This window comes from Haliotis rufescens, unplaced genomic scaffold, assembly GCF_023055435.1.
Source record: "Haliotis rufescens isolate VD_foot unplaced genomic scaffold, xgHalRufe1.0.p SCAF_7, whole genome shotgun sequence".
NCBI classification, from domain to species: Eukaryota; Metazoa; Mollusca; class Gastropoda; order Lepetellida; family Haliotidae; genus Haliotis; species Haliotis rufescens.
Genome location: NW_025964361.1, coordinates 25,009,165 through 25,080,076, shown reverse-complemented (window position 1 = coordinate 25,080,076; position 70,912 = coordinate 25,009,165). Strand labels below are relative to the sequence as shown.

At 41.9% G+C, this 70,912-nt stretch overlaps 3 protein-coding genes and 1 long non-coding RNA gene across 4 annotated transcripts in view; all 4 read right to left on the bottom strand.

Moving 5' to 3' along the window:
• Positions 1-23,615: 23,615 nt before the first annotated feature.
• On the bottom strand, positions 23,616-24,986 carry LOC124137478. Its single transcript, XR_006861531.2, has 3 exons — positions 24,889-24,986; positions 24,480-24,551; positions 23,616-23,890 (listed from the first exon to the last, which is right to left on the bottom strand). It is a non-coding gene; the product is annotated as an uncharacterized LOC124137478 (long non-coding RNA).
• A 207-nt stretch (positions 24,987-25,193) lies between these two features.
• On the bottom strand, positions 25,194-26,171 carry LOC124137507 (platelet endothelial aggregation receptor 1-like). The gene is made up of 3 exons (XM_048388139.1): positions 26,073-26,171; positions 25,444-25,962; positions 25,194-25,207 (listed from the first exon to the last, which is right to left on the bottom strand). Exons 1-3 carry the CDS (start codon positions 26,119-26,121, stop codon positions 25,194-25,196), a joined length of 582 nt encoding a protein of 193 aa, XP_048244096.1. The 5' UTR covers positions 26,122-26,171.
• Positions 26,172-35,250: 9,079 nt separating this feature from the next.
• On the bottom strand, positions 35,251-38,681 carry LOC124129191 (multiple epidermal growth factor-like domains protein 10). Its single transcript, XM_048387997.1, has 5 exons — positions 38,583-38,681; positions 37,942-38,472; positions 37,135-37,270; positions 36,720-36,791; positions 35,251-36,266 (listed from the first exon to the last, which is right to left on the bottom strand). The coding sequence occupies exons 1-5, from the start codon at positions 38,629-38,631 to the stop codon at positions 36,149-36,151; spliced, it is 906 nt and encodes a 301-aa protein (XP_048243954.1). The 5' UTR covers positions 38,632-38,681; the 3' UTR covers positions 35,251-36,148.
• A 31,847-nt stretch (positions 38,682-70,528) lies between these two features.
• LOC125376190 (adhesive plaque matrix protein-like) overlaps positions 70,529-70,912 on the bottom strand; it is a 1,509-nt gene continuing 1,125 nt past the window's right edge. Inside the window, exon 1 of the mRNA XM_048388137.1 lies at positions 70,529-70,912. This exon is cut by the window's right edge and continues 1,125 nt beyond it. Within this exon, the coding sequence (XP_048244094.1) occupies positions 70,529-70,912 (384 nt within the window).

Genomic DNA, 70,912 nt, shown 5'->3' with positions numbered 1-70,912 from the left:
CACGCAATAAACCAGATCATATTGTCAGACCACCCAATGCATTAAGTCTCCTCTAACGACAAGAAAACTTGCTAGGAATATGTTCTAACCCGGAGTCCCAGTGGTATCTCTGCACCTTAAGAGGAATGTGAGAGCCTACTGTAGCTGTGTGTATATACAAACACACCATTCTAATGCGAAACTTTATCATGAATTGTTTTTCGGATTCCACCGACCCAAAAATAATAAAAAAGAAAAAGAAATGCTGAGAATAATCTGAAAGGCAATTCTTTTTCATTCCGCCGAATAATACCACGAGCGAATTGCATATATAGTCTGCAGACTGCAAGACAATATGTTGCAATAGATATAATGACGAGAAAAGTTTCTATAACACACACTCACACATGGCAAAATATTTAGAGAAGGGACTGGTGTGAAATTGTTGCAGAGCATCACAATCTAGTCACAAATAGGCCTTTGAATAATTATGTTTGGAACACAGTAAACAAATCGACATGTTTCCTTCCTGTTGTATTACACTGTTCTCTTCAGTAGGATTAAAACTCGACCTTCATTTAAACTTGACCTTCATATAAACTTGACCTTCACATGCGGGGCCGTCAAGTGGAAAGTGAAGGTGACGTGGATTGGTTAAAATTACGCACACATAAATCGGCATATATCACAGTACTTAATGGGCACGTTTAACAGTTTGAGGTAGACGCAAAATGTATGCAGCTTGGTATTTGTGTAAAGCAATATAGACATATTTGAGAGCTACATGTATGCACTATAAACAAAACCTACTCACGATTAAACTTAAGTCCAGTTTTCAAGATGTTAATTATAAACTAATTGAGATTAAATGCATCAGTTCAATTAATGTTCTTCTTTTTGGAAAGTCTCACAATACTTTTGGAAACCAGTGGAAACTGTCCGACGTGTTGTCTTTTAAATTACAACTTTAACAGCAGAAGACGCAAGTTCATCACATTCGTTATGTATTTACCAAGTTTCACAATTCATTTTAAACAGCTGATTCTCCGGACTCCGTTCTAGACTTCCATGAGTTTGACTTGCTGCCTTGGAAACGTAAACAATACGAATGAAACAAAATCCTGGAAAGGACAGAATACACAATATCACGTTATGTCCAGGAAACAAACACCTCCTGTTTAAGCTATTGGTTGAAATCGCTCGCAGTGAATTCACTGCATTTTCTTTACCGGATACAGTCATGTATAGAACCCCGGGATCAAAACTAAATGATGATGTTTGTCACGAGCAAATTAGATATCTATTGAAAAGCGCACTTTACAAGTTTGTCCTTACTGTAGTAATATCTCCAGTAATTACTCACCCCGATATGTCTTGCTTCTATTTCAAGTTTGACTACAGTGTTGGACTCATATCTTCAAAGGTGGCTTTTGGTGTTAAGCGCTCTTTCTACAAGTACTTGACCACTGCACGTTCCTCAAAGTTGTCCATTTTCCAAAGGCCACAGCCCCCTGCTTATTTTACTGGCTTGTCACAGGGAAACAATATTCTAAATCGTTATTTTTATGTGGATATACATGTACCTCTATAACCAAAGGTTCAGTGTGGCTTTTGGCCTTCCAGCTTTCCGTGCTAACCACTAAACGATGGATAGCTCGACTGCACAGTATCGCTCTCGTAAAACAGCTTTCCAACTCCAGTAAAGAGCCAGGGAATAATTAATTAGTCTCGATTATCTAATAGGCATAAAGTCAAAATAGTGAAGAAGCTTATACGAATGGATCACAGAAAATCAGTGATGACACCAGGTGTTAAAGAGGTAAGCATATCCTGCTCCACAACTGGAAGCAAGTCTATCTCTGGTTGTCCAGCTTAGTGAGTCCAGTTAAGGAAAACATCAATAGTTCATAATCGCTCACCTATTCAGTTTTCCAGCTCCGATTTTGAAAAATGAAACCCGCGAAACGTAACGAAGCGGGAACACGAGAGCGAGGATTGAGAAATATGGAAACGATACACAGACCCTGAGAATTTTAAACTTTTGAAGTGTTGGGACTTTTGACGATTTTAAGAAGACTTCAATGACTTTCAGATTCACGAAATTCTTCATATATGGAAGTCTGTCGACGGCTTGTCTACATTGGTATCAACCAACCACTGTCCAGTTAGATTAGCCTACTATTTCAATACATATTTACGTTTGTAATGACCACATGTTTTGCCTTCATGGTGGGCTTTGGTCGTCCCCACAGTCGAGTAAAAACAATCAGTGACTGGGTTTTCCTTCGCTTTGTCCAGTAAAATCACGACCTGGAGTCGGCGTGCCACAACGCAGTGAAGGAGGGGTAGGGTGGAGGTGTTCACAAACCAAACATCAAAATGTACTAATATTAGATTCGAACCCACGACCAGCGGATCCTGGCGAGACCAATGGGCAACAAAGCGAATAATGTTTATTTAAGGTATATACTAATATATATCTATCTTTATGCAACTATCACATGTGGAAGGGGTAGTCGGACTACTGGTTTCCATAAGATTTACAAAACATTCCAAAGATGGATTATTCTAAAATAAATATAGTAAATAAATCTTCTAACAACCAACCAATCACAGTGGATCAGGTGTTCAGGCTCGGTGTCAGATTGCGTGTCACAGTGTCCCAATGACACGGATCGCTACGCATGCTTCCAGTCACCAGCGGGGTGGGACCAGACATGTTATTTACGCCCTCCCCCCGTGATACAGCTGGAATATTGCTGACTGCGGCGGTAAATACCATTCAGTTATCCCCTCACTCATACACATGTCGATAAAGAACTTATACAGAACAGTCGTTTTCAATCATGATAAAGATATGTGTAAATCATTAAGGAACTTGTAAGCACAAAAAGAGTGAGTGAGTATTCCCTTCAGCAATATTCCAGCAATATCAAGGCGGGCACACCAGACATGGGCTTCATAAATCGTACCCATGTCAGGAATCGAACCCGGGTCTTCGGCGTGACGAGCGAACGCTTTAACCACCAGGCTACCCGACCGCCCCGTAATCACAAATCAATCACGGTGAAATCGTGTAGAGGCTCCGAGATTTTACGTCCGATTCTATTTATTTATTTATCAATGGACTATTGCTGGATGCGGCTCTAAACAACAAACAAAAAAGAAAATTCATACTCGTACAAGAAATTACGTTTCAAGTTCAAATCTTCTCTGTAACAATAAATCCGAGCATACTGGCAATCAAAATATATTCATTCAAAGATTGAATTTCAATTAAATAATCCAGTAAATATAAGAATTAAAGATATACATTTAACTTCGGCCATACTACAATGATAATAATAGAGAATGTAGTTTGAGAATTCTGTGCCAGAAAGTGATACTGTCCACACGTCGGGGCATGTGTGGCCCATCCGTCTTAGGCGTAACATTTCACCGTGCACAGCTGCGACCCCTAGACGGGCCGGTAACCATGGTCGTGGGTTCGAACCAAGACCCGCCCTGATTATGTTTCCAGGTTGTCAGCACCATACCACAGGCCCTTGTGTCGTTGCTTTAATATTTCTAGATCATTTAATGTCGCCAGTGTCAGAACTACCGCATCCAATTATATCTTTACATAAGGCTTCTCTTTAATGTGGTAGTTCCTTACCTAGACATTCATGTGTTCTTCTATTAACTGCGAAAGCAGGTACCCCGTTTCTACTGTTTTGTTTATCTAGCATTTTGTAATATTTGAAACATTACACTTTATACTAGAACTGAACTGTTGTATAATCTCATCTTACAATTTATATTTTCCTTCACTAGTTTACTCCCGTGAAAATCTGGGTTAGAATAGGTCTTCAGCAACCCATGCTAGCCTTAAGTGGCGACTATGCTTGCCGAAAGAGGCGACTGACTTGGTTGATGTGTTGTTCGTATCTCAATAATGCTCATGATGACAATCACATGGATTTTCTGGTCATATAGCAAACAAACAAACAAACAAACAAACAAACAAACAAACAAACACTTCTTTACGGAAATTATTCCTTGTGACTACAGTTTATATTCTCTTGATTATGGTAGTAGACCGCCTCCGTGGTCTAATGGTAGAGCGTCCGCCCGGAGAGCGGAAGGTCCGGGGTTCGATCCCCGGCCGCATCATACCAAAAGACGTTAAAAGACGGTACTTGTTGTTACCCTGTCTGGCGCTCGGCATTAAGGGACTTAAACAGGACTGATCGGCTCGAAGTCAGTATACTGTGTCTGAGTGGGGTATTCATGTTAAACTGCGGCATGGTATCTCAGTGTGCTAGCACTATAAATCGGCATCAGTCCGGAATAGTACAAGCAGCCACACACATACACGTGCATGCACGTCGCTATATAAGTGCAATAATCTTGGACGCAACGTTAAACCCCATTTCACCTCACCTCACCTGATTCTGGGAGTTAAAATATTGTGTCTGAGTGGGGTATCCATGTTTAACTTCGACATGGGATCTGAGTAGGCTTGTACTATAAAAACGGCATTAGTCCGGATTAGTATAAGCAGTCACACACGTCGCTATATTAGTGAGATGATACTGAATGCGACGATAATCCCCAGATCACCTCACCCCATCACGTGGATATCAAAAAGGATGATCATGAGCAGGCATATTCCGTCACGTACCCACCAAACTACGATCATTTCACATCCACGTGTCTGTCGTGTGTGGAGGAGTGTCGTGGGGTCAGCTGTACAGACACAACTTCAGATAAGGGACACAATCCAGACACAACAATGACCACAAGTGAGCGAGAGACAACAAGCAGCATCTACATGTATGTGTCTTTAGTAAAGATTCTGTTCCGTTCATTTGGTTATCCTCAATTCAAAGAACCGCTTTATACTGGATAAGAATGAGGTTTTAATAAGTTTGATAATCTGGGTTCATTATAATTTCAAGTGTCAGACTGATGTTGAACACGAAATTGACAATACGGAATTAGAATAGAAAACCGCCTGGTTGACTGGATTATTCAGTAAAATCAAGACTCTAGCAGCATCAAGTGTCCTGGCTGATTGTACCAGCTATACCTTGGTGATGAGACTACTGGTTCTCACCTTCGCTGTTCTCTTTGAGATATCATCAGGTAAGAGTATCAGAAATATTATCTACGCGACTGAGAAATTGATGTCATGGACAATTGAGGGTCAAACAGAAACATATTCACGACAGTGATCACAAGGCCTTGTTCATTACTTTCAGGGACAGACCTCTGCTCAATAAGTGAGACTGGTGCAGCCTGTGATCCATGCTCGGTGATGTGTCCTGGATTGGAAGAGATGTGCTTCAGATGCCCAGATGGATGCGGAGGAGATTGCAGATCTACTTGTGGGGATAGGTGTCTACACGGAGCGTGTCATTACACAGACACTGCACAACTTCACTGTACTCAAGGATGTAAAGAAGGGTGGGCAGGGATATTCTGTCAAGAAGGGTGTCCACCCAACTGCGTTCTGTGTGATCAATTCAGTTCCAGGTGTCTGTCGTGTGTGGAGGGGTACCAAGGTGACAGATGTACCCACATCACAACTACAGAGGCTGAACACAGCCCAGACACAGGGACCACCTCAAGTGAGCAAGAGACAACACAAGGTGAGACAGAGAGCACAGACTCAACCATCACAGCCGCCAGTAGTGTGAACTGTGTAAAAGAAGATCCGGCAACTGGAGCGACTTCCAACAGGAGTGAGGACGGAAATCTGAGATTGAACTGCCCTGAGCAAGGCGATCCAAGTAGGTGCAATGATTTAACATTGATTTACATTTCACACGTGCATCTGGGAAAATAAGTACATTAAAATGTTGTAATGTCTGCTGCATAACGAGATTAGGGGCCTGCGGGTCATAAGAAACAGGATAGTCATACTATTTAATTAAAAAGCCCATAAACACGTTTGACATCAATCAATCTCAGTGTGTTAAGAGTTAGTCTGCCTGGAGAGCGGAGGGTCTGTTGTTTGATTCCCAGTTGGGTCATACTAAATACATTAAATTTGTTTGTTGTTTAACGCTGCACTCAGCAATACTCCAGCTATATGACGGCGGTCTGTAAATAATCGAGTCTGGATCAGACAATTCAGTGATTGACATCATGAGCATCGATCTACGCAATTGAGATATGATGACATGCATCAACTAAGTCAGCAAGCCTGACCACGCGATCCCGCAAACACGTTAAAATATGGCACTTGTTGTTACCCTGTCTGGCGCTAAGCAGGGGTTAGAGCAAGGAGTGGTCGGCTTGGAATCAGTATAATGTGTCTGAGTCTGGTATCCATGTTAAACTGCAGCATATTACATGTATCTCAGTGAGCGAGTACTGTAAAATTGTCATGAATCCGGACAACAACTAGCAGCCACGCTGTTTAAGTGCAATTACGATTTATTAAAGTAGCGACAAGCATAGTACTTTTCTTTTCCTGTGATTGTGTAATCCTCAGTTCAAATGACCGGTTTATGCTTGTTATTGATAATTGTAATCATCTGGATTCATCAAATGTCGATGTGTCATGCGGATATTGAAAGCGAAACGAACATTGAGGAAGAAAAAACACGCCTGCAAGACTGTGTTATTCAGCGAATAAAACACCGTAGCTATACCAAACGTCCTCGCTGTTTACCCCAGTAGGTGATGAGGCTACTGGTTCTCACCCTCATTGTTCTGTTTGAGATGTCATCAGGTGAGAGTATTTATCAGGTATATTATCTGAGCGACTAAGAAATATTTGTGGAGAAATAAGGGTAAGAATTCATGAGAGTGACAACGCCTTGTTCGTTACTTTCAGGGACAGACCTCTGCTCAATAAGTGAGACTGATGTTGCCTGTGATCCATGCTCGGTGATGTGTCCTGGACGGGAAGAGATGTGCTTCAGATGCCCAGATGGATGCGGAGGAGATTGCAGATCTACTTGTGGGGATAGGTGTCTACACGGAGCGTGTCATTACACAGACACTGCACAACTTCAGTGTTCTCAAGGATGTAACGAAGGGTGGGCAGGGATATTCTGTCAAGAAGGGTGTCCACCCAACTGCGACCTGTGTGATCAATTCAATTCCACGTGTCTGTCGTGTTTTGAGGGGTACCAAGGTGACAGATGTACCCACATCACAACTGCAGAGGCTGAACACAGCCCAGACACAGGGACCACCTCAAGTGAGCAAGAGACAACACAAGGTGAGACAGAGAGCACAGAATCAACCATCACAGCCACCAGTAGTGTGAACTGTGTAAAAGAAGATCCGGCAACTGGAGCGACTTCCAACATGAGTAAGGACAGAAATCTGGGATTGAACTGCAGTGAGCAAGGCCTTGATTTACATTTTACACGTGCATCTGGGAAAATAAGTACATTAAAATGTTGTAATGTCTGCTGCATAACGAGATTAGGGGCCTGCGGGTCATAAGAAACAGGATAGTCATACTATTTAATTAAAAAGCCCATAAACACGTTTGACATCAATCAATCTCAGTGTGTTAAGAGTTAGTCTGCCTGGAGAGCGGAGGGTCTGTTGTTTGATTCCCAGTTGGGTCATACTAAATACATTAAATTTGTTTGTTGTTTAACGCTGCACTCAGCAATACTCCAGCTATATGACGGCGGTCTGTAAATAATCGAGTCTGGATCAGACAATTCAGTGATTGACATCATGAGCATCGATCTACGCAATTGAGATATGATGACATGCATCAACTAAGTCAGCAAGCCTGACCACGCGATCCCGCAAACACGTTAAAATATGGCACTTGTTGTTACCCTGTCTGGCGCTAAGCAGGGGTTAGAGCAAGGAGTGGTCGGCTTGGAATCAGTATAATGTGTCTGAGTCTGGTATCCATGTTAAACTGCAGCATATTACATGTATCTCAGTGAGCGAGTACTGTAAAATTGTCATGAATCCGGACAACAACTAGCAGCCACGCTGTTTAAGTGCAATTACGATTTATTAAAGTAGCGACAAGCATAGTACTTTTCTTTTCCTGTGATTGTGTAATCCTCAGTTCAAATGACCGGTTTATGCTTGTTATTGATAATTGTAATCATCTGGATTCATCAAATGTCGATGTGTCATGCGGATATTGAAAGCGAAACGAACATTGAGGAAGAAAAAACACGCCTGCAAGACTGTGTTATTCAGCGAATAAAACACCGTAGCTATACCAAACGTCCTCGCTGTTTACCCCAGTAGGTGATGAGGCTACTGGTTCTCACCCTCATTGTTCTGTTTGAGATGTCATCAGGTGAGAGTATTTATCAGGTATATTATCTGAGCGACTAAGAAATATTTGTGGAGAAATAAGGGTAAGAATTCATGAGAGTGACAACGCCTTGTTCGTTACTTTCAGGGACAGACCTCTGCTCAATAAGTGAGACTGATGTTGCCTGTGATCCATGCTCGGTGATGTGTCCTGGACGGGAAGAGATGTGCTTCAGATGCCCAGATGGATGCGGAGGAGATTGCAGATCTACTTGTGGGGATAGGTGTCTACACGGAGCGTGTCATTACACAGACACTGCACAACTTCAGTGTTCTCAAGGATGTAACGAAGGGTGGGCAGGGATATTCTGTCAAGAAGGGTGTCCACCCAACTGCGACCTGTGTGATCAATTCAATTCCACGTGTCTGTCGTGTTTTGAGGGGTACCAAGGTGACAGATGTACCCACATCACAACTACAGAGGCTGAACACAGCCCAGACACAGGGACCACCACAAGTGAGCAAGAGACAACACAAGGTGAGACAGAGAGCACAGAATCAACCATCACAGCCACCAGTAGTGTGAACTGTGTAAATGGAGAATGTGATTCAACAACTGGAGCGATTTCCTACGGGTGTAAGGACGGGTATGAGGGATTGAACTGCAGTGAGGAGGCTGCCGAAGAAAACAATCTGGGTAGGTGCATTGACCATACATAGATTTCCAACATACTACTGCTACTACCACTACTACAACAACTACTACTACTACTACTACTACTACTACTACTACTACTACTACTACTACTACTACTACCGCCTCCGTGGTCTTGTGGTAGAGTGTCCGCCCGGAGAGCGGAAGGTCCAGGGTTCGATCCCGGGCCGCGTCATACAAAAAGACGTTAAAAGATTGTACTTGTTGTTACCCTGTCTGGCGCTCGGCATTAAGGGGCTAAAACAAGGACTGGTCGGCTCAGAGTCAGTATACTGTGTCTGAGTGGGGTATTCATGTTAAACTGCGGCATGGTATCTCAGTGAGCTAGCACTATAAATCGGCATCAGTCCGGACTAGTACAAGCAGCCACACACACACATACACGTGCATGCACGTCGCTATATAAGTGCAATAATCTTGGACGCGACGTTAAACCCAATTTCACCTCACCTCACCTCACTACTACTACTACTGCAGCTGCTTCTGCCACTGCTACTACTACTACTACTACTACTACTACTACTATTACTGATACTACTACTATTGCAGCTACTGTTACCACTACTACCACTACCACCACCACCACAACCACTTATGTTACTCACTCATTGCTTTGTAAGAGTGGTTTCACAATCTAGAGAATCGTGCATTTACGGACTGGTTTACTTTTCTTAAAGGCGAATCCAATCTGACAGTTTGGCAAGGGATCCTCATTGGGTTTGGTGTTGGCATGGCCTTTGCTGTGCTGGCTCTTCTCATCCGCTGTGAAGCTGGGCAGAAACTCATGACGGTGTATGGATTCCTGCGAAGGTAGTGTATGTCTGTGATATAATGTCATTCAATAGGACAATGCATACAACATCACGGGGCCCCAATTCCGGGACAGAATTGGTCCCTTAGAAAATATATATTGGCCGTGAGATGCCAGTTAATAGATCGTGTTGACGGGCTCGTTGACTTGGTTGTTAAATTGTCTTCGTAACAACTGACTAACTCTCCCCAACGTCAACCACTCACACAATTAACTGTCTACTTATTCCCTCACTCCCTCCTCGTTCAACCACTCACTCTCTTCTCCGTCGCTCAACCATTCAATCACTCTCACATCATTTAACTTCTCCCTCACATTCTCCCCCACGCATCCACTCACTCACTAACTCACCCTTCACCCTCTCACTCTCTCTCACTCAACTATTCAATATCCCTCATTCAATTTCCAACACTCATTCACTTTTCTCTCATTTAACCACTAACGCACTCTCCCCTCACACAACCACTCAACCATCAACACAGTCACTAACTCACCCTCTCAGCCTCCAAAACTCATTCTCATTCTCCCTCCAACTCATCCACCCACTCACTCTCCCTCCCACTCTCCATTCAAAACTCAACCACTCACTCAGTCTCTCTCCTCTTCTCTCACACACATTCACTCACTCAATCTCACACAACCACTTACTCATTCACTCACTCAGTCACTCTCCCGTCTCTCCACTCTCAGTCACTCCCTCCTCTCACTCACTTCTCAAACCTCAAACATCCGCTCTCTCACTCCTCCTTCTCACTCACTCCCCCACACTCAAACATCCACTCTCACTCTCCCATCTCACGCACTCCCCAACACTGAAACATCCACTCAGTCACTCGCCCCTCTCACTCACTCCCTCACACTCAAACATCCGCTCTCATACTCTCCCCTCTCACTCAATGCCCCACACTCAAAGATCCATTCTCTCACTCTCCCCTCTCACTCACTCCCCCACACTGAAACATCCACTCAGTCACTCGCCCCTCTCACTCACTCCCGCACACTCAAACATCCGCTCTCATACTCTCCCCTCTCACTCAATGCCCCACACTCAAAGATCCATTCTCTCACTCTCCCCTCTCACTCACTCCCCCACACTGAAACATCCACTCAGTCACTCGCCCCTCTCACTCACTCCCTCACACTCAAACATCCGCTCTCATACTCTCCCCTCTCACTCAATGCCCCAAACTCAAAGATCCATTCTCTCACTCTCCCCTCTCACTCACTCCCCCACACTGAAACATCCACTCAGTCACTCGCCCCTTTCACTCACTCCTCCACACTCAAACATCCAGTCTTTCACTCCCCTCTCTCACTCACTACCCTACACTCAAACATCAACTCTCTCACTCTCCCCTCTCACTCACTCCCCCCCCCCCCCACACACACACACAAAGAACCACTCCCTCACTCTCCCATCTCACTCACTCCCCCACAATCAAACAACCACTCAGTCACTCTCCCCTCTCACTCACTCCCCCATAATCAAAGAAACACTCACTCACTCTCCCCTCTCACTCACTCCCCAACACTTCAAACATCCACTCTCTCACTCTCCCCTCTCACTCACTCCCCCACACTGAAACATCCACTCTCTCACTCCCCTCTCTCACTCAATCACCCACTCATTAAACATCCTTTACTACCTAGAGTGTCTGGACATCAGGATGGTGAAGCTGGGTCGGATTCAGCCATGACGACAGAACATGATCATGATTACACATACATCGACGTACACGACAACGCTGATGGTGCTGACGGTGACGCCACAAGGATTGTACCTGCAGTACACACAGAGTATCGCTCAGGTGCAAGATATAACTCTCTGAGTGTCAGCGAGACCTATATTCAACATTTGTATTCAACCATCAGAGAGGCACCACCGCGTGTACTTCACAGCACTGACCGAGCACAGATGTTCTGCTATCTCACCCCACTTCAAGCTGCCTCAACCAGCAACTCTGAAAAAGCTTATACCATATGAGAGCGATACCTGGGTAACATATACAGTAAACTACGTTTATAACGAACACGCTTATAACGAACTGACGGATATAACGAAATGTGTTTTGATCCCGTCAATCTGCTGTATATATGCTAAAACGAACTACGGTTATAACGAACTAAATTAGTGGTCCCTTTGAGTTCTTTATAACCGCAGTTACTGTAGCTGGTCTTGTCATGAACATGTTTATGTCATAGTTTTCTGTTGCACGGTAACAATGTCAATTTGAACAGACCACGAGTTATCGCAATGTGTTATTTTATATATGCATTGAAAGTATAACACATTCGTGAGCAAATGTTGAATAATGCAGGCCATCGGGTAGGTTTTAGTTTTTCATTTAAGAACAGAAACTGTTGGTTACAAGAGTCCGACTAAAAATATTTCCTTTTTCCGTGCCCTCGGGAACGGGAGCAGACGTCTGATAAAAGGTCGTACACAAAATCTTAGTAAATAGAAATGACAAGGCGGTGGTATAAGACGATATGTGTGGTGTACTTCCTTGTGTTCGTTTGTTAGTTTGTTGTTTAACGCCGCACCCGATCCCGTTCGTAAGAGGCGACTAACGTTGGTGGGTTTATTGTTTAATGCCGCAATCAGCAATATTTCAGATATATGACGGCGGTCTGTAAATAATCGAGTCTGAACCAGACAATCCACTGATTGATTTCATGAGCATCGACACTGAAAGGTGAAGAGCCCCAGCGGATACAAACTGATCATGAAGGACTATCAAAACTTGAATAATAGGTGGGAGACTGTGGGAGCGTTGAATGGGGTGTGCTAGTTCACCACCGATTAAACCAACGATGAAACAAATGGTAGAAAGACGAAATCCATATTATTCAAAGAGCTCTTCGTCTCTGTACATATGAAGAGGGTTGAATCGGTCTCGAGATGTCCGTTGAATTGCTATTTGCGACGCATGAGGCGAACAACCCTCCACCATCTTTCTTGCAACAAATTTTGTCTTAAGTCTACTCAGGAGCAGTCTTAGGACTTAAGATCAAAATTTGCCTTAGACTTAGGATATTCTCATCGATTGAGCTTCGTGATCCCAGATTTAAGACAAATTTGGCCTTAAGTCTAAATGATCTTAAGTTAGTTTCATGATCCCGGGCCTGCATATTGTGTCTCAGTGTTGAAGAGGAATTTCCTTTTAACTTGAGACAAAGGTTTATCCGAGGTCTTTACTTGCCAAATGTCTACAGAAACTCCTTTGTGGAAAACTCCCAGTCTCGCAATATAAAACTCCACATAACTTTGTACACACATCAGGTCATGTCGTGTAGGAAAAGGGATTCTTAAAATATGATTCTGTATATATGACCTTAACCACTGTAAACGGGCCGGATGTGTACAATTACACCCCGCTGAGTTCTTTACTTTATGGGAAGATCGTAGAATATTCCATTTTTCAATACGCTACTAGAGAAGAATTACACTTTTCATAATGTCTTCATTTACGACGCAAACACCCGTATTCAAGATGTTTTTGCCACTGTTTAGTCTTGTGAATGCTGTTAGCATTAATTACAACTTTTCTCAACTTTGGGCCACCCTGAATGTGTAAATGTATGTATGTATTCATATGTATGTATATGAATTACCCGGGCGGTACACCGATAGTATTAAGCACACAGCTGCGTGCCTGTTCAACATTATGTGGCCTGAATCTGAACACACCCGGAAAGTGTTCTGATAATAAGGACACAACGAAGCATGACAAAGCAATAATCGTTTCGAGTCATGTATTTTAAAAAACATATATTGCAAGGAGTTATTTCCTTCTTCCAGTTAAAAAACAAACGCGAGAGAACAACCAGTGTCCACCCCTGGCAAACGAACCGTCTCGACTTTCCCTTCATATTGCGAATATTGCTCCCAGTTGCTTCCGTTTTGATATCAGGTTTGTGAAATTTTAGGAAACAACTGACGAGACCATAGTCCTCGTCACTTAGAATAGAATCCCGAAATATGGTGATGATTAATCAACGAAGAAAGCTGCATTTATGCTTATACTTATAAAGTGAAAGCAATCCAATGTGCCAATGAGGAATATTATTTACAGATATGTCCAAGAGTTTAGATTTTGCCCTCGGATGGTAGCTCAGGGTGGAGACGGAAGACAAAACTCAGGGGTGACGACAGCAGCCATGTTTATTGTTGATGGGTTGAAATAAATCTAAAGGATACAAGTTGACCGAGTGGCCAATGTTCCCGGTGCAGAGACCTGCTCTATCACTTATACGAAGTCAGGAAGTCTGACGGAGATTCTTCATTGTCGACGGCCATGGTCAACGCCACGACTAGCAGTACAATCCGCCCGCTTCTGTCGATGATCTGGTCCCGTCTCTCTGATTTACCATGTCAGTTAGATTTTATAGATAGATGAATAACTTAACGTGGTTCAAGGTCAGTGACCCACGTGTATGTACATACGTGAGATCCGGCGACGTAAGATGGTATTAACTGACATTTTTAGATAGCGCTGGGGATTAAAGGTCCTGCCCGTCGGGGGCTTATAATTAGAGGGGATAGCCGAATGTTTGCTGTATACAAAGGGGATATAATTTCGGTGCACTTTGGAAACATATTGAAACAATTAATTATTTTAGATAAATGAAGTTTCAAATAAAAGTAATGAAATGGTTTGCACTATAACAGTAGTATAACATATTGCAAAGTGCGCTTTTCAAGAAATATCCATTTTGCGAGCGACAAACATCATCATTGAGATTTGTTGACGCGGTTTCAATCCGGGTACGAATCGGCAATCAGGTGACTGCGAGCGGTTATATGAAGCAGTGAACTGGTCACTAGGGCTTTAAATTCTACATCGGCACGTTGTATTCCTTCAGTTCGTGGTGGCAATGGACGTACTCTGCACACGCCCCTAAATATAGCCCAAATACAGTCACCTGACTGCCGAACCTCACCCAGTACAAATATGTGTAGAAGTGGCAATAATTGTTTTCAATGTCCACCCTATAAAAAAAGATCAACTATACTATAATCAAATTGGCGTAATTAAAAATTCTAAAACGCTTTATCTGGTTTCTGAGCCACGTCAAAGTTGGAAACACAAACACAACGTAATTGAATGTCACAGACGTACGACCACTGTTATGTGGCAGTGTAATTTGTTGTTGAACACTGATAGTAACTGTGTTACGTTGTTTCTGCTGAGATTCAGTCGACGCTCATTGCATTGTATTTTGGCAGTGATTAGTCGTCATGAATGTAGTACTATTTAATGTAAGCAGTTGTCAGGAAGTTACTATATTTAGATGCGAGTATGCATTCGTCACCACTCGCCCCTTTCCGTAACCTGCAATTCGGCTTGTCCCGGAATAACACGAGTTGGTCACGAATGGCGTGTGTGATATGTACACTTCCGGTCTGGTATCTGGCATCTCTCACGCATTTCATCACATCGGGACCCATCGGTTTAATACTGATCACTGCCATCATATTAATTATTGCCATTGAATATTGTACTACCACTCCATTGTTTATTGTCATTGAAATTGCTGTGCACGAATTTGTATTGATTTGTAAACATGTGTTGATTGTATACCACTTTTGTATACCACGGAACACCATTGAACAATAACAATGTTTCTGTTTCTATATATGTCAGTATTATAATGCTTAAAACAGTATGAAGGGAATAGTGACAATATCAAATGTCAAGTCGGTTTCCTAATGCACAAGATGTTTCCTTGACAACAACGTAGGAATATATTCAGGATTCCCCGTCATCATCCGCAATGGCAACCTGAACTGGGCGAGCAGTAGCTGGTTGTTCATTGGCCACTTCAATGTCACTGAAACAGACTCGATTATTTACAGACCGCCGTCATAGAGCTGGAATATTGCTGAGTGCAGCGTTAAACAACAAACCAACCTAGAACATCTGGGGTAGAATAGGTCTTCAGCAACCCATGCTTGCCGTAAAAGGCGACTGTGCTTGTCGCAAGAGGCGACTAACGGGATCGGGTGGTCAGGCTCGCTGACTTGGTTGATGCATGTCATAGTTTCCAATTGCGTGGATCGATGTATGTGATGTCAATCCCTGTCAATCAAGACCGAAGACGTTTATTAAATGGCCGCTGGGTGACAGTTTCAATAGTTTAGATCCTGAGGATAAGTAGCTTCTCGAATATGCAACGAATGAGCGTGTGGGATAGATTGTACGTCCGCTTCGACCAGTATCTCATTCCTATCAATGTCTGTCAGCTTGATGATGCAGGACAGCATGCAAGTTGTAAGGGTTAACCAATCAGGAGAAACTCACGGCGAAAGCATTGCATGAATGATCACAATCAGGGCGCCTTTCGGATTCGAACCCACGACAATAGGTACTCTAAGGGTCGCAACTCTGCACAGCGAATTGCGTGCCGAGGCCGACTGGACCACGAATATCGAAAAAAATAATTGATTCTGGAATCGATCCCTCAATCGTCGCATCCTGCTCGCGTATGAAAGACAACTGAGGCGTCTTAGGCGACAGAGCATGACCCGCATTAACACTGGTCTTTGTTTGCTTGTTGTTTAACGCCGCGCTAAGCAATATTCCATCTGAAAATAATCCCCTGGACCAGGCGGAAGGTTTTGTTTTGTTATGTATGAAAACTATCAGACATGTACAAATTGCTGACATCTTGTCTCTTCTCTTCAGGACAAGTTTTGGACTTCTGACATGCTAAAATCTATTTCCTTGTTTTAGTTCGTTTTCGAGAAAAGAAATCAGTTTTAATGCTTCACTCATTCATCTCGAAAATGTATAAGCCTCGATGCTGATTGGTGGATTTAGAGCGCTGATTAGTGGATTAAGACGCTGATTGGTAGATTAGAAAGTCCCAGAAAGACACCTGACCCCTGGGCTAACATCTAGTCTCTGAACCATATTTTACAGATAAAAACAGTTGTTAAATTGTAGTTTTGCAATATAATAAAAAGGATCCCAGAGACTCTCTTGATTCGGGATACTGCAGCAATCTAGACTTGACAAATATTATAGACTTACAAGAGCTGTATTGGATATATTTGTTTCAGGGTCTGTAGGACAGACTAACCTGACCTATGGAAATATCAGATCTTCACGCAGAGATCGGATGTTAATGAGATTAGATCAAATAAATAAATATGGATAAATGTGTGAAAAAGGCAAAATCTAAGTATAAGCAGGCCCGTAACCCAAGTTGAACGTTACCTACTGTTTATCTAATCTCCTATGAAGTAAGCTGTGATGAAAGACTTGCTCACGTTCACGTGTAAGACAATTAGAACGACACATTTTATCCTTATCTATGCATGTTGTGCTGCTCCAAACAGACAATGGTTTGAAATGAAAAAAATCTAGTTCTCATTCATATGAACACATGCGATAACTTGCACAACGATTTCTACACGTTTTGATATATTCTAAAATTTTGCACATCCTGTAAATCAAAAAGGGCCCTTATCCTACCTCGTCCTTTCCGGATTAACCAATCGTTTCAGTTGTGACAGTCGTTTCTAAAATTCGTACAGAAGACGAAGTTTCCTGACAAACGAAGTTTCACTGTTTACAGTGTACAACCGATATACTTTGGCGGACCCTTGCAACAAACCGTGTGTACTAGGTCTCTGTTGTGCCCTCAGATCCCTACTGAGACACAAACATGATACTGAGAATCTGGAGCTTATTTGAACACAATAAACTCACTCCCCAACACTCAAACATCAACTCTCTCACTCTCCCCTCTCACTCACTCCCCAACACTCAAACAAACACTCAGTCACTCTCCCCTCTCACTCACTCCCCCACACTCAAACATCCACTCTCTCACTCCCATCTCACTCATTCCCCCACACTCAAACATCCACTCTCTCACTCCCCTCTCACTCACCCCCCACAATCAAACAACCGCTCAGTCACTCTCCCCTCTCACTCATTCCCCCACACTCAAACATCCACTCTCTCACTCCCCTCTCACTCACCCCCCACAATCAAACAACCGCTCAGTCACTCTCCCCTCTCACTCACTCCCAAACACTCAAACAACCACTCAGTCACTCTCCCCTCTCACTCACTCCCCCACAATCGAAGAAACACTCACTCACTCTCCCCTCTCACTCACTCCACCACAATCAAAGAAACACTCACTCACTCACTCTACCCTCTCACTCAATCCCCCACAATCAAAGACACACTCAGTCACTCTCCCCTCTCACTCACTCCCCCAGAATCAAACAAACCACTCTCTCACTCCCCTCTCACTCACTCCCCCACAATCAAACATCCACTCTCTCACTCCCCTCTCACTCACTCCCCCACAATCAAACATCCACCCAGTCACTCTCCCCTCTCACTCACTCCCCCAAACTCAAACAACCACTACCTCACTCCCCTCTCACTCACTACCCCAAACTCAAACAACCACTCAGTCACTCTCCCCTCTCAGTCACTCTCCCACACCCAAACAAACACTCAGTCACTCTCCTCTCTCTCTCACTCTCCCACACCCAAACAACCACTCAGTCACTCTCCCCTCTCACTCACTCCCCAACACTCAAACAACCACTCAGTCACTCTCCCCTCTCACTCACTCCCCCACAATCGAAGAAACACTCAGTCACTCTCCCCTCTCACTCACTCCCCCACAATCAAAGAAACACTCACTCACTCTCCCAGAATCAAACATCCACTCTCTCACTCCCCTCTCACTCACTCCCCCACAATCAAACATCCACTCTCTCACTCCCCTCTCACTCACTCCCCCACAATCAAACATCCACCCAGTCACTCTCCCCTCTCACTCACTCTCCCACACCCAAACAAACACTCAGTCACTCTCCTCTCTCTCTCACTCTCCCACACCCAAACAACCACTCAGTCACTCTCCCCTCTCACTCACTCCCCAACACTCAAACAACCACTCAGTCACTCTTCCCTCTCACTCACTCCCCCACAATCAAACAACCACTCAGTCACTCTTCCCTCTCACTCACTCCCCCAAACTCAAACAACCACACTCTCACTCTCCTCTCACTCCCCTCTCACTCACTCCCCCGCAACCAAACAACCACTCAGTCGCTCTCCCCTCTCACTCACTCCCCCACACCCAAGGAACCACTCTCTCACTCCCCCTCTCACTCACTCCCCCAAACTCAAACAAACACTTAGTCACTCTCCCCTCTCAGTCACTCCCCCACACCCAAACAAACACTCAGTCACTCTCCCCTCTCACTCACGCTCCAACACCCAAGGAACAAATCTCTCACTCCCCCTCTCACTCACTCCCCCACACTCAAGCAACCACTCTCTCACTCCCCCTCTCACTCACTCCCCCACACCCAAACAAACACTCAGTCACTCTCCCCTCTCAGTCACTCTCCCACACCCAAACAAACACTCAGTCACTCTCCTCTCTCTCTCACTCTCCCACACCCAAACAACCACTCAGTCACTCTCCCCTCTCACTCACGCTCCAACACCCAAGGAACAAATCTCTCACTCCCCCTCTCACTCACTCCCCCACACTCAAGCAACCACTCTCTCACTCCCCCTCTCACTCACTCCCCCACACCCAAACAAACACTCAGTCGCTCTCCCCTCTCACTCACTCCCCCACACCCAAGGAACCACTCTCTCACTCCCCCTCTCACTCACTCCCCCAAACTCAAACAAACACTTAGTCACTCTCCCCTCTCAGTCACTCCCCCACACCCAAACAAACACTCAGTCACTCTCCCCTCTCACTCACGCTCCAACACCCAAGGAACAAATCTCTCACTCCCCCTCTCACTCACTCCCCCACACTCAAGCAACCACTCTCTCACCCCCCCCCCCCCCCCCCCCATACACACACACACACACACACACTAAAACAACCACTCACTCACCTCTCAGTCACACTCCCCTCTCACCCACTCACCAAAACTAAAAAAACTACTCTCTCACTCTCCCCTCAAACTCACTCTTCCCTCTCATGCATCCCCCCTCTCGCTCACTCTCCCACACTCACACTCCAACTCACTCACTCACAGCCACTTTCCCCTCTCAAGCATTGCCCCCACTCACTCCTCTACACTTACTCCTTTCCCCTTCAAACATTCCAGTCAATGAACCATTAATTATCGGTCGCTTTGAGTTCGTTATAACCGTAGTTTACTGTAGCTAGTGTTGTCACGAACATGTTTATCTCATAGTTTTCTGTTGCACAGTAACAATGTCAATTTTAACAGACTACTAGATGATCGCAACATGTTATTTTATATATACATTGTACATTGAAAGTATAACACACAGGGTCTATCACAACGAGGATAAAAAACAGTTGGATCAAAAAGAATTCACTAAAGTATTCATACACACACACACACACGCGCGCGCGCGCACACACACACACACACACACACACACACACACACACACACACACACACACACACACACACACACACACACACACACACACACACACACACACGTGTACAAGAATTAGCTGACCATGATACTTTTAAACAATATTTCTAATGTCAATAATGATGTTAACACATTCGTAAGCAAATGCTGAATAATGCAGGCCATCGGGTAGGTTTTAGTAATTCATTTAAGAACAGAAACTGTTGGTTACAAGAGTCCGACTTAAAATATTTCCTTTTTCCGCGCCCTCGGGAACGGGAGCAGACGTCTGATGAAAGGTCGTACACAAAATCTTAGTAAATAGAAATGACACGGCGGTGGTATAAGACGATATGTGTGGCGTACTTCCTTGTGTTCGTTTGTTAGTTTGTTAGTTTGTTGTTTAACGCCGCACCCGATCCCGTTCGTAAGAGGCGACTAACGTTGGTTGGTTTATTGTTTAATGCCACAATCAGCAATATTTCAGCTTTATGGCGGCGGTCTTTAAATAATCGAGTCTGAACCAGACAAATCAGTGATTAATATCATGAGCATCGATCCACGCATTTGGGATCGATGACATGCATTAACCAAGTCAGCGAGTCTGACCCGTACTACAGATATTATATTGATATTGCCACCCTTACTCAATTTGTATTCATACGACTACCTATACTACATATGTTTGATGACCCATACTACATTTGTATTTAAAACCCGTGCTACATTTATGTTATTACCCATCTCCACCCCGTATTACGATTGTATTATTACCCACCCCATACTTCCGCCTCACGTGCTATATTTGTATTGTAAGCGAATTCCATCCCCGCCTCACGTACTAAAGTTGTATTGTTACCCATCCCCACCCCCGTCTCACGTACTCCATTTGAATTGTTACCCAACCTCGACTCCTGCACTTCATATCATTGCTCCCCAACCTCGTCTCACTTACTAATTTTGTTTTGTTACATAAATCTTACGATCATAGGTTTCGTGCACGCCAAAGGCACTCAACTCTGCACTTCAGACTACTGGACCACCCGTGCCCGTGAGAACATCGTGCAATATTAAAACAATGGCGGAAGATTGTCAAATGAGAATTGCTTAAACATGTGCATATTGTGTCTTAGTGTTGAGTGAGTGAGTTAATATTAAACGTCACATCGGCAATATTCAGCCATACCGTGACGAGAAGTTATTAATTAAATATACACATATTAAGACTTTATAAAAACCTGTCATCGAAGGACAGTATGATAACTAGAATATCACAGATAAGATTTAAAACTAGTTGAGGAATATCTCAAAGCAGAAAAAAGGTGAAGAACACAATATAAAACTGGGCTAGAGATCGTCAATAACTATAAAGGGAGATCACCATACCAGGGACCATACCTTTGCTTCCTGCATGGACCCTGGCAGGATTTATATCAACCCTTCAGTCACTGACGACAGTTTACCAGATAAGCCTTATATTAAAATGACAAAAATACTACGTTTTAAAATTCTGGTATGCATAAAAATACTTTGAATGATGTGGGACTTAAATATCCTCTTAGAGTGAGTCTTAGTGTTGAAGAGGAATTTCCTTTTAACTTGAATAAAGACTGCTGAGACAGGGTTAACAGGTCTTAAGTTGCCAAATGTCTACAGAAACACCTTAGTGGAAAACTCCCATTCTCGCAATATAAAACTCCACATAACCTTGTACACACATCAGGTCATGTCGTGTAGGAAAAGGGATTCTTAAAATATGTTTTGTTTGTTTGTTTGCTGTTGAACACCGCACTCAGCAATACTCCAGCTATATGACGGCGGTCTGTAAAATAATCGAGTCTGGATCAGACAATCCAGTGATTGACATCATGAGCATCGATCCACACAATTGAGATCGATGACATGCATCAACCGAGTCAGTGAGCCTGACCACCCGATCCCGTTAGTCGCATTTTACGACAAGCATAGTCACCTTTTACGGCAAGTATGGGTTGCTGAAGACCTATTCTACCCCGAAATCTTCACGGGTCCTTAAAATATGTGTTGTACTGTAAATGTGACATGACCTTTACCACTGTAAACGGGCCGGAGGTGTACAATAACACTCCGATGAGTTCTATTACTTTATGGGAAGATCGTAGAATATTCCATTTTTCAATATGTCAGCATCTAGCTTACACAAGAGATAAGTGAAGCGTTCTCCTTAAGCTACTAGAGAAGAATTACATTTTTCATAATTTCTTCATTTACGACGCAAACATCCGTATTCAAGACGTTTTTGCCACTGTTTAGTCTTGTGAATGCTGTTAGCATTAATTACAACTTTTCTCAACTTTGGGCCACCCTGAATATGTAAATGTATGCATGTGGAATTACCCGGGCGATACACCGATAGTATTAACCACACAGCTGCGTGCCTGTTCAACATTATGTGGCCTGAATCTGAACACACCCGGAAAGTGTTCTGATAATAAGGACACAACGAAGCATGACAAATCAATAATCGTTTCGAGTCATGTATTTAAAAAAACATATATTGCAAGGAGTTATTTCCTTCTTCTAGTTAAAAAAACAAACGCGAGAGAACAACCAGTGTCCACCCCTGGCAAACGAACCGTCTAGACTTTCCCTTCATATTGCGAATATTGCTCCCAGGTGCTTCCGTTTTGATATCAGGTTTGTGAAATTTTAGGATTCCCCGAAACAATTGAGGAGACCATAGTCCTCGCCACTTAGAATAGAATCCCGAAATATGGTGATGATTAATCAACGAAGAAAGCTGCATTTATGCTTTTACTTATAAAGTGAAAACAATCCAATGCGCCAATAAGGAATTATATTATTTACAGATATGTCCAAGAGTTTAGATTTTGCCCTCGGATGGTAGCTCAGGGTGGAGACGGAAGACAAAACTCAGGGGTGAAGTTTAAGACGACAGCAGCCATGTTTATTGTTGAGTTATTTCCTTCTTCCAGTTAAAAAACAAACGCGACAGAACAACTAGTGTCCACCCCTGGCAAACAAACCGTCTCGACTTTCCCTTCATATTGCGAATATGCGAATATTGCGATCCCCGGCCGCGTCTTACCAAAAGACTATATTATGCCTGGCGCAGGCATTATTGGGATAAAACAAGGACTGCTCGGCTCGGATTCAGCATTCTGTGGACCCGTGAAGATTCGGGTTATGATAGGTCTTCAACAACCTATGCTTGTCGTAAGAGGCGACTAACGGGATCGGGTGGTTGATGCATGCCATCTTATCCCAATTGCATAGTTCCATGCTCATCATATCGAGTTGAGAATCGATAATTTTTTTTACAGACCGTCGTCATACAGTTGGAATATTGCTGAGTGCGGTGGTAAACAAGAAACAAACAAAATATATGGTGCCTATCCAGCATCTTCCCTTTTGAAAACATCGCCATGCAATCAAGAAAGTGTACCCATGTTTTACTGCGGCATGTCATCTAACTATGAAGCCGGCATTAGTCCCGGGCATGCACGCACACACGCACGCACACACGCACGCACACGTATGAAATGTAATACACAAATACACAGGCCCTGTGAACATCAACATTATTACTTTTATTTCTTGTGATGATCAAACTGGTAATGAGAATGTTGCCTGCTAGCAATTTCCCTTGACAACAACGTAGGAATATATTCCAGATTCCCTGTCATCATCCGCAATGGCAACCTGAACTGGGCGAGCAGGGACTGGTTGATCAATGGCCACTTCAGTGTCACTGAAACACAAGCAAATGTTAGGATTAACTAATTATTGGTTCGGCAGCTCGACTACTGAGAATTTCTGGGGCATCGTTCCTGCCAACACTGAGGCACTCCTTAGGCAAGTGACTATGTTCGCAATATGTCTGTCCAACCAGCAGTGAATGGGTACCCAGTAGGATGAGATGGTAATTTGACTGTTAACCTATCGTGGCTCTGTGCATCACCTACGTCTGAAGGTCCATTAACTTGTATGACGCAACGCATGTTCGCTGTAAGGAGCTTAAATGACAGACTTTAGAGACCGGCAGAACGCCCGATTATTTACAGAGCGCCGTCATTTACCTGAGTGCGGCGTCAAACAAGAAACAATTATAGAACTTGTTTATTAGACATGTGAACTTTGGAGTTGAACAGTTGCAAGCTGTGTTTAATTATCGACATGTAGGGAATGCATAAGATATAAACGTTTAGCATGTTGCAAATGTCGCATGATCAATGTTGTTGCTTTATTAATGATTAAATTTGTTTAATAAAGTGTCTTTGAGTGTCTGGTTCCAAGAAACAATATCGTTCTGGGGACAAAGGTAAATCTGCTGTACCAACCCTTGCACTTGCTGTCCGAGGTCACGTGCTTCATGATAAACTGTTGTGTTTGGGCGTTGATTTCTTCGGGCCCTTGCAACATAAATCACTTACTTTCATTGCTAGACATTGGTGTAGTTTCTTGTTCTTTCACCTCAAAACAAAATATCCCTTAATGTTTTTGCAAAGTATATATGCCGGCAAATTGTGATGATTTTTTTCTTATATCATCATCGAGACTCCGGGGTAGACTTTAACCTTTAACTTCAAGTGCTGAGTGGAGTGATGCTCATGCATTCAGTCACTGGTTTGCCTGGTCCAAAACATGCCGCCGTCATATGCTTGAATTATTGATGACTTCGGCGTTGAACAACTTTCACTCACTCTCTCACTCAGAATTAAAAGAGACAATATAATCGAAACAATTTACCGTTGAAGGCTTCCGTGCACTTTGTACAGTTTATATCCAATGGCAGCGCAGATTAGAAGAAGAACCACAGCAACTGCCAGACCGATGCCAATGTTAATTCCCTGCCATAGAGACGAAGGGTATAGGTCTGTCGTTCCTGTTGGAATATAAACATTTTTAGAGTCATCATATCTTAATTGCGTAGATCGATGCTCATGATGTCAATCACTGGATTGTCTGGTCGAAACTCGAATATTTACAGACCGCTGTCATATAGCTGGAATATTGTTGAGTGCAGCGTTAAACAACAAACAAATTTAATGTATTTAGTATGACCCAACTGGGAATCAAACAACAGACCCTCCGCTCTCCAGGCAGACTAACTCTTAACACACTGAGATTGATTGATGTCAAACGTGTTTATGGGCTTGTTAATTAAATACTATGACTATCCTGTTTCCTATGACCCGCAGGCCCCTAATCTCGTTATGCAGCAGACATTACAACATATTTATGTACTTATTTTCCCAGATGCACGTGTACAAATGTAAATCAATGTTAAATCATTGCACCTACTTGGATCGCCTTCCTCAGGGCAGTTCAATCTCAGATTTCTGTCCTTACTCCCGTTGGAAGTCGCTCCAGTTGCCGGATCTTCTTTTACACAGTTCACACTACTGGTGGCTGTGATGGTTGAGTCTGTGCTCTCTGTCTCACCTTGTGTTGTCTCGTGCTCACTTGTGGTGGTCCCCTGTTCAGCCTCTGCAGCTGTGATGTGGGTACAGTTGTCACCTTGGTACCCCTCCACACACGACAGACACGTGGAACTGAATTGATCACACAGAACGCAGTTGGGTGGGCACCCTTCTTGACAGAATATCCCTGCCCACCCGTCTTTACACCCTTGAGTACACTGAAGTTGTGCAGTGCCTGTGTAATGACACACTCCGTGTAGACACCTATCCCCACAAGTAGAGCTGCAACCTTCTCCGCATCCATCTGGGCATCTGAAGCACATCTCTTCCCGTGCTAGACACAACACCGAGCATGGATGACAGGCTACATCAGTCTCACTTATTGAGCAGAGGTCTGTCCCTGAAAGTAATGAACAAGGCGTTGTCACTCTCGCGAATTCTGTTTTTACCCTCATTTATCCACAACAATTTCTAAGTCGCTCAGATAATATACCTCATAAATACTCTCACCTGATGATATCTCAAACAGAACAGTGAGGGTGAGAACCAGTAGCCTCATCACCAAGGTGAAGCTGGAGTAAACAGCGAGGACGTTTGGTATAGCTACGGTGTTTTATTCACTGAATAACACAGTCTTGCAGGCGTGTTTTTTCTTCCTCAATGTTCGTTTCGCTTTCAATATCCGCATGACTAATCGATATTTGATAAATCCAGATGATCACAATTATCAATAACAAGCATAAACCGGTCATTTGAACTGAGGATTACACAATAATAGGAAAAGAAAAGTACTATGCTTTTCGCTACTTTATTAAATCTAAATGCAGATTAGGCTCGGTCCCAGAAAGCATATACACGTGTCTATAACTTGCTCAGCCTGATGACAACAATTCCTCTCTGAGAGCCCATGTCCACATACTGTTAGTGTCCACCGCCACACAAATATATATGCACTTCCTATCTGAAGGCGTTTTTTCCGGTTTGGGGCAACAGTAGGTGGATATCTTGGACTTCGAACAAAATTGTTGTGTTGATCAGCATATCATCAGAGGTGTAATATATATATAAATATATATATAAAATAAATAAATAAATAAATATACAAATAAATAAATCAATAAATAAATCAATAAATTATATCGTAAACAAGATTGACGCTATTCTTAGACAATACCATCAACATTCCGCTATCTTGTCCTTCTATTCATGACCACGTGTTTAAGTTTATTATGTAAAGTTTTTGTTATATCTAATTCTTATTTAAATCTTATGTTATTGAATTATGACTGATTCGATGTCACAATTCAATCTGACCAAGAGTACATACATATTGTCACTGCTTCCCTCATGAAAATATTATTGTTTCAATCCATGAAGGGGACACATTTAAGGATTGTGTTCCATTTGGTTTTCACTTATCGAGGGACAACAGTCCCAAATTATATGATATCCTGTAGCGTGGCCCAGGTGTTCAATTCACTCGGACATCGAGGCTTCATGATTTTACGTCAGCATCTTTCACTACAACGGAGCTAAGAGGGCAGGTCTGAGGCAGAAGTGAGGTCGGTCCGACAATAGTGATGTATGACGTGTTTATGTGGCCTTGCGATGCCTACGAACAATGTAAATGACTAAACACTCAATCGAAGATCGCCACAGAACGAAACTTTAAAAAGCTGGAATACCCAAACAGCACGAAGTCTAAATGCGCTACAGTAATGGAAATCCCTATCGGTACATCTTTAATGACCCGTGAAGATCCGGGGTAGAATATGATTGTCTTCAGCAACCCATGCTTGTCGTAAAAGGCGACTATGCTTGTCGTAAGAGGCAACTAACGGGAGAGGGTGGTCAGACTCGCTGACTTTGTTGATGCATGTCATTGTATCCCAAATGCGTGATTCGATGCTGTCGACCACTGTGTGGTCCAGACCCGATTATTTATAGACCGCCGTCATATAGCTGGAATATTACTGAGTGTGGCGTTAAACAACAAACAAACAAACAAATCCAAGTACAATGATAGAAACAGCTCAGTACTCTTCAAGTGTACTCAATAAAAAATACAGCAAAACATCTATCCCATTTTGTCTATCTTTGTTATCATATCAGGTCGATCTCTCCGGCTGGTTATATGTTACCAGTGAATATTTTATCAAAAGTATTCCTCCCGAATACCTCCCGAACTGGGTCCTTTTTGTGGCTGGTAAACAAAAAACGTTTCTATTCTGGAAAAATGTCACTAAAGTAATTTTCTATTGACTATGTTTCATATAAAGCAACAATGTCTTGTTCAGATACAAAAGAAACGAAGCCAATGTCGGACAGTTTGTTGGTTAAATCTTCTGTATTCCTTGCAATGTAAGATATGATTTTGCATAACCTTCAACCTTGACGGCAGCACCCGCTCCTGATCCACAGTTGACGATGTTCCACTTGAGTCGCGATCTGCGACGGGAGCAGACAACTGATGCTCATCACCTTCCAGAGTAGTAGCTGGCATGTCCTCCATGACGAGCCCGCCATTCTTATAATAGCCCCTCTTGTTCTCAGATCTGAGCAAAGTCAGTTTCTCACGCTGCCGCTTGTTACGAATAATTGCAAGAAACCGAGCAAAAACAATAAAAAAGGTGAAAAATGGCAAAACGTATCCTATATTTCCAATCAAACTTTGTTTATAAGAATAGTTTACATTAAGGGGCGATTTTAACCCTTAATGTAAAAAAAATAAATGTTCCCGGTGCAGAGACCTGCTCTGTTAGTTATACGAAGTCAGGAAGTCGGACGGCGATTCTTCATTGTCGACGGCCATGGTCAACGCCACGACTAGCCGTACAATCCGTCCGCTTCTGTCGATGATCTGGTCCCGTCTCTGTGATTGACCATGTCAGTCAGATTTTACAGACAGATGAATAACATAACGTGGTTCAAGGTCAGTGACCCATATAGCGCTGGGTATTAAAGGTCCTGCCCGTCGGGGGCTTATAATTAGAGGCGATAGCCGAATGTTTGCTGTATGCAAAGGGGATATAATTTCGGTGTACTTTGGAAACATATTGAAACAATTATTATATATAATAAGTATTTTAGATAATACTTCGATCAGCGGTTTCAATCCGGGTACGAATCGGCAATCAGGTGACTGCGAGCGGTTATATGAAGCAGTGAACTGGTCACTAGGGCTTAAAATTCTACATCGGCACGTTGTATTCCTTCAGTTCGTGGTGGCAATGGACGTACTCTGCACACGCTCCTAAATATAGCCCAAATACAGTCACCTGACTGCCAAACCTCACAAATATGTGTAGAAGTGGCAATAATTGTTTCCATGTCCACCCTATCAAAAAAGATCAGCTATACTTTATTCAAATTGGCGTAATTAATTTAAAAAAAATGCTTTAACTGGTTTCTGAGCCACGTCAAAGTTGGAAACACAAACACAACGTAATTGAATGTCACAGACGTACGACCACTGTTATGTGGCAGTGTATTTTGTTGTTGAACACTGATAGTAACTGAGTTACGTTGTTTCTGCTGAGATTCAGTCGACGCTCATTGCATTGTATTTGGGCAGTGATTAGTCGTCATTAATGTAGTACTATTTAATGTAAGCAGTCGTCAGGAAGTTACTATATTTAGATGCGAGTATGCTTTCGTCACCACTCGCCCCTTTGTTTCCATTGTTTACTGTCATTGTAATTGCTGTGCACGAATTTGTATTGATTTGTAAACATGTGTTGATTGTATACCACTTTTGTATACCACGGAACACCATTGAAAAATAACAACACACTGATGTTTCTGTTTCTATATATGTCAGTATTATAATGCTTAAAACAGTATGAAGGGAATAGTGACAATATCAAATGTCGAGTCGGTTTCCTAATGCACAAGAGGTTTCCTTGACAACAACGTAGGAATATATTCCGGATTCCCTGTCATCATCCGCAATGGCAACCTGAACTGGGCGAGCAGTACCTGGTTGTTCATTGGCCACTTTAATGTCACTGAAACAGACTCGATTATTTACAGACCGCCGTCATGTAGCTGGAATATTGCTGAGTGCGGCGTTAAACAACAAACCAACCGTGAAGATCCGGGATAGATTAGGTCTTCAGCAACCCATGATTGCCGTAAAAGGCGACTGTGCTTGTCGCAAGAGGCGACTAACGGGATTGGGTGGTCAGGCTCGCTGACTAGGTTGATGCATGTCATAGTATCCCAATTGCGTGGATCGATGCACGTGATGTCAATCCCTGTCAATCAAGACCCAAGACGTTTATCAAATGGCCTTTGGATGACAGTTTCAATAGTTTAGATCCTGAGGATAAGTAGCTTCTCGAATATGCAACGAATGAGCGTGTGGGATAGATTTTACCTCCGCTTTGACCAGTTTCTCAGTTCTATCAATGCCTGTCCACTTGATGATGCAGGACATCATGCAGGTTGTAAGGGTTAACCAATCAGGAGAAACTCGCGATGAAAACATGGCATAAATGATCACAATCAGGACGCCTTTCGGATTCGAACCCACGACAATAGGTTTCTTGTACTCTAAGGGTCGCAACTCTGCACAGCGACTGGACCACCAATATCGAAAAAAATAATTGATTCTGGAATCGATCTCTCAATCATCGCATCCTGCTCGCGTATGGAAGACAACTGAGGCGTCTTAGACGACAGAGCATGACCCGCATTGACACAGGTCTTTGTTTGCTTGTTGTTTAACGCCGCGCTAAGCAATATTCCATCTATATGACAGCGGCCTGAAAATAATCCTCTGGACCAGGCGGAAGGTTTTGTTTTGTTATGTATGAAAACTATCAGACATGTACAAATTGCTGACATCTTGTCTCTTCTTTTCAGGACAGGTTTTGGACCTTTGACATGCTAAAATCTATTTCCTTGTTTTAGTTCGTTTTCGAGAAAAGAAATCAGTTTGAATGCTTCACTCATTCATCTCGAAAATGTAGAAGCCTCGACGCTGATTGGTGGATCAGGGCGCTGATTAGTGGATTAAGACGCTGATTGGTAGATTAGAAAGTCCTAGAAAGACACCTGAACCTTGGGCTAACATCTAGTCTCTGAAACATGTTTTACAGATAAAAACAGTTGTTAAATTTTAGTTTTGCAATATAATAAAAAGGAGCCCAGAGACTCTCTTCATTCGGGTTACTGCAGTAATATAGACTTGCCAAATACTATAAACTTACAAGAGCTGTATTGGGTATAACCTGACCATGGATTGTCAAGTAAACAATATCTGCAATAGTTGCTACTTCCACATTCGAAATATCAGTCAGATAAGACCCATGTTGACATACGATGCGGCACATCAGCTCGTGAGATCACTTATCCTATCCAGATTGGACTATGCTAACAGTCTGCTTAATAATATCAAACAGGATCTATGTAGCAAATTGCAACGTGTGCAGAATGCTGCTGCCAGATTGATATGTAGACGAAATAAGCGTGCACATGTCACTCCTTTATTAAAATCATTACACTTCCAATAAGATCTAGGATTGAATACAAAGTCGTGTGCATTGCATACCAGTGCTACTATGGTACAGCACCTTCCTATCTGAGTGAACTTCTTACCCTACACCAGCCAGCACGAGATCTCAGATCAGCACATAAACTCCAGTTTAGTGTCCCTATGGTCTCACTCAAAGCATTCGGCAACAGAACTTTTGCTCACACTGCATCTGTGCTCTGGAATTCCCTTCCAGTGGAATTTAGACAATCTCCAACTCTGGACACTTTCAAGACAAAACTAAAGACATCTATTTAGATGTCTTCACGCAGAGATCGGATGTTAATGAGATTAGATCAAATAAATAAATATGGATAAAATGTGTGAAAAACGCCGATTTGTCGAACTCCAAAAGGAAATCTAAGTATAAGCAGGAGTGTAACCCAAGTTGAACGTTACTTACTGTTTATCTAATCTCCTATGAAGTAAGCTGTCGTGAAAGACTTGCTCACGTTCAAGTGTAAGACAATTAGAACGACACATTTTATCCTTATCTGTGCATGTTGTGCTGCCCCAAACAGACAATGGTTTGAAATGACAAAAGTCTAGTTCTCATTCAAACGAACACATGCGATAACTTGCACAACATTTCTACACGATTTGATATATTCTAAAATTTTGCACATCCTGTCAATCAAAAAGGGCCCTTATCCTTCATCGTCCTTTCCGGATTAACCATCGTTTCAGTTGTAACAGTCGTTTCTAAAATTCGTACAGAAGACGAAGTTTCCGGACTTACGAGGTTTCACTGTATACAGTATACAACAGATATACTTTGGTGGACCTTTACGACAAACCGTGTGTACTTTATCTCTGTTGTGCCCTCAGACCCCTACTGGGACACAAACATGATACTATTAGTGAGAATCTGGAGCTCATTTGAACACGAGTAAACTCACTCCCCCACATTCAAACAACCACTCAGTCACTCTCCCCTCTCACTCTCTCCCCCACACTCAAACAAACACTCAGTCACTCTCCCCTCTCACTCACTCCCAAACACTCAAACAAACACTCAATCACTCTCCCCTCTCACTCACTCCCCAACACTCAAACAAACACTCAGTCACTCTCCCCTCTCACTCACTCCCCAACACTCAAACAAACACTCAGTCACTCTCCCCTCTCACTCACTCCCCAACACTCAAACAAACACTCAGTCACTCTCCCCTCTCACTCACTCCCCAACACTCAAACAAACACTCAGTCACTCTCCCCTCTCACTCACTCCCCAACACTCAAACAAACACTCAGTCACTCTCCCCTCTCACTCACTCCCAACACTCAAACAAACACTCAGTCACTCTCCCCTCTCACTCACTCCCCAACACTCAAACAAACACTCAGTCACTCTCCCCTCTCACTCACTCCCCAACACTCAAACAAACACTCAGTCACTCTCCCCTCTCACTCACTCCCAACACTCAAACAAACACTCAGTCACTCTCCCCTCTCACTCACTCCCCAACACTCAAGGAATGACTCAGTCACTCGCCCCTCTCACTCACTCCCCAACACTCAAACAAACACTCAGTCACTCTCCCCTCTCACTCACTCCCAACACTCAAACAAACACTCAGTCACTCTCCCCTCTCACTCACTCCCCAACACTCAAACAAACACTCAGTCACTCTCCCCTCTCACTCTCTCCCAACACCTCAAGGAATGATTCAGTCACTCTCCCCTCTCACTCACTCCCCCACACTCAAACTCAAACAAACACTCAGTCACTCCCCCCTCTCACTCACTCCCCACACTCAAACTCAAACAAACACTCAGTCACTCCCCCCTCTCACTCACACCCAACACTCAAACAAACACTCAGTAACTCTCCCCTCTCACTCACTCCCCAACACTCAAGGAACCACTCTCTCACTCCCCCTCTCAATCCCCACACTCAAACATCCACTCACTCACACTCCCCTTTCAGTCACTCCCCGACACCCAAGGAACCACGCTCTCACTCCCCCTCGCACTCACTCCCCCCTCTCACCCACCCCCAACACAATCAAACAACCACTCTCTCACTCTCCCCTCAAACTCACTCTTCCCTCTCATGCATCCCCCTCTCGCTCACTTTCCCACACTGAAACAACCACTCTCCAACTCACTCACCCAAACTCAAACAGCCACTTACCCCTCTCATGCATTGTCCCCACTCACTCACTCCTCCACACTTACTCCAATGCGCTCAAGCATTCCAGTCAATGAACCATTAACTAGTGGTCCCTTTGAGTTCGTTATAACCGTAGTTCACTGTAGCTAGCGTTGTCACGAACATGTTTACCTTATCAGGTAGTCAATTTTAACAGACTACGAGATGATCGCAACGTGTTATTTCATATATACATTGAAATTATAACACATGGGGTCTATCACAACAAGGATAAAAAAACAGTTGGATCAAAAAGAGTTCACTAAGTTATTAATGTGTACACACACACACACACACACACATACACACACACGCACACACGCGCGCACACAAACACACACACACACACACACACACACACACACACACACACACACACACACACACACACACACACACACACACACGTGTACAAGAATTAGCTGACCATGATACTTTTAAACAATATTTCTAATGTCAATTATGATGTCAACACATTCGTAAGCAAATGCTGAAAAATGCAGGCCATCGGGTAGGTTTTAGTTATTCATTTATGAACAGAAATTGTTGGTTACAAGAGTCCGACTTAAAATATTTCCTTTTTCCGTGCCCTCGGGAACGGGAGCAGACTTCTGAAAAACAGGTCGTACACAAAATCTTAGTATATAGAAATGACACGGCGGTGGTATAGGACCAAATGTGTGGTGTACTTCCTTGTGTTTGTTTGTTGTTTAACGCCGCACCCGATCCCGTTCGTAAGAGGCGACTAACGTTGGTTGTTTTATTGTTTAATGCCGCAATCAGCAATATTTCAGCTATATGACGGCGGTCTGTAAATAATCGAGTCTGGACCAGACAATCCAGTGATTGACATCACGCAACTGGGATCGATGACATGCATCAACCAAGTCAGCGAGCCTGACCACCCGATCCCGTTTGTCGCCTTTTACGACAAGTATAGTCACCTTTAACGGCAAGTATGGGTTCTTATGGGTCCTTAAAATATGTGTTGCAGTGTAAATGTGACATGACCTTAACCACCGTAAACGGGCCGGAGGTGTACAATAACACCCCGCTGAGTTCTATTACTTTATTTGAAGATCGTAGAATATTCCATTTTTCAATATGTCAGCATCCAGCTGATACAAGAGACAAGTGAATCGTTCTCCTTAAGCTACTAGAGAAGAATTACATTTTTGATAATGTCTTCATTTACGACGCAAACACCCGTATTCAAGACGTTTTTGCCACTGTTTAGTCTTGTGAATGCTGTTAGCACTAATTACAACTTTTCTCAACTCTGGGCCACCCTGAATGTGTAAATGTATGTATGTGGAATTACCCGGGCGATACACCGATAGTATTAATCACACAGCTGCGTGCCTGTTCAACATTTTGTGGCCTGAATCTGAACACACCCGGAAATTGTTCTGATAATAATGACACAACAAAGCAACAATCGTTTCGAGTCATGTATTTAAAAAAACCCAAATATTGAAAGGAGTTATTTCCTTCTTCCAGTTAAAAACAAACGCGAGAGAACAACTAGCGTCCATTCCCTGGCAAACGAACCGTCTCGACTTTCCCTTCATAATGCGAATATTGCTCCCAGTTGCTTCAGTTTTGATATCAGGTTTGTGAAATTTTAGGAAACAACTGACGAGACCATAGTCTTCTGAAGTGTTCTAGTGCTCCTAGTCTTGTAACGGCAGTGTAGAACATTCCCGCATCTAGGTAGGTTATATTATAGGAGAAAAGAGCGTGTTTAGGCATCTCTCACGCATTTCATCACATCGGAACCCGATTTCATGTGAGGATTGTTCATCATCCCTGATCCCCTGCCTAGCCCATCTCGGAAACGTGATCACTGTCGCCACTGGTTGAATATATATTTATTATCACTGACTTTTGTATTTTTGTATTTAATACTGACCACTGCCATCATATTATTTATTGTCATTTAATACTGTACTACCACTCCACTGTTAAATGCCATGATTGTAATATGTGTGCTGTGCACTAATTTGAATTGGTTTGTAAACATGTGTTGATTGTATACCACTTTCTGGGTTAACATATTGTTTCAGTTTGGGAATGGACACGGAACACCAAACAGTTTGAAAAATAACAAAAAGTAGATCTGTTTCTGTTTTATATGTGTCAATACTACAATGCTTAAAACCGTATGAAGAGGAAGTTGACAATATCATATGTCGAGTCGGTTTCCTAGTGAACAAGTTTATTCATAAAGAGAAAACAGCGATTATTCTAATAGTATATGTTGAGAACATTACAATTTACAACAAAATAGCAACCTACGTGGTTTGGTGTACAGAGTGTTTGTCCAAGAGCGGCAGGTCGATGGTTCGATCCCCGGCCGCGTCTTACCAAAAGACGGTATCATGCCCGGCGCTGGCATTATTGGGATAAAACAAGGACTGCTAGGCTCGGATTCAGCATTCTGGGGACCCGTGAAGATTGGGGTTAAGATAGGTCTTCAGCAACCTATGCTTGTCGTAAGAGGCGACTAACGGGATCGGGTGATTAATGCATGCCATCTTATCCCAATTGCGTAGTTTCATGCTCATCATATCGAGTTCAGAATCGATTATTTACAGACCGTCGTCATACAGCTGAAATATTGCTGAGTGCGGTGGTAAACAACAAACAAACAAAATATAATGTGCCTATCCAACTTCTTCCCTTTTGAAAACATCGCCATACAAGCAAGAAAGTGTACCCATGTTTAACTGCGGCATGTCATCTAACAATAAAACCGGCATTAGTCCAGGGCGTGCACGCACACACGCACGCACACGTGTGAAATGTAATACACAAATACACAGGCCCTGTGAACATCAACATTATTACTATTATATCTTGTGATGATCAAACTAGTAATGAGAATGTTGCCTGCTAGCAATGTTCCTTGACAACAATGTAGGAATATATTCCAGATTCCCTGTCATCATCCACAATGGCAACCTGAAGTGGGCGAGCAGGGACTGGTTGATCAATGGCCACTTCAGTGTCACTGAAACACAAGCAAATGTTAGGATTAACTAATTATTGGTTCGGCAGCTCGACTACTGAGAATTTCTAGGGCTTCGTTCCTGCCAACACTGAAGCACATGTAACACATGTGTCTCCTTAGGCAAGAGACTATGTTCGCAATATGTCTGTCCAACCAGCAGTGAGTGGGTACCCAGTAGGATGAGATGGTAATTTGACTGTTAACCTTTCGTGGCTCTGTGCATCACCTACGTCTGAAGGTCCATTAACTTTTATTACGCAACGCATGTTCGCTGTAAGGAGCTTAAATGACAGACTTTAGAGATAAGATATAAACATTTAGCATGTTGCAAACGTCGCATGATCAATGTTGTTGCTTTATTAATGATTAAATATGTTAAATTAAGTGTCTTTGAGTGTCTGGTTCCAAGAAACAATATCGTTCTGGGGACAATGGTAAATCTGTCATACTAACCCTTGCACTTGCTGTCCGAGGTCACGTGCTTCATGACACACTGTTGTGTTTGGGAGTTGATTTCTTCGGGCCCTTGCAACATAAATCACTTACTTTCATTGCTAGACATTGGTGTAGTTTCCTGTTCTATCACCTCAAAACAAAATATCCCCTAATGTTTTGGCATAGTATATATGCCGGCAAATTGTGATGATTTTTTTCTTATATCATCATCGAGACACAGGTGTAGACTTTAACCTTTAACCTCAAGTGCTGAGTGGACTGATGCTCATGCATTCAGTCACTGGTTTGCCTGGTCCAAATTATAAACATGCCGCCGTCATATGCTTGAATTATTGATGACTTCGGCGTTGAAAAACTTTCACTCACTCTCTCACTCAGAATTAAAAGAGACAATATAACAAAAACAATTTACCGTTGAAGGCTTCCGTGCACTTTGTACAGTTTATATCCAATGGCAGCGCAGATTAGAAGAAGAACCACAGCAACTGCCAGACCGATGCCAATGTTAATTCCCTGCCGACGAGACGAAGGGTATAGGTCTGTCGTTCCTATTGGAATATAAACATGTTTGGAATCAACTCCTTAAATAGGTGAGGTGAATTGGGTTTAACGTCGTTTTTAAGATTATTGCACTTCAACAGCGTGGCTGCTTGTTTTTGTCCGGATTTATGCCGATTTTACAGTACTCGCAGTCTAACATGGATACCAGACTCAGACACATTATACTGATTCAAGCCGACCACTCCTTGCTCTCACCCCTGCTTAGCGCCAGACAGGGTAACAACAAGTGCCATCTTTAAACACGTTTGCGGGATCGGGTGGTCAGGCTTGCTGACTTAGTTGATGCATGTCATCATATCTCAATTGCGTAGATCGATGCTCATGATGTCAATCATTGAATTGTCTGGTCCAGACTCGATTATTTACAGATCGCCGTGATATAGCTGGAATATTGCTGAGTGCAGCGTTAAACAACAAACAAATTTAATGTATTTAGTATGACCCAACTGGGAATCAAACCACAGACCTTCCGCTCTGACTGACTATTAAACCGTCAAATTGATTGATGTCAAACGTGTTTATGGGCTTTTGAATTAAATAGTATGACTATCCTGTTTCTTATGACCCGCAGGCCCCTAATCTCGTAATGCAGCACACATTACAACATATTTATGTACTTATTTTACCAGAAGCACGTGTAAAATGTAATTGGACCTACTTGAATCGCTTTGGTCACTGCAGTTCAATCTCAGATTTCCGTCCTCACTCCTGTTGGAAGTCGCTCCAGTTGCCGGATCTTCTTTTACACAGTTCACACTACTGGTGGCTGTGATGGTTGAGTCTGTGCTCTCTGTCTCATCTTGTGTTGTCTCGTGCTCACTTGTGGGGGTCCCTGTGTCTGGGCTGTGTTCAGCCTCTGCAGTTGTGATGTGGGTACATCGGTCACCTTCGTACCCCTCCACACACGACAGACACGTGGAACTGAATTGATCACACAGAATGCAGTTGGGTGGACACCCTTCTTGACAGAATATCCCTGCCCACCCTTCTTTACATCCATGAGTACACTGAAGTTGTGCAGTGTCTGTGTGATGACACGCTCTGTGTAGACACTTATCCCCACAAGTAGATCTGCAATCTCCTCCGCATCCATCTGGGCATCTGAAGCATATCTCTTCCCGTCCAGGACACATCGCCGAGCATGGATAACAGGCTACATCAGTCTCACTTATTGAGCAGAGGTATGTCCCTGAAAGTAATGAACAAGGCGTTGTCACTCTCGTGAATTCTGTTTTTACCCTCATTTATCAACAACAATTTCTAAGTCGCTCAGATAATATACATGATAAATACTCTCACCTGATGATATCTCAAACAGAACAATGAGAGTGAGAACCAGTAGCCTCATCACCAAGGTGAAGCTGGAGTAAACAGCGAGGACGTTTGGTATAGCTACGGTGTTTTATTCACTAATATAACACAGTCTTGCAGGCGTGTTTTTTCTTCCTCAATGTTCGTTTCGCTTTCAATATCCGCATGACACATCGACATTTGATGAATCCAGATGATCACAATTATCAATAACAAGCATGAACCGGTCATTTGAACTGAGGATTACACAATCATAGGAAGAAGAAAAGTACTATGCTTTTCGCTACTTTATTAAATCTAAATGCAGATAACGCTCGGTCCCAGAAAGCATATACACGTGTCTATAACTTGCTCAGCCTGATGACAACAATTCCTATCTGAGAGCCCATGTCCACATACTGTTAGTGTCCACCGCCACACAAATATATATGCATTTCCTATCTGAAGGCGTTTTTTCCGGTTTGGGGCAACAGTAGGTGGATATCTTGGACTTCGAACAAAATTGTTGTGTTGATCAGCATATCATCAGAGGTGTAATATATATATATAAATATATATAAAATAAATAAATAAATAAATAAATAAATAAATAAATAAATAAATATACAAATAAATAAATAAATATACAAATAAATAAATAAATAAATCAATAAATAATATCGTAAACAAGATTGACGCTATTCTTAGACAATACCATCAACATTCCGCTATCTTGTCCTTCTAGTCATGACCACGATTTTAAGTTTATTATGAAAAAGTTTTTGTTATATCTAATTCTTATTTAAATATTGAATTATGAATGATTCGATGTCACAATTCAATCTGACCAAGAGCACATACATATTGTCACTGCTTCCCTCATCAAATTATTGTTTCAGTCCATGAAGGGGACACATTTAAGGATTGTGTTCCATTTGGTTTTCACTTATCGAGGGACAACAGTCCCAAATTATGTGATATCCTGCAGCGTGGCCCAGGTGTTCAATTCACGTGGACATCGAGGCTTCATGATTTTATGTCAGCATCTTTCACTACAACGGAGCTGAAAGGGCAGGTCTGAGGCAGAAGCTGGAATACCCAAACAGCACGAAGTCTAAATGCGCTACAGTAATGGAAATCCCTATCGGTACATCTTTAATGACCCGTGAAGATCCGGGGTAGAATAGATCTTCAGCAACCCATGCTTGTCGTAAAAGGCGACTATGCTTGTTGTAAGAGGCAACTAACGGGAGAGGGTGGTCAGACTCGCTGACTTTGTTGATGCATGTCATTGTATCCCAAATGCGTGATTCGATGCTGTCGACCAATGTCTGGTCCAGACCCGATTATTTACAGACCGCCGTCATATAGCTGGAATATTACTGAGTGTGGCGTTAAACAAACAAACAAACAAACAAACAAACAAACAAACAAACAAATCCAAGAACAATGATAGAAACAGCTCAGTACTCTTCAAGTGTACTCAATTAAAAATACAGCAAAACATCTATCCCATTTTGTCTATCTTTGTTATCATATCAGGTCGATCTCTCCGGCTGGTTATATGTTACCAGTGAATATTTTATAAAAAGTATTCCTCCCGAATACCTCCCGAACTGGGTCCTTTTTGTGGCTGGTAAACAAAAAACGTTTCTATTCTGGAAAAATGTCACTAAAGTAATTTTCTGTTGACTATGTTTCATATAAAGCAACAATGTCTTGTTCAGATACAAAAGAATCGAAGCCAATGTCGGACAGTTTGTTGGTTAAATCTTCTGTATTCCTTGCAATGTAAGATATGATTTTGCATAACCTTCGACCTTGACGGCAGCACCCGCTCCTGATCCACAGTTGACGATGTTCCACTTGAGTCGCGATCTGCGACGGGAGCCGACAACTGATGCTCATCACCTTCCAGAGTAGTAGCTGGCGTGTCCTCAATAACGAGCCTGCCATTCTTATAAAAGCCCCTCTTGTTCTCAGATCTGAGCAAAGTCAGTTTCTCACGCTGTCGCTTATTACGAATAATTGCAAGAAACCGAGCAAAAACAATAAAAAAGGTGAAAAATAGCAATACGTATCCTATATTTCCAATCAAGCTTTGTTTATAAGAATAGTTTACATTAAGGGGCGATTTTAACCCTTAATGTAAAAAAAATAAATTTTTACATTAAGGGTTGCGGGTTGTTCTCCTAATGTAAATTTTCTACATTAATTTAGGGGTTAACACGTAAGTAAACCCTCAATGTAGATATTTTTACATTGAGAGTAATTTTTAAATTAAGGGTTGTAACACAGCATGCAGGTTAACCAATCAGGAGAAACTCGCGATGAAATCATAACACATCAATGATCCAATCAGGGCGCCCTTCGGATTCGAACCCACGACAATAGGTTTCTGGAACTCTAAGGGATGCAACTCTGCCGAAGCGTGCCGAAGCCGACGGGACCACCCATATGAAAATATTGATTCTGGAATCGATCCCTCAATCATCGCATCCTGTTCGCGTATGGGTGCCTTAGACGACAGGGTATGTCCCGCATTAACACAGGTCTTTGCTTGCTTGTTGTTTATCGCCGCGCTAAGCAATATTCTATCTATGTTATAGTCTGGACCAGAACAAACTTGATATTGTGAGCAACGATCTACGCCGTCCAGGTAAGCTGAAACACAGTCAGGCAAGTCACCGAGGCTGCTCATCTGATCCCATAAGTCGCCTTATTACGACAGGCGTAGGTTGCTGGAGGCTGATATTCAAGCCTGGCATCCCCACGTGAACATGAACACGGGTATTTCTGGATGTACGCGTAATAGAGAGGATGCTTACTCTATTGTCGTATCAACAGATACGAGACTTGCATCCATGTGGTCTCAAGCCTAAATGTGTTCATGTATGGGTAACCAGTGATTTATAGCATGATCACGGTACGGTAACCCACTCAGCGCGGCAATACTACACAGTGCAACCTCATTACTCCGGTGATATCCTTCGAAAGACGAAAGGACGAGAGTCCTTTTCGGTCCACCAGAAATTTTGCGGAAGCTTTTGTTTTGTTATGTATGAAAACTATCAGACATGTACAAATTGCTGACATCTTGTCTCTTCTCTTCAGGACAAGTTTTGGACTTCTGACATGCTCAAATTCAAATCTATTTTGTTGTTTTAGTTCGTTTTCGAGAAAAGAAATGAGTTTGAATGCTTTACTCACTCAAACCGAAAATGTAGAAGCCTCGACGCTGATTGGTGGTGGCTCAGGGCGCTGATTAGTGGATTAAGACGCTGATTGGTGGATTAGAAAGTCCACCTGACCTCTAAAATCTAGGCTCTGATCAAAATGAACATATTTTACAGATAAAAACAGTTGTTAAATTTTCGTTTTGAAATATGATATAAAGGAGCCCAGAGACTCTCTTCATTCGGGATACTGCAGTATTCTAGACTGGCCAAATATTATAGAGCCTGACAAGAGCTGCATTGGATATATTTATTTCAGGGTCTGTAGGACAGACTAACCTTACCTCCTGTGGAAATGTAAGATCTTCACGTAGAGATCGGATGTTAATGAGATTACATCAATTAGATAAATATGGATAAAATGTGTGAAAAAGGCCGATTTGTCGAACTCGAAAAGGAAATCTAAGTATAACAGGCCCGTAACCCAAGTTGAACGTTACTTACTGTTTATCTAATCTCCTATGAACTAAGTATAGGAGAAACCATTTCTACGAGGGATTACCAGCGATTATAAACCCTGACATGAGGTGACATACCGTGGGGGCCCTGGGGTTTACAATAATTAATAAGCCCTCCTGCGAGGTGTTACAATAGTTGTAATACCCCCTGCGAGGTGTTACCACAATTTCAAAAACTCCATATCGAGTTACACAAACAGCCAGTAGGTTTATAAGCTTGGATGCAAGACTTGCTCACGTTCAAGTGTAAGAAAATTAGGATGACACATTTATCCTTATCTATGCATGTTGTGCTGCTCCAAACAGTCAATGGTTTGAAATGACAAAAGTCTAGTTCTCATTCATATGAACACATGCGATAACTTGCACAACAATTTCTACACGTTTTGATATATTCTATAATTTTGCACATCCTGTCAATCAAAAAAGGCCCTTATCCTAGATCGTCCTTTCCGGATTAACCAATCGTTTCAGTTGTGGCAGTCGTTTCTAAAATTCGTACAGAAGACGAAGTTTCCGGACTAACGAGGTTTCACTGTATACAGTGTACAACCGATATATTTTGGCGGACCCTTGCAACAAACCGTGTGTACTAGGTCTCTGACTCTCTGTTGTGAACCGGAATGCCTACTGAGACAAACATGATACTGAGTATCTGGAGCTCATTTGAACACGAGTAAACTTACACAATGAAGCGCACGTAAAATAATGTCTTGGCCGTCTATTGACGACAATGCTCGGCAATTTCTCGCGCTGACAAGTAGAACGTTTGGTTCATCAAGAACATGACTGAGACCTCTAACAGCCTCTGTGCCAGTGCCCTCTCATTTGCTCGCTCCTTCTTTGAACGTGGTATAAGATTTGGCGAGATACGTGATTATCTGACTGACTGATGTTAAACCTTACAGGTGTTCAGGTATCCAGGTATAATTGCCCTTGTCCTTAAATCCACCCGGCGTAGTGTCTTGAAACAAAGCACAATTATCACAAAGTAGAGAAACTGATCTTTATATAGGTATGGGCTCCCTAGAAAACATTGTCTGGAACAAGTCCAGCTGATGTCACGTCAGTGTAAACAATTTTTATATTGTAACAAACAGCGAGCATCATTTGCTAGCTCTTCACAAACTGTATAATCAGGCGAAAATATTTATTAAGAACGTTTGTATATCACCAAGACAGCTATGCCCCAAGATCATTATCTTGAAATTTCAACTAAGTGTGTATCTCGAAATTTCAAGTAAGTATCTTGAAATTTTAAGCGCGCACCCCCCCCCCCCCCCCCAAAAAAAAAAAATATTGGCCGAAAAAAGCTTTCGTACTTACCAGCTTTCCAAGGATCAACACAATACCTTAACAAAGAGCTCAATGTTGGCGTGTATCTGACTTCTAGGCGAAGTTCACGACTGAGATTTAAACGCATTTCATTTCGCCAGATTAAACTTGTAAAGTGTCAACAGAGGTGGTTCTGAGTGCTCCCTAATCTTTGCGCCTTTGATTGAAAAACAGCAAGTCTTTTCTGACACACGCAGATCCATATGCTAGACAAACGAATCAAGACAACAGCTGATGAGGGATCTATTTGAAACCAATAGACGTGCTGTATCTGCGCTCCATTTGGCACTCCGACGGTTTAAGGCATTATTACACTTTTGAACCAGAATGTCAGTTAGTGGCTTCCAGGTAAGCCTTTTGTTCAACCAGAAACCCAGAAACACGAATCTCTAATACAAACTGTAAATCAGACCAACACAAGACTACTTTTGAATTATGTGTATTTTTTTTTCAAGTAAAAATAATTGCAAACAATGTATAAGCCGAGAGCTTAAACCTCAAATGTGTCCGATTCACAGTGGACCTGACCGTGATCACCATGACCTTGAGTAATACTTAAAAGCTCCGAGCCGGTGGGGGCGTGGCCAAGAATGATGACGTGGTTCCCTGGAATCAAGTTTATTTTGATGAATTAATTTTGTAACCTACGAAATACTCACTGTGCAGAGTTGCGCCCCTTGGACACGCCAGAAACCTATGATTTGGGTTCGAATCTCGATTCGCCCTCATTATGTTTCTAGGTTTGTCAGCACCATACCCGTGCTCGTAGTTTCAACAAAGTATAAGACGCCGTGATATTACTGTGACATAATAATGTTCAAAGCGGCGTTAGACCCAATTAACTCACCCTCTTTTAGTATATTCTGACCTCTCAGTACATAACTACAACCCCCTGTTTATTCTTTAAAGGTGTACTGTCGGTTATTTGCTTATCAGAAGAGATGTCTCCCAAAGGTGTTTTTCACCTTTTTTTAATATCTTTCTTTTTCACGTGCATCACTTTCACAGGGAACGGGATTTTATGATCTCCCTCTTTTGTACTCAATAACGGATAAAAAAGACCCAACAGTGAACACTTAGGTCAACAATATCTCTGTCCCATGACCGTCATTTTCAAAGTACAGGGAGACCGCCCAGAGTACATCGATCACAAGATGAACATTACCTATATGGAAGCAAGCACGAATAAATATCAACCCTCATGCTGCCAAGACGTGATGAGAAAATATATGATAGGCATGTCTATCATGAAAACAAGTGTATAACAGTGCAATAAAACTTCACAATTTAACGTTGTTGCAACATTTTGCTTGCTGGGGACACCCGATACTATCTTAACAAGGGCTTTGTTCAGCAAGTTAATCCAAACTGCTATCAATCATTTCCCGTTATTAAGTCACGAGCACACTTGTGTATACCGTCTATGTACCATGTAGTAGTTAGGTTGCTTGAAGGGTTGGTTTGTTGTTTAACGCCGCACGACGCAAATATTCCAGCTATATGACGACGGTCTGTAAACAATCGAGTCTGGACCAGACAATACAGTGATTGATATGATGAGCATCGCAGTTAGAACAATAGTTTAAAAGTTATCTTTCCCATTATATAACAGGTGGTCCATTTGAAGTGTGCTGTGTAGAGTTCCACCCCTTTAGTCTTGCAAGATCCGGTTTTCTTGGGTTCGAATCCCTGATTTACCGTTGATTTTGATCCCTTGATTTCCAGCAGCTCACCCGTGCCACTTGGTGTTAAAGGCCCGTGAAGATCCGGGTTAGAATAGGTCTTCAGCAACCCATGCTTGCCGTAATAGGCGACTATGCTTCTCATAAGAGGCCACTGACGGGATCGGGGGGTCAGGCTCGCTGACTTGGTTGATGCATTCCATCGTAACTTATATAATGAAATAATGTCCCAAGTGTCATAGACCCCAACGGAATCGGTATAATATTATAAAAAATAGACTCTGAAACATCTATTCCAACTACAAATATAAACACCATTATACTGCAATGCTTTTTGAAAGTCAACGAATTTCAAACAAACAACCAGAATTACTAATACAATCATTTTCGTCATAACACAAGCTACTAATTTGGTCGCTTATGAATTCAGGAATACAGTGAACTTTTGTTTGCTTCTTGTAAGTTTCACTGAGTTATAGTGGCATTTTAGTATGGAATCCCAAATGGGACATTTTTATGTCGCAACCAAAAGGGGACAATCTTTACCACAACTCGCGTTTTTGCCATTTGTCGCCTTGCCGTGCTTGGGATAATGGTTTTGTTTTCAAGCAAAGGTGGACAACACGACATGTTAAGGTCACGCTGTCGCACTATCGCGATTTGGTTAACAAAATTTATGTCCCTTCCAGCATTCCATTCTCATCATGAGTTGCGCCTCCATATAAAGAGATTGAACACTTATTGATTTGAACACTTATTGATTTGAACACTTATGATGAGAACACTCATGATGAGAACACTTATTGATTTGAACACTTACTGATGAGAACACTTATTGGTGTGAACACTTACTGATGTGAACACTTACTAATGTGAACACTTACTGATGTGAACACTTATTGATTTGAACACTTATGATGAGAACACTTATTGATTTGAACACTTATGATGTGAACACTTATTGGTGTGAACACTTATTGATTTGAACACTTATGATGTGAACACTTATTGATATAAGTTTATAACCCACTGGACATATATGAAAGTGAAATGACAAGCGAAGGAGTGAGTGAGTCAGTGAGTAGGATCGTACATGGCTTTAAGGAATGGTCTAGCAATATCACGGCGAGGGACACCAGAAATGGGCTTCACATACTGTGCACATGTAGAAAATCGAACCCGGGTCTTCGGCGTAACAAGCCAATGTTTGAACCTCTAGAAAAAAAAAAGGAAAGAAGCGCTTAAAACACCGAAAATATCTTTGTCTAATAGCATTTTTTTCAGTTAAGTTATGACACAACTTACAAAAATATCTCAAGGGAATAGTTGTTTTTATGACCATGCTGTTGCTGTTGCTGTTGCTGTTGCCGCTGATATATTTCCGCATGGGAACAGTGATAGACAAGTCACGAGACTCGTGTTATTATGCAACGCGATAATGGCGTCCGTCTTGCCCGACTGTTATTGATCATTCTTGGTTCTTTTTATTAACGAGGTGGAATATTTATTCCAACGGTTTTAGAAACCTGTTGGCTCGGTCACCTTCCCTGAACAATAACTCTGCTTGGTGGTTGCAATCACGCCAGAATATATTTCACGAAAGTATTAAAGCTTTTAACAGTCAGTTTAAGTCGTGCAACATGAGAATTTGTATATGTTTTCTTTGAATAAACACAAAACATAATTTATTCGTCGCGTAAAGACAGATTATATTGACAAGAAATTTACATAAGGAAGATTCTGAAATGCAAATTTAATATAAATGCAGCGTCAGCAGTTTCAGCAGTTTAGACAGCTGAAAGACCTGCCATAATATAGAGGTTAAGTTGTATTTACTGTGCTGATAAACAGAGAGCAAAGGTAATAATTACAACAGGAATCAATCAGACACACACACGCGCACGCACACGCACGCACGCACGCACGCACGCACGCACATATATTATTGAGTAGAAGACTGTTACCATGAACATTTTAACAAAACTGATATCAAAAGTGAAGTAAGAGGGAAAAAGAGCACTATTTGCAATCTACAGGGAGGTCGATACGGTTTGATATTACTGGAATATTGCTAAAAGCGGCGTAGAACCATACTCACTCGCTATCGTCCGTGGGCGGTCGGGGAGCCTAGTGGTTAAAGCGTTCGCTCGTCACGCCGAAGACCCGGGTTCGATTCCCGACATGGGTACACTGTGTGAAGCCCATTTCTGGTGTCCCCCGCCTTGATAGTGCTGGAATATTGCTAAAAGCGGCGTAGAACCATACTCACTCACTCACTCACTCACTCTTTCGTTCGCTGATCGACACTGGTTGTTGTCTCGCGTTATATTTTTACTAGAAGAATGTCAGTGCTCCGTCCGGGTAATTCCACATACATCTACAGAGCATCTTCTCAAGGCAAGAGCGTCCACTAGCCTTTTTATTAAAGTTTTGTTTCCACCCTTGCCGCATCAAGCCCACTTCCCTGTGCTAAATATGATTGGATTATCGCACATATCGATAGTCAAATGAGAGAATGTTTCACAAAATTATCATCCACGACTGGTTCCCCTTCGTCAGAAAGTGTTTTATCGCTGCCTGTCTTTGTTGACAGGAATATGTCTTTTTCATCTTTAATCCCACTTTAATCACATACAGCTGGAAGACAAGCACTACAACTTGAAAAAGATGTCTAGTGAGTTCTACTAACTTACTTAGTAACATAGGTCAAAAGGTCAGTAAACAGCGAATTTACTATCCTGCCTGGTAGATTGTACTCAGTATCTGAAGATTAGTAAATATCACCTATTACATCAGTTTAATTCACTACTTAAACCACACGGTAAAAAATGTGAGAAGAATGTAAACACATGCAAGACATGTTTAGGAATTTGCTTCAGTCCTGAACGGTATGCACTTATGGTGTGTTCCATCTAAACACGGTTAGGGTCTAAACAAATGAAATGAGCTTTCGCCTCGCAGCCTAAACACCACCTTAGCATAACGTCCTCATAATCCGAACATGGTTAAAAGGTAATTTGGTTTGGTTTGGTTTGTTGTTTTATGCCGCACTCAGCAATAATCCAACTGTATGATGGCGGTCTGTAAATAATCGAGTCTGGACCAGACAATCCAGTGATTGAGATCATGAGCATCGATCCACGCAACTGGAATGGATGACATGTTTCAACCAAGTCAGCGAGCCTGACCACCTGATCCCGTTACTAGTCCCCTCTTACGACAAGCATAGTCACCTTTTACGGCAAGAATAGGTTGCTGAAGGCCTATTCTACCCCGGATCTTCACGGTATGTTAACACTTTATACATGTTTAGAATTTGATGAATAAGCCGATGATAATAACACTTTAAACACGCTTTCTATTATTGCTTTATTCTTATTCTTTTCCCTGGTCTCATCCCCGTGACACAGAACACCATTTCTCCAATAATGGCTCGAACTTACAAGGGCAGAGAGTTCCAAACGAAATGGGAACCAAAGCATCGATGCTCTGCGAATACTGAGATCATCTCCCTTACACCATTACCGACGAATTTCAGATCGATTAAATTGGTTTTTCTGAAGTCAATGTCTGCAATGCTTTTGGCACTTATCCAATAAATGGGGCGGTTGACATCATCATTAATTTATGATGATTATTATCATTACTTTGTGTGACATCCCGGACGGAATGTACCGAGATAGCAAGTCGAATTTCATGAAGACTAACCCCGTTAATGCGGACCCCTTTCGGCTGCAAACCCAGCCATTCTGTCTGTGTACATACATAATGACATACGACTGATGCTAAGGACCATTTATAACCACCATCACATAATATTATTTATCTTTGCAAATTGTCCACGCGCCATTGAGATGATCATGCCGCTGGCACGTGGCATCATCATCATTATCATGCAATACGAATGTTTAAATGTCACTTCAAAAGCAAATATTTGCTCAACAGTTCCTTGTATTTGTGCCAGATTTTAAAAATACATTATCTTTTGATGACCAAAGAACAGGGAACAAAAGAAATGGTTTTCACAAAACAACATCTTTCTATATGTGTCAGTGTCTTTGACCGCCCACGTAAGCCAAATTACGTTTTGTTTTGAAGATCATGATCATTCGATATTATTGATATTTTTAAACTCCCACTTTCATGAGCGCCAGAAGAAAAGTCTATCCACGCAAACAAGGAAATACTTTTTAACATATGTTTAATTAAGTTCAAGAAACATACGTTTAACAACAGATCACGATTTCCCCTCACACACCATCTTCAGTGAAAACATCGAGAGAGATCGTCCACTTAAATATTTTATGATTATTTCTGTTCTCTCAACAATTAGTAAGTGAGTGTGTAAGTAAGTTGGGTTTAAAGCCGTTTTCAACAGTATTTCAAATATCAATGGTGTCCGCTTAAATGGGCAGAAAGTTCAACTTTTGTGTGGCTCACGAACATCGGTGCTGCCAGACCAATGGTCATAGTTTGGGTGGATCAAGATTCAGTAATGTTGCTGTAATTATAAAAGCACTGATACAATAATTACAATAATTTCAAAGGATCTAAATTAGTAGGGACTATTAAAAAATGGGCCAAGTTGAGATTGTTGTCGATACATTTCAGGAGCATCGGTGGAGGACATTTCCAAATTTGAAGCATCATTGACAAGAATCATGTCAGATGCAAATCCCTATTTTGATTTGTACCATGCACTTCCGTATTTTTTCAGGTGAACACTTAACATGCCTTTGCATGTGTTTGTGACGGGTGCCACCGGTGGTGCAGGATACACTCACCTTTTCGCGAACACCTGGTTTCATATTGTTTAATAGTGATTTATAAACACATGCTCATTATACAGTCGCGATCGTACAATCGATTCTGCATTTGGGCGAGAGTTCTTGTGAATATGGCACGTCTTTTGTCGCTTTTATTCACATTTGTTAAAAAAACAATACATAAACATTTTGATTTTAATCATATTCATGTGTAAATATGGAACGCAAATAAAAGGCATCTCACGTTACGTACTGTACAACACTGTGCATCCACACACACACACACACACACACGCACACACACACACGCACACACAAACACACACGCGCGCGCGCACACACATACACACGCACGCACGCACGCACGCACACACACACACACGCACACACAAACACACACACGCGCGCGCACACACACACACGCACGCACGCACACGCACACACACGCACGCACGCACGCACACACACACACACGCGTACGCACGCATACACACACAAACTCACACACGCTGGTACACAGTCAAACAGAGACAGACAGACAGACACACACGCAGATTGAAAACATTAGAAAGCCCTTTCAAACAACCTTGAAGTAACCATTTTTGGGACCCACGCACATCCCCCAAGCTTGAATTGTTAGTTAATCATGTGTCATTAAACACAGAATGGTGAGGTGAGAGGAAAGTCGCGTCCAAGATTTAAACACAGAATGAAAACCTACACATTCTTATTTCCGGACACACTTTTCTTCTTTTTGATGAAGGTACATCCTTTGATTTCAAGATGGGGTGATGGCTGTTGCTGAATCTCTGTCAAGATCCTGTGCCTCTTGATTTCAGTTCATCCGTCCAGTACGCCCGTGACGTTTACAATATAGTCACCATTCTCTAGCAAGAAGGCTGTTATCCTTCATTCTCTTCCGAATGGTTAGGGCGCCGATTGTGGCATCCCACTTTTGTGTCTTTCTCTCATGAGTCTTTCTCTCATGAGTCTTTCCCTGATGAATCGTTGTCTGATGAGTCTTTCTCTGATGAGTCTTTCACTGATGAATCTTTCTCAGATGAGTCTTTCCCTGATGAGTCTTTTCCATTACTTGGCACCTTAGAGATTCGAACCTGTCGATCATAACGGGCACGTGGTAGCCCACACAGTGTGTGCATGATGTCATGTTCGTCATCGTCTAGCCACTAGACAGTGGAGCTAGGGTGAGAAAAGACTCGACCAAAGACTGTACAATGGTGACTGTTGCCTGGCTGTTATCCTTCATTCTCTTCCGAATGGTTAGGGCACCGATTGTGGCATCCCACTTTAGTGTCTTTCTCTGATGAGTCTTTCTCTGATTAGCCTTTTCGATCAATCTTTCTCTGATGAGTCTTTCTCTGATGAGTCTTTCTCTGATCAATCTTTCTCTGATGAGTCTTTCTATGATGAGTCTTTCTCTGATAAGTCTTTCTCTGATGAGTCTTTCCCTGATGAGTCTTTCCCTGATAAATCTTTCTCTGATGAGTCTTTCCCTGATGAATCTTTCTCTGATCAGTCTTTCTCTGATAAATCTTTCTCTGATGAGTCTTTCTCTGATAAATCTTTCTCTGATGAGTCTTTCCCTGATAAATCTTTCTCTGATGAGTCTTTCCCTGATGAATCTTTCTCTGATCAGTCTTTCCCTGATGAATCTTTCTCTGATGAGCTAGGGTGAGAAAAGACTCGACCAAAGACTGTACAATGGTGACTATTGCCTGTCCATCAGATATACATGCAGCGTGAGTTGTGATAAGACACAGTCGGACACGTAATACAACGTTGTGATGCTACAACATGTTGTATCGACTTAAGTAAATGTTGTATTTTACAATAGGTCTAAGATAGGGTTAGAACAGGACTTCAGCAACCCATGCTTGTAGAAAAAGGCGACTATATACGCTTGTCGTAAGGGGCGACTAAAGGGATCGGGAGGTCAGGCTCGCTTACCTGGTTGATGCATGTCATCGTACCCCAATTGCATGGATCGATGCTCATGATATCAGTCACTGGATTTTCTGGTCCATACTAAAATATTTACAGACCGCCGTCTTATAGCTGGAATATTTTGAAATGCAGCGTTAAGGAACGAAGTTGCATTTTACATTTACAGTGATGATATTTACACATGCTGCAACTCTGAATTGCGAATTGCGGCGACACCGACGACTGGGCCGCCCATGCCGCGGACATCTTATCGAGGAGCAGCGGATCGGTGAACACGTCTGCATCATCACATTTGTATTTGCTTGACGCCGTGGGGAGTCTGGGTGAGAATCGTCCCCAGCAACCTGGCCTGGTCGTACACGGCTACATCACAGATCTAGTGGTCCGACTCGGTGACTAGGTTGATGCCGTGCCGGCGTACCTCGGCGGCGTGGTTCGTTGCTCACAATTTCAATATCTGGATAGTCTGGTCTAGACTAAATTAATAAACAGGCCGTCATTTAACTGGAATATAGTTGAGAGCTGCGTTAACCCCCCCCCCCCCCCCCCCCCCTCAAGCCACACACACACGCGCGCGCGCTCACGCACACATTGCTACCTGTTCGTGATTACACGTGTAACGAGAAGTTCCGAATGATAATTGCCACGAATTCAAAGCTACCTCTGGCATACAGGAACCCTGCCTGTGTCGAGCTGAACCGATCGAATCTTTAACATCAGTAGTACGTATGGGGAAAACAATAAGTAAACAGGAATTATGTGTGTGTGTAGTGAGTGAGCAGTGGCCACACTCAGCTGGAGTTCAGCACGCCATTGCGCGGCATGTGTAGAATAACTGGAGTTATCTCCCTTACATCGGAAGTGTACATACGTTCGTCGCGCCATCACAGCCTGGTGTCAAATGTGTCGTCTGCCAGACGAGGACACGCCGAACGGTTCAAAATCAGATTTAAAATTCTCCTAACAGGGTTAGAAGCTTCACGATAGGTTTGACATCGCCACAACCAGTTTAAAAATGTTATTTAAAAGGTTAAAATATCCACAATTGGTTTAAAATGTTCACAATTGGTTTAACTTTTCCACATTTTATAAACAACGTCAGTCCTAACAAAAGTGTGTAAAACAAGTCTCACAATAGATGTAATAAGGCGATTGGTTTAGAGTTTGTAACAGAATGTTCACACTTGACACAATACACGAAGGATAAGCATTTGTTACAAGTGTTAGTCTTACACAATAGGTTAACACAATATGTTTCCCAAAAGACAGATTACCTGTTCCCTTTCTCTGAAGTGTGTGTGTGTGTGTGTGTGTGTGTGTGTGTATGTATGTGTTTATGTTTGTGTGTGTATGTATGTGTATGTGTGTGTGTATGTATGTGTATGTGTGTATGTGTGTGTGTATGTGTATGTGTGTATGTTTGTGTGTATGTGTGTGTATGTATGTATGTATGTATGTGTGTGTGTGTGTATGTGTGTGTGTGTGTATGTATGTGTGTGTAAATGTGTGTGTGTGTGTATATGTGTTTATGTTTGTGTGTGTATGTGTGTGTATGTGTGTGTGTGTATGTGTGTGTGAATGTATGTGTATGTGTGTGTGAATGTGTGTGTGTGTGTGTGTGTGTGTGTGTGTGTGTGTGTGTGTGTGTGTGTGTGTGTGTGTGTGTGTGTGTGTGTGTGTGTGTGTGTGTGTGTGTGTGTGTGTGTGTGTGTGTGCAGAATCTACACAAGGTTACATGCTATTACTATCATTCCCAAGCAGTGACACAAACGGTTAACCTAAACTTACCCGAAGATAAAATCACCGTCCTCAACTGTTTAGCAATTAAATTCTGATTGGAATTAATTCAACTGAAATAATTCAAAGTACAAGTATCAACATTATTATTTGGCTGTAAGAACGATCCGAATCTTACTTTCAATTAAATGGGCAATTCCAGGCGACTGCATTGCTATGACAGATGGTTAAGGCACATTTTGTGATAAAAAAAGGTGATTGAAAGATTTATACAGAGATAACGAACATTGCAGATGAAACGAAACTAGAGGCCATCCTACAATCAAGGAGCGTGAAAATTGTCATTATCCAATTCTGATTAACATACATATTTGTACTTGTAATTAAATTGCATAGATTACCTTTTTGCTACGAAATACCACTCGCTCTATATAAATACGCTTTCATTCATTTGAAATCCCTTTTGATGGAGTGTCTGCCCGGAGAAGTCGGTGGTTCAAAACCTGGCCGCGCCGTACCCAAACAAAGTTGTTGCTTGTTGTTACCCTGCCGGGCGCTCGATAGTAAAGGGATAAAACAAGGACTGGTCAGTTCAGAGTTGGTATTCTGTGTCGCAGTAGGGTATCCATATTCATCTGCGGCATGGTATCTGAGTGGGCTAACATTTTTAAATACCCGTCAAAGGCGAATCGCACGTCTTTATAGAGGTGAAATATTTTTGACGGCGAAGTTAAATCCCATTTTACCTTGCCACCTCACCTAAGTGAGGCTATCCGTGAAGATCCGGGGGTAGAATAGGTCTTCAGCAACCCATGCTTGCCGTAAAAGGCGACGATGCCTGTGGTAAGAGGGTCACATGCATGCACCAACTAGCTTAAAAAAGTTTTAAAACTTAGTAGATAATAATGAAGTCGATGCACTTGAGATACGTCACATACCTTTCGACAATATCGTTATGCCATTTGCATCTTGGAGTGAGTGAGTGAGTGAGTTTGGTTTTACGCCGCTTTTAGCAATATTCCAGCAATATCACGGCGGGGGACACCAGAAATGGGCTTCACACATTGTACCCATGTCGGGAATCGAACCCGGGTTTCGGCGTGACGAGCGAACGCTTTAACCACTAGGCTACCCGACCGCCCTTTTGCATCTTGGATGTCATATGACATGACATTATGCTTTGTCTTTCTTGTGCGTTCTAAATCCTATTTTAAGCTCCTGGCAACGTTTTTTAACTGTCTGATTGACATTCTATAAGTTGGTAAGTAAGTAGGAAAACGTACAGCTATATGGATAACAACTTCTTGTTTACTGCATACAGCGACTCCAGCTTGGAAACGGTTTAGGAATCTACATTGAAACGTCGCTGTATGCAATAAACCAGAAATTGTTATCCATAAAGCTATACGTATTCCTATTAACACAGTGTAATTTGAAATGTTGTATGGGTGCCTTGCAGGTGTAGACGGGAGTGTAGATCAAATATCTCTATGGCATCTGTTTGAGATTTTCATTAGAAAGAAAACCTGGACTTTTAGTGGTTAATGTTTTTGCTGCAATCCATCCATCAAAACTTAATGATACTTGAGCAGTCTACATGTAGTTCAGATCACGAAGACCTTGTGAAAATCGTTGAAACAGTTCGTAGGACAAAATGACCATTTCAAAGATTAGACACCATGGTCCGAGCGGACTAACCTACTGACCTTCACCCAAGCAACTAAAATGTTTAAAGAACAGTGTTTTGATAACTGTGTTTTAAAAGGTATTCCAAGACCTCTTGCTCAACTGTGAGAACAATGGACGAGTCGCCTGTGTGTGATGCACGTTGAATATCAGACTAGTGAGTGAGTGAGTGTGTTGGGTTTAACGCCGCTTTTAACATTATTCCAGTTATATCACGGCGTGCCAGCTTAATGTGGGAGGAAAGCCCGAAGTGATGCAGGTCTCAGACGTTTACCACTTCGGTGAAACCCACGAGCACGGGTATGGTGCTGACAAACCTAGAAACATAATTGGGCGAACCGGGATTCGAACCCACAATCATAGGTTTCTGGCGTGTCCAAGGGACGCAACTCTGCACAGAATCGCGGCGCCTTAGACGACTGGGCCACCCGTGTCCCCGAATATCAGACTAACATTTAGAAAATGAAAACATGTCTTTAAAATATTTATTTATTGTTTCATCTGTTTTCTTCTGCTTTTTTCATATGTTGAATCAAGCAAATTAGGCTTGGTTACTTTGATCTAGACCTGCCTAGGCTTTTAGTAAAAAAGAATGCCTAAAAAATATAACTTCCCCAGTTATGGTGCAGGACTAGTTGAATATGCTCCGTGTGTCTTTGGTACGTGCATCTCGCTCTGGTAATGAAATGCATGTCCCGGGGCAAGTATACAATTCATATGGTGCCAGCTGGAGCACATTTATCAATCACCTATAATATAAATATTACTTGCCCATATTGCATACGTTGCATACCATTCAAAAGTTAAAGAACTCCCGATTTTTTCATGTTACAACTGTTAATCTGTCTTAAGAACTCCTGATTGTTTCATGTTACAACTGTTAATGTGTCTTAAGAACTCCCGATTTTTTCATGTTACAACTGTTAATCTGTCTTAAGAACTCCTGATTGTTTCATGTTACAACTGTTAATGTGTCTTAAGAACTCATGATTGTTTCATGTTACAACTGTTAATCTGTCTTAAGAACTCATGATTGTTTCATGTTACAACTGTTTATCTGTCTTAAGAACTCATGATTGTTTCATGTTACAACTGTTAATGTGTCTTAAGAACTCCCGATTTTTTCATGTTACAACTGTTAATCTGTCTTAAGAACTCCCGATTTTTTCATGTTACAACTGTTAATCTGTCTTAAGAACTCCCGATTTTTTCATGTTATAACTGTTAATCTGTCTTAAGAACTCATGATTGTTTCATGTTACAACTGTTAATGTGTCTTAAGAACTCCCGATTTTTTCATGTTACAACTGTTAATCTGTCTTAAGAACTCCTGATTGTTTCATGTTACAACTGTTAATGTGTCTTAAGAACTCATGATTGTTTCATGTTACAACTGTTAATCTGTCTTAAGAACTCATGATTGTTTCATGTTACAACTGTTAATCTGTCTTAAGAACTCATGATTGTTTCATGTTACAACTGTTAATCTGTCTTAAGAACTCCTGATTGTTTCATGTTACAACTGTTAATCTGTCTTAAGAACTCCTGATTGTTTCATGTTACAACTGTTAATCTGTCTTAAGAACTCATGATTGTTTCATGTTACAACTGTTAATCTGTCTTAAGAACTCATGATTGTTTCATGTTACAACTGTTAATCTGTCTTAAGAACTCATGATTGTTTCATGTTACAACTGTTAATCTGTCTTAAGAACTCCCGATTTTTTCATGTTACAACTGTCAATGTGTCTTAAGAACTCATGATTGTTTCACCTTACCATAGTTGTCATGCAATTACTTCTGGTGAGTAGTGTATCACCTCCCGCTGCATGGGCATAATTCAGTCTGATTGTTTATCTTTACATATACATGTAAATTGTTTGTTTGTTTGTTGTTTTTAACACCACACTCAGCAATATCCCATTTAAATGACGGCGGTCTGCAAATAATCGAGTCAGGACCAGAATACCCAGTGATTGACATCATGAGCATCGATCAACGCAATTAGAAAACAATGACATCACCTTGTCAACGCGACTGATCTCCCGATTATACATCTAAGTAGTTTATTTTCGTTAACAAAAGCTATATACACATACGTGACTTCTTAGTCTACACGACTATATGTAAATATTTTATAATTATATTTCTGTCTTTAGTTAATTTTTTACCCAAACCTCTGGCATTAAAATCGGGAATTCTTGTCCCAAATAGCTCCTCGTGATCATCACCTGACCTACATCTATCGACATGATCATTGCAGTAACTAGTCCTAACATGTCTTTCTCAAACGCCGCGATTACCGCAATTAATGTCATGTCAGTTACAGCTTCAATAACCTGCCAGGAGATGATTGACACATGCTTTAAGGTCGAAGTGTTTTCACCTATTGACCAACTTGTGGCGACTTTTCAACAGTAAGCGGATAGGACGACGCCCACGAGTCTAAATGTTTACACATTTCCGCAGCGATGTCAACGTGCAAGCCATTTTCACAGGAAACTGAGGTACAAATCAATTTTCAACTCTTTAAAATAATTGAAACCCGTTTGAAATAATAATGTTGATTTTGTTGATGGTTCTGTACTGTTGGACGGTTCAGAGATGAGTGTCAACCAAGCGAATGACCGTATCATATAAGCCACAGTTTTTCAAGGAGTTTATGTGCAGTGTGTTGAGAAGATCAGCAACCCTGCTGGGTCCTTCCTTTGGATGAAGTCGGTTGGCCTGAAAAGTGAAACAGGAGGATTTCTGTTTGCTGCTCAGGACCAGTCACTTCCCACTCGAAATCGGCAATGAGTGATTTAGCATCACAATTTTAATATGAAATGTAGATTATGCAATGAATTGAATGAGACTGAACACACTGTCAGTGGATGCCTAGCTTTGTTATGGGTGCCTTAGGTTTGGTACCTTACAAACTGTTGACTGACATTAGAGTACCCGGGTTTGCTGCCAGGATTACAGCCCTTCTGACAATCTGGGTAATGCAGAAAGCTGCAGGGTTGGGGAATCTTCACATTCAACCAAAGGTTTTGGGCGGGTTCGACTAGGCAGCGCTTCCTTTGGAGAAGTCCCATTCACTGTGTCTCAGCTGCGTGAAGAATAAAATTTCCGTACATAACATAATAAATGTATGAATGTAATGATATACGATTTCTGACTGGTAAAAAATTAGAACAGAAACAAACTCGAATGTACGATATACTCACACACTAACGCACGCACATACAAACGCATATGAACATGCACATTATATGCGTGAGGATTAAAAAAACCTCAGATAATCAAGATTTGTTTCCATGGTTTCTATAAAACAACACGTATAATTTTCGAAAAAAATCTGAATAAACTGTACATTTTGATTATACGTTGAACTAACAATAGTCACTCGTCTATCGCTCTTTCTATCCTTTTCTAGCCTGCACCTGTCACTGAGGTGTTGCCTAAAGGATTACATCACTCATTGTGTATCGTTAACATAACGGGACTAATTTCAGTTCACGGTTATATCTTCCTTGCAAAATTACAGAACCTGTTAATACCTTGCCCATTCAGGACCTAACTACGGTTGTCACGATTACGTCGCCATTTCGAAAATTATTAGTAGCCAGGAAGACGTAATGCCCAAATAACGTACAGCGCCACCTAACGTAATAACCGCCCTCACAATGAGAAGGGAAGTTGCAATGAGTCCGATGTCTTAAGTAATTGACGTAAAAGGGATTTTTATGAGCGAAAATTATACCCCTTAGAATAGCATAAGCCTGTTGGATCAAAGTGTATTGGTGGTAATATTGCGGGAAGCGTATACTTAGTGTGCGGCTGACAAGATGGTGCCCCCCTAGATGAGGCTCGCCACAGCACAGAGGCCAGGACCCGCACGCTGGCTAGATTAAACACATAATGAACCATGCTTTTAAAGCTAAGGAGAGCGGAATGAGCCTTTCTCGGATGGAACCAGGATAGAGTAGAAGTTTACTTAGGTGAAATCGCAGTAGATTGAGTTGACAGACCGAATTAATGGTACATGTTGAAGAAATAGAGCTTAACTAAAAAGTCTTGTTACGCTTTGCTGTGTAAGTAACTTGTGGCAGTGGTGTTTGTCAGGTTGGTTGCCGTCATGGGTTTAGTGTTGACATAAGACGTCGTGAATAAAAGCGGTTTGGGTGCGTGGGTGTGGGTGCGTGGGGGTGGGTGCGTGGTTGGGGATGCGGGTGCCTGGGTGTGTGGGTGCGGTTGCGCGAGCGTGTGCGTTATTTTGGTAAAAGAGGGGTTCATTTTGTGTCCTCAATTTTACCGAATCGCATACACAGCTTCCAAGTCTATATTTAGTGTTCTTCTAAAAGGGAGTGTGTATTGTCTGTGTATGGGATGTGTGTGTGTGTGTGTGCGTGCGTGTGTGCGTGCGTGTGCGCGTACGTGTGAGCGTGTTTGTGCGTGCGAGCGTGCGAGAGAGGAGTGAAAGGCACAGGCATTCTCTGTTCCAGCTTTCTGCTAGTGAATGTGTCAAAACATCCGTCCACTGATATTTCTCCATTGTCTATGAAACACTAACCAGTGGAGGCCGTACGTATCCGTGCAGTGTAACGATGTATACAGGTGGTTTCTTCAGGAAAAAAACAACATCGCTATATTTAATTTTGTGGTTTTATAACAAATCTCTCAAATGACGATTGCAAGTTGAGATTTTCACTGGTTATGTAGACAAGATATTTTATTCAGGGCTCGACTTTTTCTTTGGAGAAAGAAAAAAATATTTATAAAGATAAGGGCAGCGAGTGTTTATTCTGATCTGTTTCCACTGTCGATAGTATTTGCCGTGTGGACAATATTACAATCAGTGCTGGCGAAAGGAGTGGGTAGTCAAAATGGTCTAACCCCGGATGGATCAGTGTTTCAGTTATGTCACGGCGTGACTGCCTGGTGTGGGAGGAAGGCCCGAAGTCATGCAGGTCTCAGATGTACACCGCCGATGTGAAACCCATGAGCACGATACTAACAAACCAAGATACACTTGGGGGACATCTGTACAACCTTAGATGACTGGGCCACCCCGTTCCCCCTCGCTATCGCGAATTTAATATGTTGTGTGGCTTCTGCTTATGTGTTGATGTTACGAGGATGTTATGTGGATGTTGTGCGGATGTTGTGCACTTGTTGTGTGAGTGTTGTGTTAATGTTGTGTGGATGTTGTGCGAGCGTTTTGTGGTTGTTGTGTGGGTGTGGTGTGGATGTTGTGTAGTTATTATGTGAGTGTTGTGTGGGTGTTGTGTGTAGTTGTGTGAGTGGTGTTGTGGATATTGTGTGGGTTTTGTGTGAGTGTTGTGAATGTTGTTTTAATGTTGTGTTGATGTGGGGATGTTGTGTACATGTGTGGATGCTGTGTGGATGTTGTGTACATATGTGGATGTTGGGTACATGTGCGAATGTTTGGATGTGGGTGTAGTGTGTGTGTGTTTTGTGGATGTTGTGGGGGTGTAGTACGGGTGTTGTGTACATGTGTGGATGTTGTGTACATATGTGGATGTTGGGTACATGTGCGAATGTTGGGATGTGGGTGTAGTGCGTGTGTGTTTTGTGGATGTTGTGTGGGTGTAGTACGGGTGTTGTGTACATGTGTGGATGTTGTGTACATATGTGGATGTTGGGTACATGTGCGAATGTTGGGATGTGGGTGTAGTGCGTGTGTGTTTTGTGGATGTTGTGTGGGTGTAGTACGGGTGTTGTGTACATGTGTGGATGTTGTGTACATATGTGGATGTTGGGTACATGTGCGAATGTTGGGATGTGGGTGTAGTGTGTGTGTGTTTTGTGGATGTTGTGGGGGTGTAGTACGGGTGTTGTGTACATGTGCGAATGTTGGGATGTGGGTGTAGTGTGTGTGTGTTTTGTGGATGTTGTGGGGGTGTAGTACGGATGTTGGGTACATGAGTGGATGTTGGGATGTGGGTGTAGTGTGTGTGTGTTTTGTGGATGTTGTGTGGGTGTAGTACGGGTGTTGTGTACATGTGTGGATGTTGGGTTTATGTTGCGCGGATGTTATGTGGATGTTGTGTGGGTGAAGTGCACATCTTTTATACATGTTTTATGGACGTCACGTCAGATGTTGTGTTGATGTGTGGGTTGGCGTAGTCAAGCCATGTACTATGTGAGGTGAGGTGAAATGGGGTTTAACGTCGCGTCCAAGATTATTGCACTTATATAGCGACGTGCATGCACGTGTGTGTGTTTGTGTGGCTGCTTGTACTAGTCTGGACTGATGCCGATTTATAGACGTAGTTTTGATTCAAATATGACACGTGCAGTACTGATCTGCTCGACGTGGGTGTAATGTGGAGATATCAGTGACCGCCCAGCCAAGTCTATGGCATTTGTTATGACATTCCCGTGAATGTTCACGTAATTTGACCTCATTTGTTATGACATTCCCGTGAATGTTCACGTAATTTGACCTCTTAATCACTTCAATACACTTTGATTTAAGTCAACGTTAGGACGGTTGATTTGAAGTTCTTAGTAAACACGTTAAAAGCTTTCATAATGAAACTCCAGGCATCAGATGCAGATGCACATCTTCATGTGTTGATTGGGGCTGATCGGGGCTACAGCGACCCTACCAACGTTTCGTAGATGTCCTTAGACGTGCAGCGTAAAAATAACACACCGTTGATACGAGGCGCAGATGCAATTCGTGCGTTATCATTATTTTCTTAACACAATCAATCTACGCTAATGCGATCACTGTCCTTGGATGTCTGGGCCAAGCCATACAATATATCACCCAGATAGTTGCGTATCAATCATCTACATTTAACGCATCTTGATAACAGTGTTTCCTTCGAGAGACTAAAGAATCATTAACTCATCCATTAGCGGTTATTCGTAATGATATCTGAGCAAGTTATTCTTTAAACCAATACGCATTTCAAGTTGCCATATGCCGTGGTCCCATGAAATAACACCTTGGATATCACATGAGGAATTGGAGGATTATCTCAACAATATCTGCTCCGAGAGGTTCTTAATCACTAGCCATTATTTGAATCGTTCACAATCTCGCGATACCGATATTTCACCTCGGGGCACTGCAACGAACCCTCTTTGTGACCCCAAACAGCTCAAATTATGACCTTTAAGCCCCGTATCTAAAGATTGTGGTACCCGTAGCGACGGCTATTGAATTTGACTGCAATCCGCACGAGTACTTGGTGCGAACATGTACCCTACAATTTCTGCACAGATAATGCTCCAGCAGACTAGATTACATCTTTCGAGAGGTGCCTTCTCATTTTTCGGCTAATTTATTTTGACAGACAGATTCCTTATGAATTAGGTTTGAACCCCATGGAAGAAAAATAAACACCTTGAAATACACGCTTGCTGTGTTTGTCATCAATTAGCCCCCCTGTGTACTTTAGTCGTGATGTTGACAAAGGCAAGGACCGAGCAGACATCCTTGTTGAACACAGGTATTTTCAACCTCTGACATTGATGACCCGTGTATTTTCATGAACCTTCAACAAAAGTATTTTCACACCTCATTTAGGCGTATTTTACATGAATTAACTACGTACAGGGTAGGGTTTCAGTTGGGTACGCCTCATAAAAACGTCAGTTCAACACAAATGTTGTATAGAAGTTTGTCTCACTTACTACTTTCAGTTCACTGAGACCGAAAATGTACGTTGCTGTGTATATATGCAGTCGCATCATCTATGTTTTCTTAGTGTTTGTTAAAATGAGGTAGTGAATAATTTGAAAATAACTTACGACCAACGAGGAACTGTCCCAAATGAATAAATTTTCTTAGTTCCGATCCATGGCGAGGAACTTTCCACATTAATTAACGACATACACTTTTTCCAAAGACATCAGCTGATTTACTTTGATATTGGAACGACGGAGCCAACAGTAACTGCACCGATACAACCAGTACGTGAGGCATTTCCCTTTACATGCGCAAACATATTGTTAACGTCGATCTTTTTTATGTTTCGATACTACCAACAGCAGTAGATCGTCATTTCATATCCTGTACGGATACATGGAGTAATGTCCTTGATTGGTAATGACACCGTGAAGTTCAGTAGCAGATTTGTTTCTTCTACAGAATCTGTTACTTTTTTTAAGAATTACAAATGACCAATAGAATTTTCTTTCCCAGCTCGTAATTACAAATTTTCGAAAACTATTTTATCTGACAAACCTACCCAATAGATTACCTGTCCCTACCAGTAATGATAGATCATCTGTCCCTACCAGTAATCATAGATCATCTGTCCCTACCAGTAATAATAGATCATCTGTCCCTACCAGTAATAATAGATCATCTGTCCCTACCAGTAATAATAGATTATCTGCCCCTACCAGTAATGATAGATCATCTGTCCCTACCAGTAATAATAGATCATCTGTCCCTACCAGTAATACTACATTAGCTGTCCCTACCAGTAATAATAGATCATCTGTCCCTACCAGTAATACTAGATTATCTGTCCCTACCAGTAATAGTAGATTAGCTGTCCCTACCAGTAATGATAGATCACCTGTCCCTACCAGTAATGATAGATTAGCTGTCCATACCAGTAATAATAGATTATCTGTCCCTACCAGTAATGAAAGATCATCTGTCCCTACCTTTAATGCTAGATTAGCTGTCCCTACCAGTAATAATAGATCACCTGTCCCTACCAGTAATAATATATCATCTGTCCCTAACAGTGATAATAGATTAGCTGTTCCTATCAGTAATGATAGATTATCTGTCCCCACCAGCAATAATAGATTATCTGTCACTACCAGTAGCAATAGATTATATGTCCCCACCAGCAATAACAGATTAACTGTCTCTACCAGCAATAATAGATTATCTGTCCCTACCAGTAGCTATAGATTATCTGTCCCCACCAGTAATAATAGATCACCTGTCCCTACCAGTAATAATATATCATCTGTCCCTACCAGTAATAATAGATCATCTGTCCCTAACAGTGATAATAGATCATCTGTCCCTATCAGTAATAATATATCATCTGTCCCTACCAGTAATAATAGATTATCTGACCCTACCAGTAATAATAGTTCATCTGTCCCTAACAGTGATAATAGATTAGCTGTTCCTATCAGTAATGATAGATTATCTGTCCCCACCAGCAATAATAGATTATCTGTCACTACCAGTAGCAATAGATTATATGTCCCCACCAGCATAACAGATTAACTGTCTCTACCAGCAATAATAGATTATCTGTCCCTACCAGTAGCTATAGATTATCTGTCCCCACCAGTAATAATAGATCACCTGTCCCTACCAGTAATAATATATCATCTGTCCCTACCAGTAATAATAGATCATCTGTCCCTAACAGTGATAATAGATCATCTGTCCCTACCAGTAATAATATATCATCTGTCCCTACCAGTAATAATAGATTATCTGACCCTACCAGTAATAATAGATCATCTGTCCCTAACAGTGATAATAGATTAGCTGTTCCTATCAGTAATGATAGATTATCTGTCCCCACCAGCAATAATAGATTAACAGTCCCTACCAGTAGCAATGGATTATCTGTCCCCACCAGCAATAACAGATTAACTGTCCCTAATCATGATGGACTGTCCCATCGGACATGTATAATATACTCCCAAAGAACGGATATCGTTTCATTCCACGTCACTTTTAAGATATTCCCAAGGGAAACATAGAATAGTTTTAATCTCAAACCCGTCATAACGCCCGGTTCACCGTAGACGTAATCAGAATTGTTTAATGTAAAAAATCTCACAGAATGAAAAGCGACTCGCACTTGCAGTGCGTGGCGTTCACCCTCAGGGGCATTTCATCAGAAACCTCCATTTCCAATCCCTGATTATCCTCCTATGTACTACATATTACCGCAGTTCTAATGACAGTTTGCATAATGTATGGCCATCCGAACTTCGTTAGCTCCGTGCAACATTTCTTTAGGATAATTACACGATTCTGTAATCGATTACTCCCATTTTAAAATCGCTGGTCAAAGACTCATGTCAATTTCTTTCGTTCGAGCGGACAGAGCCTGATTAAAGCGGATGAAATATCACCAGAGGACCGCGGTATCGCTGCGACAAAGGTGACATTTGGACATATTGGCCCTTTAGGGTTGAAGAAAGACAACTCTGAAGGCTTGACATTTGACTGGGACCATTCCGGTCCCTAATCATCACTGCTTCCTGCTTTAGGGGAATGGTGTAATCGCTGCTAGACTTGCGCTGGTATGTGTCATCGATTTCAACATATCTTGCAATTAACATGGGCGTTTTGATGTGACAGATGGTGTACATAACATGTTTATTTCAAAGAAATGTCATAACTGCTGGGCTAGCTGCTGTGGGCTTGTGTATGTATGTGAGCCTTTAATTAGCATCGGGGATATAGGTACACCATGGTGCTGTAATATTGTCTATAGCATATAATGAGGTATGTAAGACGTCCCATTGTCTTTGTGATTGATATACGACAAAATATAATTAACGTTTGATGGCATATGTGGATTTATGACGTCTACTCTGCAGGTCCAGCCTGACGCTCGCCCAGCATTTCAATTCAAGCCGTAGATAAGCTAATTCAACTTGCAGAAATAGGTTATCTGTCTTTTTATTGTTTTACCAAAAAACAATATTATTAGTCTGGATTAACCAAAGTTCTTGTGTAACTATATGTTTACATAACAACTCGTTAGTCAAGACATCACTTAACCCGGACATATATTTCTAGAAAAAAACATATACTTGTACTTGCAATGAAACTTTCGTTGATCCAGACACTCCGCATTCCGGACGCTTATCGCTGTATCCGTGCATGACTTGAACCCTCGTTAATCCGGACAGTACAATATCCAGTGCGATCTCGCAGATACGCAATTTTTTGGATGAACAAATCATGACCATGTACTAATGTCACATTAATATTATAGAGATATCCCTAGCCTGGAATGTGGGTTTCCGGATTAAGGAGGTTCGGTTCGGATCAGATTTACTGTATTAAAAAGGCACTTTACCATGTATAGCTATCATCATTGACTCGGTAATGCGATAATCCGGACGATATCACTTGAAACGGTACAATCTGGATTAACGGGGTTCCACAGTATCTCTATTGTCGCTTCATCTTTTGAAAAACATGATTCGATAGCCTATTCAGCGAGCACCTGCAGTCACGGGATCAATGACTGACTCATATGCGGAGGTATTTATTTTTTAATCGTTTCCAATTACATATTGCAATTTGGTGTCTGATAAAGGGAGTATTTTTTGTATAATAAAAACAATTTAGATAACGATCATGTTTCTGACACACCTGAATCATCGTTTGTCATATACTGGTATGATATTTTTTAAGTTGTATCGGTTAGTTAACAACCTGCTACAACTTCTACCAGCTGCACAAAGCTATTCGTAGGCTATTGTAATTCCCGATACTCTAACACGATGGTTTTAGCGCTACGGTCACTTTGAGAAACGTTGCCCTGTGGCTGGTTGATACATTTAGAGCCAACAGTGTACACTCATAGCACTAAACTGACATGGTTTCACATGCAACAGACATTCCTCTCACCCGACACCGATACCGTTAAATGTCACGTTTTCATATTTATTGTTAGATTTATGTTGCATTTGATTAATAACGAAAGTAATGAACAGGGGTGTTTGGTAGTGAGGTAGGCGGAAATAAAATGATTAATTTATTATGGCCCCAGACATTTACCTTTGTTTGTCGTAAGTTCGTCGTTAGCTATTTTTCATAATTTGAATCCTTACAAATTTTGTAGGAACCAATCAACTCATCATATGTTAGGTCTTGTTATGTTAGTTTTTTACAGAATGTGTGTATTCATGTTATTCATAGGTATCATATAAATAAGAAATATTCATTTCACATGTTTGTTTGTTTATTGTTTAACGCCGCTTTCAGCAACATTCAAGCTATATAACGGTGGTCTGTATATAATCGAGTCTGGACCAGAGAATCCAGTGATTGACATCATGGGCATCGATTCACGCAATTGGGATACGATGACATGCATCAACCATTCAGCGAGCCTGATCACCTGATACCGTCATCGTATCCCAATTGCGTGAATCGATGCTCATGATGTCAACCACTGGATTATCTGGTCCAGACTCGATTATTTACAGACCGCCATCATATAGCTGGAACATTGCTGAGTGCGGCTTTAAACAACAAACAAACGAAACGACAGTCGCCTCTTTCGACAAGGATAGTCACCTTTTACAGTAAGCATTGGTTGCCGAAGACCTCGGATCTTCACGGGTCCATTTCACATGTACTAAAAAGGGAACAAACACAGCAGGAGATGTCATATGATATTCATGTTTTTAACTGTTTACAGAACTGTTTTTGACACCCTGTTTACAAACTCATTTTCTTGTCAAAATTTGCAACTAACTATCGTCTAGGCAGAGTCATGTATGAATAATTAATGGCTTCTGTCTCGAATGAAGCAGAAACGGTTAGGGAAAGCATGCATGAAACAACTCCTTAAGGCATATATAGGTGCTCGGAAATATGGCGAAGCACTGGAATATATAGCCTGAACAATGTTGAAATATAACCTACACCATGTCTAATTCACATTCAAATAAGTTTCTGTCTGGCTTTTCTCCCACATAACATTGCAATGCTGTCACATAACAGAAATACTGTTCTAAACGGCGTTAGACCAAACTCATTCAAGTTAAATTAACTGTGAAAGGGCAGCAATTTGCTTATCTGAGTTGCGCCCCTTAGTAATGCATGGAATCGCAGATTCCCCTTATTGCACTGTAAAGAATGTGTTTAGGTTCTAAACACAAACCGCAGCGCGTTCCTTGTCCAATAATTTTGACTTGTTTAGGATTGTGTTTTACAGCTCAATATGTTTAGGGTCTACGCACCCTCCCCCCTTGCCTTGAAATCGGTCGGGTAGCCTAATGGTTAAAGCGTTCGCTCGTCACGCCGAAGACCAGGGTTCGATTCCCGACATGGTGCAATGTCTGAAACCCATTTCTGGTGCCCCCACTGTGATATTGCTGAAATATAGCTAAAAGCGGCGTAAAAACCATACTCACTCATTCACTTTCTTGAAATCCATTGAAGGAAATTCAAAAAGAGGCACTTTCTTGTTTGTTTTGTTTGGCGTTTCTCGGGGATAAAGAACTTTTGGTGGCAGCTGGTACGAACCTGCAAGTTCTTCATTTGTAATTCCGTCACGCTACCAACCGTGCTACGGAGATTGTTGACGTCACAAATTACAGTTTGTCATGTGACCGTCATCTTACCTTGGTTTGTGTGTACATCATTATGTTACTATTGTACCAAGATCGTTGTAAGTCTTGGTGGTATATATGCCATGCACGTGAATCTGATAGACATCTTCTAATTTCAATATATTCATCTCATCAACATGTGCACAATGATATGCACCACATTTAAACATGTTTAGATTATTTGGAAAATTCACAATAATGTGCACGTTTTATCATAGATCGTTTGTTACGGCATATGTTGTCGCTGGCGACTAGCCAGCCGGCGACGATATATGTCAGGGAGCGGTGATTTAAAAGGCCACAGACATAATCAGTTTTTAGATGATTCAGGATATTGTTAATGCGGACACCATTATGAAGATGATTTACATTATCGTTTCATTTGGCCTCAGTTTAAGGTTATTTTTTATGTAATTGTCACTTCTATAAGAATGGGAATGGGTGCGTGCGTGAGTGTGGATCGTTCTTTATGTTAAAAAGTAAGTACAGACACGGCAGTCACGGGCCGCTCACTTCCAAATGCTCAGAATACGTACAAAGGTCGGCATAAGTACTGAGGTAGCTCAGTGTCATGCACGTACGTTTCACGCGTTCAAACAAGGACCCGCACATTTTACTCAAAAGTTGTACGGAAGTTGCATGACCTATCCCACCGACTGTGGCATGTCAGTAACCTGAGTTTACTGTTTAACTTACTTAATTTCTAAATACAAATACATTACCTCTACAACATTTTACTCTGTAATATTGTCTGTTATTGTTACCAATTAAAAACAATAGAAATGGAATTTACATCTCTGAATCTAAAGGCATGTGTACATACCCTGAATCTTATAAGCTACATGATGTATAAGCTGATGAAGTCAAGTAGGCCTACACTTTCTAAGAAATGGTTAATAGTTCTTTAAAAAGAACTGGCATAACACGTGCCTAACGTTTTCTAAAAGTAATTTTAAGAGATAACTAGGTTGTATAGTTTCAGATAACATACATGTACATGCTCCGGAAATGACAATACCCGTCAATTTTCAAAGTTCGTCACGTTTACACGGACTTTCCAAAATACAACTTTGGAAATCTCTTAATAGCAACAGGCACAAGTGCTGAATGTGATCAATAAGTGTATGACGTTTCGTGAAGCTAGATCGTATAGTGATCGTGATATGCCCATGGAAAATAAATTGTCGCCACGGACAATAAATGCCCTGCGACAAAATATGCCGTAACATCGTTGCCTTGTGAATAACGAATAGCGAATATAACAAACTGACCAATGGGTGGTCAAGGTGGACAACGTTTCATCCGGTGTTACTGATGTTGTTGGTGGCTCCTGTGGTGGAGTGCTTGTAGATACAATGCTGGCGGTGCTGTGGCCAAGTGACTAATCGACATTATTTTGTGTGATTATACACCGGAGAAGAGGGCGGACGGAAGAAGATACTTAACTGATGTTCACAAGAAACTTTACCATAGTTTTTAATCACTCTTGTTAAAAAATACAAAAGATAGATGCATGAAGTAATCAACATTGAAACGACAGTCATACAGCATCCACTATCGGCATGACAGTTGCCCGAATTGAAGGGGGGTAGCAAAAAAGCTTTCAACGTATTGTACAAAGGGCACACACATCTAAAATCGCTTAAGTTCTGTGACACGTCACATTTAGAGCGTTTGACGACCCCATGCTTCATGCGCAAAACTTCTCCGGCGCACAGAAAAAGTCAGTCTTCTCGTGATTTCACGTGGGATACGCCAGTCTTCTTGGGGCCTGAATCAGTTCTTGTTGGTTGGCTGGAGGATGTGGTCGCTGTAAACACGACTGTCCATGACATCCCAGAGGTGTTCTAGGTGGACTTGTCTGTGGAGCGTGCAGGTCACGACAACACGTAGACGTTGTTGGCTGCAAGGAAGCTTTGTACGATTCTGGCTGTATGATTCTGGCTGTATGATTCTGGCTGTATGGGTCTGGCTGTATGGGTCTGGCTGTATGGGTCTGGCTGTATGGGGTCTGGCTGTATGGGTCTGGCTGTATGATTCTGGCTGTATGGGGTCTGGCTGAATGGGGTCTGGCTGTATGGGTCTGGCTGTATGATTCTGGCTGTATGATTCTGGCTGTATGATTCTGGCTGTATGATTCTGGCTGTATGATTCTGGCTG

Excerpts from the sequence above, each read along its gene's own strand:
- LOC124137507 (XM_048388139.1), bottom strand. The coding sequence starts at position 26,121 with ATGAGGCTACTGGTTCTCACCCTCACTGTTCTGTTTGAGATATCATCA. Across the intron at positions 25,963-26,072 it reads TCTGTTTGAGATATCATCAG|GGACAGACCTCTGCTCAATA; the intron begins GTGAGAGTATTT and ends CATTACTTTCAG.
- LOC124129191 (XM_048387997.1), bottom strand. The coding sequence starts at position 38,631 with ATGAGGCTACTGGTTCTCACTCTCATTGTTCTGTTTGAGATATCATCA. Across the intron at positions 38,473-38,582 it reads TCTGTTTGAGATATCATCAG|GGACATACCTCTGCTCAATA; the intron begins GTGAGAGTATTT and ends CATTACTTTCAG. Across the intron at positions 36,267-36,719 it reads CTCGGACAGCAAGTGCAAGG|TGACACTGAAGTGGCCATTG; the intron begins GTTAGTATGACA and ends CTTGTGTTTCAG.